Genomic DNA, 72,089 nt, shown 5'->3' on the forward strand with positions numbered 1-72,089 from the left:
TATCCACGGGTAGAGAAGGCGGCACAAATGCAGGCTTCTCTCTCGAAAAGCCGAGTTATCTACCACGGACTTACATTCGGTTTTAAGCAAAAAACTCCCAGGCTACTTTTCAAGAAAGCACCGACACTCCCTCCCGGGTTCGTCACAATGTAAACAAAGACAGCAGGCGAGAATTAGAAGCACCATGCAGGGAAAGACAAAAGCAATCACCCAGAATTCCACCCCAGTAGTCAGCATTCCTGGAGATACCAGCTGATACTTACCGACGTCCTCCTCTCCGTGTGTCGAGTTCTGAATCTTCCACGCCCCTCGCTCGGTGCCCGAAGTTCCCGGGATTTCGGCACCAATTGTGGCACGCTCCTCTCGACCCGCAAGGAAGAACGACCGCCACACAAAGATTCTTCCCGATCACACTTTATTGGAGAGCCTTTGGTTAAGGGAGTGCTGGAAGCGAGGGGGGGGGGGCAGTGAAAGCGGCTGCCTTTTATAGGGAAAGAGGCGCGAATCGCTGGCTGAACTTAGCCCGCGACCACCAGGCGAGATAGGATTGGTGAGGGGCCAATATAACTTGTGCATATGCAAAGCAGAGGCGTGTATTTCGTCGAAAGCATTGTCTTAGGAGTAATAAATCTTCAGAATGCAGAGAAGTCAGCGCCATCTTATAATGGCGATTGTCCCGGCTCCCTGCAGCTAGTGTCTCTGGAGTTGTGGGTTGCAGTCTGGCCATCCCTCCCCTCACATTTAGTATACACTTGTGATTGAGTTCATAGTATGTTTGTCCTTCTGAGTCTGGGTTTCCTCACTCAATACGGTATTTTCTATTTGCCTTCAAATTTGTCATCCATTTGTCTGCAAATTTCATGATATCATTGTTTGCTATTGCTGAGTAGGACTCCATTGTATATATGTGCCACATTTTTTTTTTATCCATTCTTCAGTTGAGGGCATCTGCATTGTTTCCAGGTTCTTGCTATAATGAATAATGCTGATATGAGCATAGTTGAGCATGTGTCTTTGTGGTAAGATTGAGCATTCCTTGGGTATATGCCCAATAGTGGTATAGCTGAGTCTTGATGAGGACTTATGCCCATTTTTCTGAGAAACTGCCATACTGATTTCCAGAGTGGCTGTACAAGTTTGCATTCCCACCAACAGTGGAGGAGTGTTCCCCTTGCTCCACATCCTCTCCAACACAAACTGTCTCCAGTGTTTTTGATCTTAGCCATTCTGACAGGTGTAAGGTGGTATTTCCCTGATGACTAAGGATGTTGAGCAATTCCTTAAATGTCTTTCAGCCATTTGAGATTCTTCTGTTGAGAATTCTCTGATAAGCTCTGTAGCCTATTTTTTAAATTGGATTGTTCAGTATTTTGATGTCTAGCTCTTTGAGTTCTTTATATATTGTGGAGATCAGCTCTCTGTCAGATGTGGGGTTGGTGAAGAACTTTCCCATTTTGTAGGTTGTTGTTTTATCTTATTGACCATGTCCTTTTCTCTACAAATGCTTCTCAGTTTCAGGAGGTCTCATTTATTAATTGCTGCTCTCAGTTTCTGTGCTACTGGCATATATTTAGGAAGTAGTCTCCGGTGCCAATTGTTCCAGACTACTTCCTACTTTCTCTTCCATCAAGTTCGGGTCTTGAATCCACTTGGATGTGAGTCTTGTGCATGGTGACAGATATGGATCTATTTGCAATCTTTAGCATGTTGACATCCAGTAATGGCAGCACCATTTGTTGAAGATGCTTTCTTTTTTCCATGGTACAGTTTTGGCTTCTTTGTCAAAAATCACATGTTCATAGGTGTGAGGATTAATATCAGGGTCTTCAATTCAATTCTATTGTTCCACATGTCGGTTTTTATGCCACTACCAAGATGTTTTTATTACTATAGCTCTATAGTAGAGCTTGAAGTCAGGGATCCTGATGCCTCCAGAGGTTGATTTATTATACAGGATTCTCTTAGCTATCCTAGGTCTTTTGTTTTTCCATATAAAGTTAAGTATTGTTCTTTCCAAGTCTGTGAAGAATTGTGTTGGGATTTTGATGGGGATTGCACTGAATCTGTAGATTGCTTTTGGTAAGATTGCCATTTTTACTATGTTGATTCTACTTATCCATGAGTATGGGAGATTTTTCCATATTCTGATATTTTCTTTCTTCAGAGACTTAAAGTTTTTATCATACAGGTCTTTGATTTGCTTAGTTAGAGTTACCCTCAAGGTATTCTAATTATTTCTGGTATTGTAAAGGATGATGTTTCTCTGATTTCTTTCTCAGCCCCCTTTTCATTTGTATATAGGAGGGCTACTGAATTTTTTTGAGTTAATCTTGTATCCTGCCACCTTACTGAAGAAGTATATGAGCAGGAGGTGTTCCCTGGTAGAATTTTTGGTGTCACTTATGCATACTATCATATCATCTGCAAATAATGAAAGTTTGACTTTTTCCTTTCCAATTTTTTATTTATTTATTTTTTGTTTATTTATTTATTTGTTTGGTTTTTTCAAGACAGGGTTTCTCTGTGTAGCTTTGCGCCTTTCCTGGAACTCACTTTGGAGACCAGGCTGGCCTCGAACTCACAGAGATCAGCCTGCCTCTGCCTCCAAAGTGCTGGGATTAAAGATGTGCGCCACCGCTGCCCAGCATTCCTTTCCAATTTATATCCACTTGATCTCCTTTTGTTGTCTTACTGCTCTAGCTAGAACTTCTAGTACTATATTGAAAAAGTATGGGGAGAGTGGACAGCTTTGTCTTGCTCCTAATTTCAATGTAATCATTTTGAGTTTCTCTCCATTTAATTTTATGTTGGCTGTCAGCTTGCTGTAAATTGCTTTTATTATGTTTAGGTATGTTCCTTGTATTCCTGATCTCTCTAGTACCTTCATCATGAAGGGGTGTTGGATTTTGTCAAAGGCTTTTTCAGCATCCAATGAGATGATCATGTGTTTTTTTTCTTTCAGTTTGTTTATATGGTGTATTACATTGATGGACTTTCGTGCGTTGAACAATCCTTGCATCCCTGGGATGAAGACTACTTGGTAATGGTAGATAATTTTTTGATGTGTTCCTGGATTTGGTTACTAAGTATTTTATTGAGTATGTTCGCATCAATGTTCATGTGGGAGATTGGTATGTAATTCTCTTTCTTTGTTGCATCTTTGTGTGGTTTGAGTATCAGGGTAACTGTAGCCTCGTAAAAGAATTTGGTAATGTTCCTTCTGTTTCTATGATATGTAACAATTTGAAGAGTATTGGTATTAGCTCTTCTTTGAAAATCTGTTAGAATTCTGGGCTGAAACCATCTGGTCCTGGGCATTTTTTGTTTGGTAGATTTTAATGACTGTTTCTATTTCCTTAGGAGTTATTAATCTATTTAAATAGTTTACCTGGTCCTCATTTAACTTTGGTATGCTGGATGTTTGGTATGTTTGTTATCCAGACAATAGTCCATTACTTTCAGATTTTCCAGTTTTGTGGAGTAGAGGTTTTTGACGTATGACCTGATGATTCTCTGGGTTTCCTCATTATCTGTTATGTCCCCCTTTTCATTTCTGATTTTGTTGATTTGGATGATCTCTCTTTGCTTTTTGGTTAATTTGGAAAAGGGCTTATCTATCTTGCTGATTTTCTTAAAGAAGCAACTCTTTGTTTCATTGATTCTTTGTATTGTTCTTTGCATTTCTATTTTATTTATTTCAGCTCTCAATTTGATTATTTCCTGGTGTCTGTTTCTCCTGGATGAGTTTGCTTCTTCTTGTTCTAGAGCTTTCAGGTGTGATGTTATGTCACTAGTGCGAGGTTTCTCCAACTTCTTTATGTAGACATTTAGAGCTCTATGAACTTTCCTCTTAGCACTGCTTTCATAGTGTCCCATAAGTTTGGGTATGTTGTACATTTGTTTTCATTGAATTCTAGGAAATCTTTAATTTCTTTCTTTATTTCTATCTTGACCCATTGGTGATTCAATTGGTCATTATTCAGTTTTCATGAGATTGTAGTCTTTCTGTAATTTTTGTTGTTGAAATCTAACTTTAAGTCATGGTGGTCTGATAAGACACAGGAGGTTATTTCATTTTTTTTTGTATCTGTTGAGATTTGCTTTGTGACCAAGCATGTGGTCAATTTTGGAGAAGATTCCATTGGGTGCTGAAAAGAAGGTATATTCTTTTGTGTTAGGGTGGAATATTCTGCAGATATCTATTAAGTCTATTTGAGTCACAATGTCTGTTCATTCCCTTATTTCTCTGTTAAGATTCTGTCTGGCAGACCTGTCCCTTGGTGAGAGTGGGGTGTTGAAGTCTCCCACTACTAGTATATGAGGTTTGATTTGCGATGTAAGCTTTAGTAATGTTTCTTTTAAGAATGTTGTTGCCCTTGTATTTGGGGCATAAATATTCACAATTTAGACTTCATCTTGTCAGATTTTCCCTGTGATAAATAAGTAGTGTCCTTTTCAATCTCTTTCAATTGATTTTTGTTTGAAGTCTATTTTATTAAATATTAGGATAGCTACAACAGATTGCTTCTGAAAGCCATTTGATTGGAAAGTCTTTTCCCAGCCTTTTATTCTGAGGTGGTGACTGATTTTGAAGTTGGGGTGTGTTTCTTGTATGTAGTAAATGGATGAATCTTGTTTTTATATCCCTTCTGCTAGCCTGTGTCTTTTTATAGGTGAATTGAGAACATTGATAATGATGGATATTAATGAACAGTTATTGTTAATTCTTGTTATTTTTTGGTAGTAGTGTTGTATGTTTCCCTTCTTTGGTATTTGTTGGTATGGGACTATCTATTGCCTATGTTTTCATGGAGGTATCTAACTTCTCTAGGTTGAATTTTTCCTTCAAGTGCTTTTTGTAGGTCTGGATTTATGGAGAGATATTTTTTTAAATCTGGTTTTTTAATGGCATATTTTGTTGACTCTGACTATGTTGATTGATATTTTTGCTGGGTTTAATAGTCTGTGTTGACAACCATGGTCTATTAGTATCTGCATAACATCTGTTCAGGACCTTCTGACTCTTAGAGTTTCTATTGAGAAGTCAGGTGTTATTCTTATGAGTCTGCCTTTTTATGTTACTTTGCATTTTTCCTTTGTAACTCTTAATATTTTTTCTTTATTCTGTATGTTTAGTGGTTTGATTATTTTTGGTGAGGGAAATTTATTTTTGGATCCAGGCTATTTGGTGTTCTGTAAACTTCTTGTATTTTTATAGGCATTTCCTTCTTAAGGTTGGGAAAGTTTTCTTCTATGATTTTGTTGAATATATTTTCTGTGCCTTTGAGTTGGTATTCTCCTTTTTCTATCTCTATTATTTTTATGTTTGGTCTTTTCATGGTGTCCCAAATTTCCTGGACATTTTGGGTCATGACTTTGTGTTTAGTGCCTTGTATGGAAGGCTATTGACCTAACATCCTCATTTTTACAGTCCTCCCTCATTATTCTTCCTTTATTGCAGGTCAGGGGGAAGAAGCATTTTCACTTTGCCTGCAGAGACCATTTCTTTAATCTACTTTAGCTCCCTGTTACCTTAGGAAATTTTCCTGGGGACAGTGTAGAAAACCCTGATTCAAAGTGAAAACAGGAGGTTCTACTGTGAGAGTTATTGGCCAGTAATTCAAAAGATTCAGAGTTTGAACAACAATGGTTATCATGAATGGATACCATCCTCTTCTATGATCCATTGCTTCTGAAGTCTGTAAGCCATTCTTTTATACTCTGAGCCTAGGGTGGCACTGCATGTAATGGATAAGTCCATTGACTTTCTTTTGGACACGGGAGCTGCCTATTCTCTTTTGACATCTCAGTCAGGTCCTATAGTTTCCTCACCAATTTCTTTTGTGTGGGTGGACAGGATCCCTTTCTTCCCATTTAAGACCCTGACACTTCCCTGCATTCTTGAAGGGTGATTCTTCTCACACTCTTTTTCTGGACATTTCTGCTTGCCCTGCACCTCTGCTTGGTTGCAATGTTCTGAGCCTTTTGGGGGTTACACTCATCTTGGTCCCACACTTCCCACACTCTCCTGAGTATTTCACAGATCCATTCATAGGGGCCCTGTAGATATGTCAGCCTCTGCATCAGCTTTGAGGATACAAACCAGGTGAGGATTGGCAGGTAGACTTCACTCACATGTCCACTTGTAAAGAAATCTGTTACCTCCTAACTATGGTTGACACCTTTATCTTCAGAAAAGGCTGAGAAGGCCAAAGGACTCAACAAACAACAGCTCTCACCAAACTCTCCATTGAACTCAGGTTATATTGGCCCTCCCTTTTCTCCATTGCACTTACAGACCTCTGGGTTCCTCCATGCTCTCCCATAGGTTTGAAAACCTTTGAGATCCTACAAAAGGTCCTTTTCCCTCAATTACCACTTCCTAGCCCAAACTCCCCCACTGCCTGGGTACCTCACCTACTTCTCTCTTCTGAGATTCCTTCTCCATTCATATTGTGATCCTCACAATCACATGCCAAGCTGCTTGGACATCCATGCTGGTACCATCTCCCTAGGCTCAAGCAGGCACTGATTCAGAATACGTGGTCTGTCCAGTAGCTAGGACCCTCCATACACTGTTTTTTCAAGATGTCCCAATAAAAGGCCTATCTACTCTTCTGCTCTATACATTCATCTTTACAGTACAACTAGAGCAGATGTTAATGATCTATTTTTCCTTTAGAAACTTGCCTTCTTTGGTTCCTCAAGAAACAGATGCCTGAGGTCTCCAGGATGACAATTAACTGGATGCTCTTCCACTCAGGTCTCCTGCCAAAAGTGCACTCACCAATTCTCCACTCCTCTTCCCCACATTGCCCAGTCCCTGCAGGAAGTAATCAGACTTGAACCACTGCCCCTATACCCAAAAAAATCTGGAATGTTTGGGTTGGAGCTCTATCTCAATCCCTGGCACCCTGACATCTCTATACCCAAAGAGTATGGAATGTTCTTATAAAAGATCCACCTCAATTACCCTCCCCTATCTCTTTCCATAAACACACTCCTTCAAAGCCCATCAAACACAGTTCCCCAAACCCATCCCTTCAAAGCTTATCAAACAAAAGTTCTCCCCAAGAGAGGCTAAAGACCACTACCACAGGGTATATAAGCTGAATCTCAGAAAACAGACATGTGGTCCTTCCAGTCTCTCATCCCCATCTCCTCTCTGTGGAGCTGGAGAATCACCTGTGAATTCTTTACCCATTAAACCTGGCCTTTTCCAATTCAGGTTGATTCAGTTTAACTTGGATTGCTGCATCAACAGAGAGGCCTTCAGGGTGCAAAGACTTGTCACTCAGTAAGATATCCTACCACAGGTAATCAGATTCAGAAATCCAGCTTATGTACGAGAGATAGATGCTGATCACACTGCCAGGGGCCCCTCAAATCAAACAAACTACAAAATTGTCTCCTGTATGCAGAGGGCCTAGGCCAGTCTCATGCAGATTCCACAGTTGTTGGTTTAAAGTTTGTGAGTTTCTATGAGCTTGGTTCAGTTGTCTCTGTAGATTTCCTGATCACCATCTTGCCACTCCCCTTGCTCATATAATCTCTCTTCCCTCTTCCCTGTCTTCAACTGGACTTCTGGAACCCAGCCTGGAAATTAGCTGTGGATCCCTGTATCTCCTTGTATCAGTACTGGATAAAGGCTTTATGATGACAGTTAATGAATTCACACATTTGATTATTGGGGTGGGCCAGTTCAGGCACCCTCTCCACTATTGCTAGTAGTCTAAGCTGGGGTCATCTTTGAGGATTCCACATAATTTCTCTAGCACCAGGTTTCTCACTAATATGGAGGTATTTTATTTGTACTGAAATGTGATTTTAATTGTATGTTAATAAATAAAGTTGTCCAGGGGTCAGAGCTTTTAGAGCCATAGCAAGAGCATGGCGGTGGTGGCACACGCCTTTAATCCCAGCACTTGTTAGACAGAGCTAGGTAAGTCTCTGTGTGTTTAAGGATACAGCCAGCATTGGAGACACATGCCTTTAAGACCTGGAGGGCTGTACTTACAGGCAGTCATGTATTTGGGTTTACAACCAATGAGAAGGCAGAACAGAAAGACATATCAAGACAAACACACAGGAAGTAGGTCTCTTTCAGAGAGGTAGGACCACCGCAGGAGGAAGGGTAAAGTTTTAGCTCTGAGCTCTGACCTCTTGGCTTTCTTCTTTGCATTGGTTCTGTGTTTCTTATTTAATAAGATGGTTGATTACATCTACATTTGGCACCCAACATGACAAGAATCCATTAAAAACTTCTTGGCTTGGCGGAAGTTCTGGTTTCCTGCAAGGGTGGACAGCTCCCTAGCCTAGGAGGCCAGCTCCCTAGCCGGGGCCCAGGTCGACTTGGCCTCAGGCTGGACTAACTGTGAGCTACTTGCTTAAAGCTGGTGCTACAAACAACTCAGCTTGCCCTGCCAAACAGGGCCCCTGCCTGTAAAGCCAACACATGTGGTTGGAGTGTAAGGAAGGCAGAGCCAAGCCTTGACTCGGCTCAAGAGGGAACACATGGCTGGATTTAAGCTTTAGCTGGCTATGCTTTCTTAAGTTCTCTCTCTCTCTCTCTCTCTCTCTCTCTCTCTCTCTCTCTCTCTGGATTCACACCTCGGACACTAGGTGGCTGTTTTGAAATTCGCTCAGATTTCTACTGTTCTACACAGACGTGGTAAGTCACAACATATCAGATATTTTAAAGGAAACTATTTAAAAGAGAAATTTTTTCCACATTAAAAAAATGGGTTTTGTGTGTACATTGCAAGAAAATTGGGTTTTGTTTGAAATTTTAGGCAGTCTGACAATGGAACAATGATATGAGAAGATTAATATTGATCGAATTATGCAGTTTATTACTATGCTTATCCTCATTTTACTATTTAAAAAGATAGTCAATTTTAATGCCAGGATGACAGCTTCAGAAAAACTTGTTAAACCTGTAAAAATTCAGACAGAAGAAATTGACAATGAAGTTGTTTCAAGTTTGGATCATAAGGTTACAGAAAGAAAGCCTGTTTCCACACAGTCACCCTTAACTTATCCTGTAACCATATAGCAGTTGCCTAATCAAATGACTATAAAAAAATATTTGGGCTCCAATTGAAATGCTGGATTTACAAAGGTTTAAGGAGGTAATAATATCTTATGGCATGCATTCCCCATATGTGAAGCAAATGTTAAACTCTTAGTCAACATATAATAGGATTGTATCACAGGACTGGCAGGAGCTGGCACAAGCTGTTCTGGAACCCAGCCAAAGGCTTCAGTGGCTAACTTGGTTCAAGGATGAGGCTAAAAACATAGAAAAACAATGGAGGGATAAAGGCTAGGATCAGTTTATTGGAGACAGCCAATATGCTTCAGTACAAACACAATGTTTATATGATGTCCAAACCCTAATTTTATGTTGAATGGCAGCCTTGAATGCATGGGACAGAGTTGAGGAACCAGGGAAAAAACTGAGTCATTTACAAAGGTTATGCAAGGCCCAAAAGAAACTTACACAGATTTTTTACAAGACTGGCTTCAGCAGTAAAGAGAATGGTCCCATATTCAGAAGCTAGTAATATAATAATGAAGTCTTTGGCTTTTGAGAATGTGAATGCAGCATGCAAAAGGATAATCAGGCCATTAAAGGCAAGATCTACACCTTTGGAAGATTGGATTAAAGATATGGTTAATGTTGAGGCTCATGACCATGATGCTATGTGGGTAGGAGAAGCAATTTCAAAAGGTTGGAGGAATGTTAGATGTTTTGGATGTAGAAAGCAAGGACATTTGAAAAGGGACTGTAAACAGGTCATTCCTAGAAACAATGTTTCTTCAAGGAACAATGGCAACAGAATGCCCCTTCCTTCTGGAGTATGCAGAAGGTATGGTAAGGGAAAACACTGGACCAATGAATGTAGATCAACAAAGGACAGACAGGCTAATCCTTTGCCTCAGTTTTTGGGAAACTCCTGGAGGGGCCTCATGTAGGCCCCCAGTGCAAATCCAGTTCAAACCTTTCCTGCAGCTGTGGAGGAAACTCCTGCTCAGAGCAATTAAATAACCAAATGCCTATTGGAATAAATCATGCTGGTCAGGATGATGAAACAGAGAGAATAGAAAATTCAGGAGAAAATATAAAGAAATTTTTTTGGCAAACTTCTATTAATGAACAAAGACCAAAGTTAATGATAAAAATAAATGGTGTTTTGTGTGGTGGTAATCTAATTGTACTGAAATGTGATTTTGATTGTATGTTAATAAATAAAGTTGTCCGGGGGTCAGAGCTATTAGAGCCATAGACAGAGTGTGGCGGTGGTGGCACACGCCTTTAATCCCATAGATCTCTATGTGTTCAGGGATACAGCCAGCATTGGAGACATATGCCTTTAAGACCTAGGGGGCTGTACATTCAGACAGTGACGAGGCAGTCACGTGTTTGGGTTTACAACCAATGAGAAGGCAGAATGACTGGAAAATTGACTTACAGACAGGAAGTAACTCTCTTTCGCGAAGCTGGGACAGCAGGAGGAAGGGTGAGATTTTAGCTCTGAGCTCTGACCTCTCGGCTTTCTCTTTTACATTGTTTCTGTGTTTCTTATTTAATAAGACGGTTGGTTACATCTATATCTGGCGCCCAACGAGACAAGAATCCATTAAAAACAGCTTGGCTTGGCGGCAGGTCCGCTTTCCCGCAAGGGTGGCAGACCGGGTGGCCGGCGTCCTAGTCCGAGCACCGGATTCCTAGTCCGAGCGGCGGCCCCCTAGTCCTTGGCCTCAGGCCGGACTAACTGAGCTGCTTGCTTAAAGCCTGATAGCTTAAAGCCGGTGCTACAAACAACTTAGACCTGCCCTGCTGAACAGGGCCCTGCCTGTAAAGCCAAGGCATGTGGTCGGAGCTTAAGGAAGCCAGACCCAAGCCTTGACTCGGCACAAGAGGGAACATGTGGCTGGATTTAAGCTTTAGCCGGCTACGCTTTCTTGTGCGTTCTCTCTTTCCTCTCTCTCTCTCTCTCTCTCTCTCTCTCTCTCTCTCTCTCTCTCTGGATTTACACCTGGGACACTAGGTGGCTGCTTTGAAAATCCCCTCGGATTTTTACTGTTCTACACAGATTTGGTAAGTCATAACATATCAGATATTTTAAAGGAAACTATCTAAAAGAGAATTTTTTCCACATTAAAAAACAAATGGGTTTTATGTGTACATTGGAAGAAAATTGGTTTTTGTTTGAAATTTTAGGCAGTCTGATAATGGAACAACTATATAATATTAGTATTGGTGGAATTATGCACCTTATCACTATGCTAATCCACATTTTAATATTTAAAAAGATAGTCAATTTAAGTGCCAGGATAACAGCTTTAGAAGAACTTGTTAAACCTGTAAAAATTCAGACAGAAGAAATTAACAGTGAAGTTGTTTCAAGTCTGGATCATAAGGTTGAAGAAAGAAAGCCTGTTTTCACACAGTCACCCTTAATTTATCCTGTAACCATACAGCAGATGCCTGATCAAATGGCTACACAAAATAATTGGGCTCCAATTGAAATGTTGGATTTAAAAAGGTTTAAGGAGGCAATAGTATCTTATGGCATGCATTCCCCATATGTAAAGCAAATGTTAAACTCTTAGTCAACATATAATAGGATAGTACCACAGGACTGGCGGGACCTTGCACAAGGTGTTCTGGAACCCAGCCAGAGACTTCAATTTCTGACTTGGTTTAAGGAGGAGGCTAAAAACATAGAAAAACAATGGAGGGATAAAGGAATACAAGTTTGCCAGGATCAGCTTATTGGAGAAGGCCAATATGCTTCAGCACAAACACAATGTTTATATGATGTCCAAACCCTAATTTTATGTCGAACGGCAGCCTTGAATGCATGGGACAGTATTGGAGAAATTATTTTGGCCACTCCACGTAGTTAAAAGGATATTTATTAAATGGCGTAACTCACAAATTAAGTATTGGGTAGGGTGCAGGGTCTGGGGAAGGTGTAATGCAGTCTAGCGGTGTTCTCCGGAGCTCTGCACAGTCAATCTGCACCGGTCAGCGTTCCGGCACCGAGAGAGCGCCCAGAGCGAGCGCTGGCCCATCCAGCTCTCCGGTCCCCAGGCGCCTCCCCTCGCCCCACCTCGTAGGCGTGACAGTTGCCAGAGTCTCAATGGGGGTTGGAACTTCCAGAACCAAGCTGGGATGGCTACCCACTACATCTCCCCCTTTTTGTCTAAATAAGAAGGTTCTAAACTAATACAAGACTATATACAAAGGAATGGTTATCAAATATTGTCCAGAAATAATGAGAGATAATGACCTTGATAAGATGTAACTACAACCAATGCAAACAATATCAAGCAAGAAACACATACTAAAATCCAGAGAAGTATAGAGCATAGGTAAACAGCATGTTATAAAGATCATTCAAAGGTGTCCTATCCTAAAGAACCTGAACCTAATACTTAATATGTTCTATCTAAGATATTATATATACTAAGTTGTAACTATAACTGCTAGTCTTCAATCCCATCAAAGACCTGAGAAGGAACATAATGGTCCCTGAGAAATGGTAGATGGATGCAAGCAACTTTCGGGAATCTTGCAAGAGTAGACCAAGACAGCTGGCAGCCTGGACAGTCACCTAATGTTTCTCAGCATTGTTGGTGCATTCAAATTGGCTACAGGCCTAGAGTATCTGACAGACCATTTTCAGAAGCAGGATTTCTGAAAGACCATCTTACCCTGTCTTGGCAGAGTACAGTGGTCGCTTTCCTTGTGTCCCGCTTGTCCAGAAAGGAGAGCATTGCATTTGTACTGTCAGCCATCAAGGCAAGGGCAGTTCTTTGCCCAGTAGGCCATTTTGTGCCAAAAGACAAACTTCCAAATGGAAATGTCTTAGAAGCCCAACATTCTCTCGGGATCAATTGGTGCAGCCAGGAGCAATTGTGTCTCACGTCAACAGAATTCTAAGTTATTTAAATGCCATATTCTCCAGGTCTATGAAGTGTTTGAAGATTACCTGCCCATCTGACCTATGTATCTGTAAATCTGGATAACCTAACTAACATAACTATAGAGATGACAGGCATAGGCGACTATAAATCTATAAATATTATCTATCGAAATAACCTAAGGACTAAGGCTTCACATAAATAAGGTAAACAGTCTATAAGCAAATGTATGGTGAAGAACGATGACTTCAAAATTGTGACAATACACAAGATATTTATAACAGAGGTAGGAATATATAGTGCGATATGCAATATGACAACAATATTAAATACATATCAATATACCGAATATCCTAAACAGAAGTAGAGCATATATAAAGTATGACAGATATAAATTTACATTTGTATCAATATAAAAATGTTTCAAATAAGAGTAGAAATATATGTACATTATAACAAATATAGTTCTGTATTTGTATCAATATACAAATTATCTTAAACAGGAGTATAAAAATAGTTTACATTTGTATCAACATATAAGAATCTATAAGAGTACAAATTACAGTGCAAATTATCTAAGGTTGCTATTTTACTAAGTTTGTTTACTAGTGTATACAATGATTTACCATCATATCTTATACCTATCTGTTCCATTTCTTCTCCCCCCACCCTTTTTTTTTTTTTTTACAATCCTGAGTTAATATTTTCTTCCACCCCCAACCCTATAACCGTCATCCATAACCCTGAGAATTATGAAACCTAAGGGAGAAGGGGCGTCGTTTTCTTAGAATTGCTTCCTGCTGTTTAGGGGGTGATGTTATCTCTGTTGGGTACTGTGAGAAAGCTCAGATAGTTAAATCTCAGTTAGACTAACTGTAGGTTCTGCAGCAAGTTTTAGAGTAATAGGTAAGATTGTCTGAAATTCTGGCAAGAAGTGTAGTATGATGATGATTACCATGGCATCATTCTGGATTGGGTAGAGTTGTTGTTGTTGGGGCCCCATCTTCCTTCTGGTGACTTCTGAGATTGCTATTGGAAAAACTTATTTGTTATCAAAAATGGGAGGTTTGGATTTAAAGAGGACATAGCATGTAAGAAAGGATTCTGAGAAATCAAGAGTAAGCATGGAGAGAATTAGAATTTAGAAGACAATGGTCCCTTTTTATTGGTTTCCTTCTGTCTCATACCAGAGGGCTCTTCTGATATGGGACTGAAGAATCTCTTAAACTTTTCTTTTAGCAATATGCTTGGGTTTAGAGAAGGAGTGAGCCAATTCCATCTCCAAAGCCAGCTTGGCTATAATTGAATTGGAACCACAACTTTTCTAGATTGATAGAGAGAAAGATGTTAGACAGTGAGATTTTACCATGTGTAGATTGGTACCAATAGATTCTTCCTTTCTGCTGTAAACATCCGGATATCCAAGGCCTTATGAGTTTTGGAAGATGGGTATTTCCATTATCCTGGAAAGACAAAAACAGAACCCTACCCGACCCTTTGATTGTTAAATTTTTCTTACAACCTGTAGAGATGTCACATTGGTGGATGATCTTTTACTTCTCTTCATCAAGGGGTTTTTCCTGTTCGAATCGAATTTTTATTAATTTTGTTGGTATCCATAGCTTTTCTTCTCCTGCAGAAACAAAGGCAAAACCCCTTCCCCAACGTAGAACATATCCAGGTTTCCATTCTGAGGTCAGCACATCCTTAAAATAAACTGGTTGGTTTAGCTCAGGAGTTTTGTCTATTGTCCAATGTCTCTCCGCAGCTGTTGTTCCTTTCTCATTAGCATTGAGAAAATTCAAGGTTAATAAAGCACTATGCAGTCTATTTCTAGGAGTCATTGTTACCTGTTGCTGTTTATTTAGCATATCCTTTAAAGTTCGATTGGATCTCTCTATGACTGCTTGGCCTGTGGGATTGTGTGGTATACCTGTAACATGCTTTATATTATAATAAGCAAAGAACTGTCTCATTTTATTGGAGACATATGCTGGGGCATTGTCTGTCTTAATTTGTACAGGTATTCCCATGATGGCCATAACTTCTAATAGGTGTGTAATCACAGAGTCAGCCTTTTCAGAACTCATAGGAGTTGCCCATTGAAATCCTGAATAGGTGTCAATGGTATGATGTACATACTTTAATCTTCCAAATTCTGCAAAATGAAACACATCCATCTGCCAAATTTCATTTCTTTGTATACCTTTTGGATTACTCCCTGCAGGTAATGGAGTTTGGTTATAGATGGAACAAGTAGGACATTTTTTCACAATATCCCTAGCCTGTTGCCAAGTGATGGAGAAATCCTTCTTCAAACCTTTGCTATTTATATGGTGTTTCTTATGATATTCTGAAGCTTCTAGCACATTACCTATTAGTAACTGATCAATCTCATCATTACCTTGTGCTAAAGGTCCTGGCAGACCTGTATGGGATCTGATATGTGTTATATATATAGGATGTTCCCTTTTTCTGATGATTTCCTGCAATTGTATGAATAATGAAGTTAATTCTGTATTATCAGGAATAAATTCAGCAGTTTCAATATGTAAAACAACTCTCTCTGCATATTGAGAGTCAGTGACTATATTGAGGGGTTCTGTGAAGTCCATCAGTACCATAAGAATGGCATACAGTTCTGCCTTTTGTACAGAGCTATATGGACTTTGCACCACTTTACTTAAGTCTCCTGATTTATATCCTGCTTTCCCTGATTTATTTGCATCAGTATAGAATGTGAGGACTCCAGAAATTGGCTTTTGTCGTACAATGTGAGGAAGGACCCATTCAGTCTTCTTTATGAATTCTATTCTCTTGCTTTTGGGATAGTGGTTGTTAATCTCTCCCAAAAAGTTACTGCAGGATCTCTGCCAGTATTCATTATCTTTCCATAGTGATGAAATTTCCTCATTAGTTAATGGTACTACAATTTCTGCTGGGTCCATTCCTGTCAACTGGCGAAGTCTTAATTTACCCTTTTGAATCAAATCAGAGATCTTTTCTATATAAGTCTTTAATTTCTTATTTGGTTTACGTGGTAGGAATATCCATTCCAATATAATATCTTCCCTCTGCATCAAAATACCTGTTGGGGAATGTCTGGAGGGGAATATGACAAGAATGCATTTAAGTTCTGGATCCACACGATCCACATGTGCTTCTCGAATTGTCTTTTCTACTAGAGCCAATTCCTTCTCAGCTTCGGCTGATAATTCTCTTGGACTATTTAATTCTTTGTCCCCTTCTAGAGTATTAGCCAAATTTTGTAGTCCATCTTTGGGTATTCCCATGATACCCAGTAAGTTGGAAATGCTTCCTAATAACTTTTGAAAATCATTAAGAGTCTTCAATCTATCTCTTCTTAGTTGTACCTTTTGGGGTCTAATTTTTTGTAGCTCTATCTTATATCCTAAGTAATTAATAGAATCTCCTCTTTGTATTTTTTCAGGAGCAATTTGCAGTCCCCAGCGAGGCAAAACTTTTTTTACTTCTTCAAACATGCTTTCCAATGTATCTAACTTTGGATCAGCTAATAGGATATCATCCATATAGTGATAAATTATGGATTGTGGAAACTTTACACGAATTATCTCTAATGGTTTCTGCACAAAGTATTGACACAAAGTAGGGCTGTTTAACATTCCCTGTGGGAGGACCTTCCATTGATATCTCTTGACTGGCTGAGAATTATTATAATTAGGTACTGTGAAGGCAAATTTTTCTCTATCATTTTCCTGTAAGGGTATGGTAAAGAAACAGTCTTTTAAGTCAATGACTATTATAGGCCATTCTTTTGGTAGCATAGAGGGCAAGGGCATCCCAGTCTGTAGGGAGCCCATTGGCTGAATTACTTTATTAATAGCTCTCAGATCTGTCAGCATTCTCCAATTACCAGATTTTTTTTTAATAACAAATACAGGAGAATTCCAAGGACTAGTAGATTCTTCAATGTGTTGAGCATTTAACTGCTCTTGAACCAGCTGTTCTAAAGCTTGTAGCTTCTCTTTTGTCAAAGGCCATTGTCCAACCCAGACAGGTTTATTAGTTAGCCATTTTAAAGGTAAGGCAGTTGGTACTTCTGAGAGTTCAACAACAGTCGTGCTCTGTTTGTGAACAGCCTGAATGGTTGGTGACTGATTTTTATAGCATGTTATGATATTATTCCTAGAAACATGCATTGGTCTGTATTCCTTTTCTGAAAGTGTAGGAATTTTAATCTGGGTATTCCACTGTTGTAACAGATCTCGGCCCCAAAGATTTACTGCTACATTTGCTACATAAGGCTTCAGCCTTCCTCTCTGTCCTTCTGGCCCTATGCATTCAACCCATCTCGAACTCTGTTTTATCTGAGATAGGGTGCCGATCCCTAACAGTTGGACATCTACCTCTTGAAGAGGCCAATTCGGATGCCATGATTGTGGTGTAATTATAGTCACATCTGCACCTGTGTCTACCAGGCCCTCCAGAACCAGGCCATTAATTCGAATTCTAAGCTTTGGTCTTTGTTCATTTATGGAAGTCTGCCAAAATATTTGTTTTATAGTGTTCTTTGTAAACTGTGATCCAGCTATCAAAGCTGTTTTATCATCCATTGCAGTATCGGTTTTTACATTAGGCATTGGTTTATTCAGTTGTCCTGGAGAGGAATTTCTTCCACAGTGGCAGGGAATGTTCGTACTACGTTTGGTTTGGGGGCCTGCAAGAGGCCCCCTGAGGCGTTTCCCGCCAGTAAAGGGTTGCCTTGTATATCTATTTTTGATCTGCACTCACTGGTCCAATGCCGGCCTTTGCCACATCTTCTACATAATCCAGGAGGTGGTTGGGGTCTCCTGTTTAGGCTATTCCTAGAAGGAGTATTGCTTCTAGGAGTACCCCATGTACAGTTTTTACTTATATGACCTGGTGTACCACACTTAAAACATTTGGTAACACGGGGCCTTCTTTCACCTCTGGGATTTGTCTCTCCTATCCAAGCCTCATTACTGTAGTTAAGAGACTGAACACCATTAGTATATTGAATCCATTCTTCCAAAGGAGCTGATCTGATCTTTAATGGTGTAAGTATTCTTCTGCATTCTGCATTAGCATTGTCAAACGCCAAGGACTCAGTTAATACTTTTCTTAATTCTTTGTCTGACACAGCTCTTGTTATAGCTCTGTTCAGTCTTTGTAAAAAATCAGTGAAGGGTTCATGCGGTCCCTGAAATATCTTTGTGTATACCTCAGTTGGTTTTCCAGGTTCTGGAATTTTTTCCCAAGCATTTAGAGCTGCTGTACGGCATAGGGATATTGTATGCTCATCATAAGTGGCTTGTACATTCCTGTCAGCGAAACATCCCTCACCAAGTATTTGATCTTGGGAGATCACAAAACCTCTGATTTTACCTTGTTGTTCTAAATTTTTTGCCTCTTCTCTCAACCAGCTTTTCCACTGTAACTGCTGACTATATTCTAGAACAGCTGAAATTAACTGATGCCAGTCATCTGGAATGATTCTATGTGAGGTAGACCACGAATTTAACATCTGTTTTACATATGTGGATTGTATCCCATACGTAACTACTGCTTCCTTTATATTTTTAAAGTCCCTTGTTGAAATTGGTTGTAATGTATATGTCATATATGGCTCGGGGTGTGTGTCATCTGCTGGCTTCTCATGGACAATAACAGGATAAGCCATTGTATGAGAGCCATTTGGAGATGTTACAACCTCTATGGTCTTGACCTTCTGCTTATTAGTTCCCTTGTCATGTTTACTGAGAGTTTCTTCTAGGACTTGCAAACGAGCACCTAAGGTCTGTTCTAGGGAGTGAACCTCCTCTCTTGCAAGGGACTCCATATTTCTCATGGAATCATAGAAGTTTTTATGTTCCTCAGAAACACATGATTCCATGGACCTTATCCTATCAATTAACGATAATCTTTCTTCCTTATATACCGTCTGAGTAGCCACAACTTCACTCTGGAGAGTTAGTGTTCTATCCATTAAATATTCATATTTATTATCAATAAAATCAATTTTGGGTACAAGCCCGTTTTGTAAATCCTGATTAGCAGATTCTAGAGAAAGAATCTTTTTCTCTAAGCCTTCATTGCTATCTTTGAAAGCAGATTCCAGAGAGAGAATCTTTTTCTCTAAGCCTTCATTGCTATCTTTGAAAGCAGATTCTAGAGAGAGAATCTTTTTCTCTAATCCTTCATTGCTGTCTTTGAAAGCAGATTCCAGAGAGAGAATCTTTTTCTGTAAGCCTTCATTGCTATCTTTTAAAGCCTGTATCAGTCCCAATAATGACTCATCTTTGTTCTTAAACCAGTGTTTGAACACTGTGTGAATTATTATGATGAATGCCAAAATGGTATAGCCCAGATATGCCTTAGGAATGTCGTATATTTCCAGGAAGATGTCATTCATCATACAGGCAAAAAGGTTTTTAAACTCTTGTGAGGTAATGTTATCGGCCATATTACATGAATTACTCAAAATTTGTTAGTCAATTTTAAGGTGTAAAATTATCAAGTACCTTTACTTGAAACAATATGCTTACATTTCGTGTAGTAGCACTTTTCAGCCAGCAGGTGGCGTTGGTACAGCTCCGAAACAGGGCCTGCTGGCGATCTTGGCTGGAGTCGGAGGGAGATGGCGGAAATCGGAGCTAGCACTCTCCTGCCTCTTTCGCTGGTCTGGGGCTAGGCTAGGGAATTGAGATCGGACTAGCTGCTCCCTTTTTCGGGAATGGAACCGTGTAGGTGTTCCCTGGTTATATGGAACTTTGCAGGCAGGTTTAGGTACCCGCCAGCTAGGGAGGAGATGGCGGGAGCCGCCCAAGCCTTTGGAGTTTGCCCCACGTGAGCGCCAGATATTGGAGAAATTATTTTGGCCACTCCACGTAGTTAAAAGGATATTTATTAAATGGCGTAACTCACAAATTAAGTATTGGGTAGGTCGCAGGGTCTGGGGAAGGTGTAATGCAGTCTAGCGGTGTTCTCCGGAGCTCTGCACAGTCAATCTGCACCGGTCAGCATTCCGGCACCGAGAGAGCGCCCAGAGTGAGCGCTGGCCCATCCAGCTCTCCGGTCCCCAGGCGCCTCCCCTCGCCCCGCCTCGTAGGCGTGACAGTTGCCAGAGTCTCAATGGGGGTTGGAACTTCCAGAACCAAGCTGGGATGGCTACCCACTACAGGACAGAGTTGAGGAACCAGGAAAAAAATCTGAGTCATTTACAAAAGTGATGCAGGCCCAAAAGAGTCTTTTACAGATTTTTTACAAAGACTGGCTTCAGCAGTAAAGAGAATGGTCTCGGATTCAGAAGCTGGTAAGGCAATAATTGAATCTTTGGCCTTTGAGAATGCGAATGCAGCATGCAAAAGAATAATCAGGCCATTAAGGGCAAGATCTGCACCTATGGAAGATTGGATTAGAGAAACAATTAATGTTGAAGCTGATGAGCATGATGATACATGGGTAGGAGAAGTAATTAATTTCAAAAGGTTTGAGGAGTGTTAGATGTTTTGGATGTGGAAAGCAAGGACATTTGAAAAGGGACTGTAGACAGGTCATTCCCAGAAACAATGTTTCTTCAAGGAACAATGGCAACAGAATGCCCCTTCCTTCTGGAGTATGCAGAAGGTGTGGTAAGGGAAAACACTGGACCAACGAATGTAGATCAACAAAGGACAGACAGGGTAATCCTTTGCCTCAGTCTTCTGGAAACTCCCAGAGGGGCCTTGCGCAGGCCCCCAGTGCAAATCCAGTTCAAACCTTTCCTGCAGCCATAGAGGAAATGCCTGCTCTGGAGAGCGATTAAATAACCAAATGCCTATTGGAATAAATCATGCTGGTCAGGATGATGAAACAGAGAGAATAGAAAATTCAGGAGAAAACATAAAGAAATTTTTTTGGCAAATTTCTATTAATGAACAAAGACCAAAATTAACGATAAAAATAAATGGTGTTTTGTTGTCTGGTCTGGTAGACACAGGTGCGGACGTTACCATAATTGCACCAGAATTTTGGCATCCAACTTGGCCTCTTCAGGAGGTAAACGTTCAACTGTTAGGAATTGGGACATTATCTCAGGTGAAACAGAGTGCAAGATGGCTCGAATGTATAGGTCCAGAAGGACAGAGAGGAAAATTAAAACCATATGTGGCTAACATAACTATGAACCTGTGGGGTCGAGACTTGTTGCAACAATGGAATACTCAGATTAACATCCCTCCAATCTCAGAAACAAATCATAAACTAGCACATGTTACTGAGAGAAATATTAGAAGATATTGTTCTAATGAGTGGTGACCAGCCATCCATATTTTACAAGAACAGGGCACAATAACTGATGATCTTCAAAAGACACCAACAGCTCTACCTTTAAAATGGTTAACAGACAAGCCTGTATGGGTCCAACAATGGCCTTTAACAACAGAGAAACTCCAGGCTTTAGAAGAGCTGGTAGAAGAACAGTTAAATGCTCAGCATATTGAAGAATCAACCAGCCCTTGGAATTCTCCTGTATTTGTTATTAAAAAGAAATCTGGTAAATGGAGAATGGTAACAGACCTTAGAGCAATTAACAAAGTTATTCAGCCAATGGGCTCTCTACAATCTGGGATGCCTTTGCCTACTCTGTTACCAAAAGGATGGCCTCTCATAGTTATTGATTTAAAAGACTGTTTCTTTTCAATACCCTTACAAGAAAAAGACAAAGAAAGATTTGCTTTTACAGTGCCTACTTATAATAATTCTCAACCGGTTAAAAGATTTCAATGGAGGTTCCTCCCTCAGGGAATGTTGAATAGCCCAACTCTGTGTCAATATTTTGTACAACAGCCATTGGAAGTGATACGTAAAAAGTTTCCTAAATCTATAATTTATCATTATATGGATGATATTTTACTAGCTGACTCAAATGCAGATACTTTAGAAATAATGTTTAAAGAAGTAAAGAAAAATTTGCCTTGCTGGCGATTAAAAATTGCTCCTGAAAAGATACAAAGAGGAGATTCTATTAATTATTTAGGATATAAAATAGAGCTACAAAAAAATTAGACCCCAAAGGTGCAAATTAAGAGAGATAGACTACAGACTCTTAATGACTTTCAAAGATTATTTGGAGATATTTCTCATCTACGAACTATTGTTGGGGTAAAAAATGATGAACTGACTAATTTGTTCAAAACCTTAGAAGGTGACAAGGACTTAAATAGTCCAAGAGAATTATCACCTGAAGCTGAGAAAGAATTGGCCTTGGTAGAAAAGAAAGTGCATGAAGGACACGTGGATCGTATTGATCCAAAGCTGGATTGCATTTTGGTTATTTTACCTTCTAGGCGTTCTCCTACTGGAATATTAATGCAGAGGGAAGATAATATATTGGAATGGATATGTTTACCAAATAAACCAAATAAAAAATTAAAAACTTATGTGGAAAAGATCTCTGACTTGATTTACAAAGGAAAATTGAGACTTCATCAATTAGCAGGCATAGACCCAGCAGAAATTGTCATACCATTAACTAAGGAGGACATTGAAAAATTATGGACAGAAAGTGAACCTTGGCAAAGAGCTTGCACTATTTTTTTTGGGAGAAATTAACAGCAAATATCCCAAAAGCAATAGAGTTGATCTTATAAAGAGAGCTGATTGGATCTTGCCTCGAATTGTACGGCAAAACCCCATATCTGGAGTTTGTACATTTTGTACAGATGCCAACAAAGAAGGAAAGGCAGGTTACAAATCAGAAAATTTAAGTAAAGTGGTTCAAAGTCCGTATAATTCAGTTCAAAAATCAGAATTGTATGCTATTTTGTTGGTATTAATGGATTTTTCAGAACCTCTCAACATAGTAACTGACTCTCAGTATGCTGAAAGAGTGGTGTTACATATTGAGACTGCAGAATTTATCCCTGATGCTTCAGAATTAACTTCACTCTTTATTCAATTACAAGATACAATCAGGAAAAGGAATCATCCTTTATATAAAACTCACATTCGATCCCATACTGGTCTGCCAGGCCCTCTAGCACAAGGCAATGATGAGATTGATAAATTATTGATAGGAAATGTGCTGGAGGCCTCAGAATTTCATAAAAAGCATCACGTCAATAGTAAAGGTTTAAAAAAGGATTTTTCCATAACCTGGCAACAAGCCAAAGAAATAGTAAAGAAATGTCCTACTTGTTCCTTCTACAATCAAACTCCATTACCAGCAGGATGTAACCCAAAGGGTACTCAGAGAAATGAAATCTGGCAGATGGACGTGTTTCACTTTGCAGAATTTGGAAAATTGAAATATGTACACCACACTATCGATACTTATTCAGGATTTCAATGGGCAACTGCTTTGAGTTCTGAAAAAGCTGATTCTGTAATCACTCATTTGCTAGAAGTTATGGCCATCATGGGTATACCTGCACAAATCAAAACTGACAATGCTCCATCATATGTCTCTGTTAAAATGAAACAGTTTTTTGCTTGTTACAATATAAAGCATATTACAGGTATACCACATAATCCTACAGGTCAAGCAGTTATAGAAAGATCAAACAGAACTCTAAAGGATATGCTAAATAAACAGAAATGGGTAACAAAAACCCCCAGAAATAGACTGCATAATGATCTTCTAACTTTGAATTTTCTGAATGCCAATGAGAAAGGAACAACAGCTGCAGAGAGACATTGGATAATAGAAAAAACTACAGAATTAAATCAGCCTATATACTTTAAGGATGTGCTGACCTCAGAATGGAAACCAGGGTATGTATTACATTGGGGACGAGGTTTTGCTTTTGTTTCTACAGGAGAAGATAAGCTGTGGGTACCATCAAAATTGATAAAGGTTTGATTTGAACAAGAGAGACCTCTTAATTAGAGGAGGTGATAGTTCATCAACCAGCATGAACATCCAATCTAAACTAACTGGTATCAATAACACATGCATTTTCATTTAATCAGATAATAACTTGTCAAAAGGAAACATCCCCAAAATTAGTCTTGGGGAAAGGTTTTTGTTTTTGTCTTTTAGGAGAATGAAGGTTAAGGAATCTGAAGAACACTGGACAAATGAGACAACCAAAGAAAAGGGACAAATCATCTATCCCAAGAAACAGAGTGAAACAGTGTATGGGTATATATTATCTAAAAAAATTTTATGTCTTCCTAAATGTTTGTTTCTGCTCTTCTCTAAAGATTTAACACTATTGGTTTTCTAATAGTCCCAGTTCAATTAAAATTTAAAGCTGACTTTGGAGTTGGAGAATGGCTCTCTCCTTCTTTAAACTCAAGCATGTTGTTAAAAGGAAAATGCAAACTCCCTGTATCATGCCAGAATAAAAGAGCCGTCTTCTGCTATGGTACAGGACAAAGGCAAAATTAATTAAGGGACTATTCTATTACTTATCTCAACTCTTTAATTCTATTCTGATTCTTTAAGCTTTTCTTAAAGTATAAATTTTATATCAAAATTTACAAGATTAATATATATATATATATATATATATATATATATATATATATATATACATTTTAAACTTTGTTAAGATACGAATGGTCATATAGAGTACTAACTAATTCTAGAAAAAAGGCTAGCTGCATATATATGTTTTTGTGTTCGAGTCTCTTATCAGTTTTCTGCAGGAAATCACGGACAGGCCTAACATCAACTGAAGTCTCCAGAAAGAAGATGGGGCCCCACAACAACAACAATTCCACGTGGACAATAATAATATCATTAAGCTGACAAACATCATCCACAGATCAGCTTTGAACTACAAGGTGCTCAGAGCAATTTTGAGATGAGTAGCTGAGATGATCCAGTCTCAAAGACTACTTGAATAAGGACTTGAGATAAACCCTGAACTTTGGCATTATACACAGACTGGATAATGAAGGATATAGTTACCTCTCCTAGAATTTGACAATTAACCTAAAATTTTTCTTTCAGGATAAAGAAAACTTCGCCCATGCCCAGCAGGAAGCAATTTTAAGAATACGACGCCCACATTCCCAAAGAGGTGGTGTGGGGCAGGTGGTTTTTTGGTCTTTTTAATGGGTTTTGGGTCTGGGATAATTTTCAGTATTTAGGGGGGTTGGTTACAAGTTATTGTCAAGGGTTAAGAAAAAGGCTAAGCAAAGGAGATTAGATTTAAGGTTCTTGTTTAAAAAAAAAGAAAAAAGAAGAAAAAGAAAGAAATGAAAAAGACAATTACTAGTTTTAACTACTTTACATTGGATTGAATTGTTTTATATTGTATACAAATTTGAAACTGATATTGTTAGAAAATGCTATATGTATATTTCTAATTGTATTTATACCACTCATTTAACAATGTAATACATATTTCTGATCCTTGAATGTTATTATTACCAACTACTAGGATATAAAGAAATGAAAGTTAGTATTTAGACATTACAATAGAACTTGTAGTCATATTAGATATGTTTTAAAAATTGAGCAGAGATGTTTTAGACAGGTCATCTTCAAACCCTTCAGAGATCTACAGAATATGGCATTTAAAATGTTTTAATAACTTAGAAAATTTTTCTTTTTTGAGACATGTCGGCTCCTGGCAGTACTAATCTGCTTCAGAGAAAAATATGGGCATTGAAGAAACTGCATATGGAGTCAACTTTCATTGTGGCAAAAGTTAGCCACTGGACAACAAAGTATCCTCGCGTCAACAGGACAAAATGGACAGACAGAACACGAAACAAGGGACTACTGATTCTTGCCAAAACAAGTGTGGTTATGGCTTTATCAAAAGGCATCTTCTGAGGCCAGGACAATATGGCCCCATCCCTGAAGTGGCCTTCGCATCTGGAAAAGGTACGGTGCCCTTTTCTTCGAAGGCAGCTTAACAGGCAGAGGGCCAATGGCCAATGGCTTCTGTTGTGCAATGGAACAGCAGCTAAAAGCTCATGCCTCTCGAAAGTAGACTGGCATTTAATAGAGTGATGTGGAGAAGAAGGGGATGCTGAGATGAAGCCATATATACACAGCCAAGAAGAATGAACAGCTGAATTAAAAAACTGTCAAGAATTTCCAGAATTTAAAATCCTGAATAATGACAGGACACTAGTGGAATTCAGGTGTTTCTGGTACATGGACTGCTCTCACCCAATGTGAGCTTGAACTGTTGACCTTGTGTACATCCTACTTCACAAATGAGTCTGTCAGATACACTAAGCCTATAGGCTGAAGATAATGCCTGTGGAGAAACCTCAGTTTACTGCCCAGGCAGCTGGCTGTTTCTGTCAACTCACAAATTTTTTGGAAGTTGCTTGCATGCACTTCCTGTTTTTATTTTTGTTAGCTAATATTATTTCCTTCTTGGGTCTCTGAGGGAGTTGAAGATTAGTTAGTTATGGTTGAAGATTAGTTAGAATTAGTTGAAAATTAATTAGGATAGAAAGTACATTAGATACATCTTGGATTTACGAAAATAGGATAGATAATGGAATTATTTTCTCTGATTTGTCAAATACTTGTTTAGGTATTTATTAATGACTTTCAAAGATTATTTGGAGACATTTCTCATCTACACACTATTGTTGGGGTAAATTGAATAATTTGTTCAAACCTTAGAAGGTGACAAGGACTTAAATAGTCCAAGGGAATTAGCACCTGAAGCTGAGAAAGAATTGGCCTTGGTAGAAAAGAAAGTACATGAAGGGCACGTGGATCGTATTGATCCAAAGCTGGATTGCATTTTGGTTATTTTACCTTCTAGGCATTCTCCTACTGGAATATTAATGCAGAGGGAATATATTATTTTGGAATCGATATTTTTGCCAAATAAACCAAACAAAAATTAAAAACTTATGTGGAAAAAATCTCTGAATTGATTTGGAAAGAAAAATTGAGACTTCATCAATTAGTAGGAATAGACCCTTCAGAAATTGTCATACCTTTAACTAAGGAGGACATTGAAAAATTATGGACAGAAAGTGAAACTTGGCAAAGAGCTTCCAGTATTTTTTTGGGAGAAATTAACAGCAAATATCCCAAAAGCAATAGAATTGATCTTATAAAGAGAGCTGATTGGATCCTGTCTTGAATTGTACAGGAAAAACCCTTATCTGGAGTTTGTACAGTTTATACAGATGCCAATGAACAAGGAAAGGCAGGTTATAAATCAGAAAATTTAAGTAAAGTGGTTCAAAGTCCTTATAATTCAGTTCAAAAATTAGAATTGTATGCTATTCTGTTGGTATTAATGGATTTTTCAGAACCTCTCAACATAGTAACTGACTCTCAGTATGCTGAAAGAGTGGTGTTACATATTGAGACTGCAGAATTTATCCCTGATGCTTCAGAATTAACTTCACTATTTATTCAATTACAAGACAGAATCAGGAAAAGGAGTCATCCTTTATATATAACTCACATTCGATCCCATACTGGTTTGCCAGTCCCTCTTGCACAAGGAAATGATGAGATTGATAAATTATTGATAGGAAATGTGCTGGAGGCCTCAGAATTTCATAAAAAAAAACATGTCAATAGTAAAGGTTTAAAAAAGGATCTTTCCATAACCTGGCAACAAGTCAAAGAAATACTAAAGAAATGTCCTACTTGTTTCTTCTATAATCAAGCACCATTACCAGCAGGAAGTAGCCCAAAGGGTACTCAGAGGAATGAAATCTGGCAGATGGACGTCTTTCACTTTGCAGAATTTGGAAAATTGAAATATGTACACCATACCATCAATACTTATTCAGGATTTCAATGGGCAACTGCTTTGAGTTCTGAAAAAGCTGATTCTGTAATCACTCATTTGCCAGAAGTTATGGCCATCATGGGTATACCTGCACAAATCAAAACTGACAATGCTCCATCATATGTCTCTGTTAAAATGAAACAGTTTTTTGTTTATTATAATATAAAGCATATTACAGGTATACCACATAATCCTACAGGTCAAACAGTTATAGAATGTTTAAACAGAACTCTAAAGCATATGCTAAATAAACAGAAAGGGGTAACACCCCCCCCCCAGAAATAGACTGCATAATGCTCTATTAACTTTGAATTTTCTCAGTGTCAATGAGAAAGAAACAACAGCTGCAGAGAGATATTGGATAATAGAAAAAAAAACTACAGAATTAAATCAGCCTATATACTTTAAGGATATGCTGACCTCAGAATGGAAACCATGGTATGTATTACATTGGAGATGAGGTTTTGCTTTTGTTTCTATGGGAGAAGATAAGCTGTGAGTACTATCAAAATTGATAAAGGTTCGATTTGAAGAAGAGAGACCTCTTAATTAGAGGAGGTGATAGTTCATCAACCAGCATGAACATCCAATCTAAACTAACTTGTACCAGTAACACATGCCTTTTCATTTAATCAGATAATAACTTGCGAAAAAGGAACATCCCCAAAATTAGTCTTGGGGAAAGTTTTTTGTTTTTGTCTTTTAGGAGAATGAAGGTTAAGGAATTTGAAGAACACAAGACAAATGAGATAACTGAAGAAAAGGGACAAATCATCTATCCCAGGAAACAGTGAAATGGCATATGGGTATATATTATCTAAAAAATTTTATGTCTTCCTAAATGTTTGTTTCTGCTTTTCTCTAAAGATTTAACACTGTTGGTCTTCTAATAGTCCCAGTTCAATTAAAATTTAAGTCTGACTTTGGAGTTGGAGAATTGTCTCTCCTTCTTTAAACTCAAGCATGTTGTTAAAAGGAAAATGCAAACTCCCTGTATCATGCCAGAATAAAAGAGCAATCTTCTGCTATGGGACAGGACAAAAGCCAAATTAATTAAGAGAATATTCTATTACTAATTTCAACTCTTTGATTCTATTCTGATTCTTTAAACTTTTCTTAAAGTATGAATTTTATATCAAAATTTACAAGATTTATATATATACATTTTAAACTTTGTTAAGATATGAATGGTCATATAGAGTACTAACTAATTCTAGAAAAAAGGCTTCAATTAGCTGCATATATATATGTCTTTGTGTTCGAGTCTCTTATCAGTTTTCTGCAGGAAATCACGGACAGGCCTAACATCAACTGAAGTCTCCAGAAAGAAGATGGGGCCCCACACCAACAACAATTCCACATGGACAATAATAATATCACTAAGCTGACAAACATCATCTACAGATCAACTTTGAACTACAAGGTGCTCAGAGCAATTTTGAGATGACTAGCTGAGATGATCCAGTCTCAGAGACTACTTGAATAAGGACTTGAGATAAACCCTGAACTTTGGCATTATACACAGACTGGATAATGAAGAATATAGTTACCTTTCCTAGAATTTGACAATTAACCTATTATTTTTTTCAGGATAAAGATAACTTCACCCGAGCTCCCATCCTGTCCCCGACTTCCCTTCTGGACCAGAGGCGGGATCCCCTTTTCCAAGCTCCTAAGCAGCCACTGCAATCTCTGTGCCCTGCCCCCATGCCCATCAGCCCTAGACCCCCGCCACTTTCTGAGACTTAGAGACTGGCCCCCAGGTCCCATTCTGCCCCCAACTTCGCTTCTGGACCAGAGGTGAGTATTCGGGCCCAACCTGGACCCCATCCCTGGACAACAGCCACTCCGGGAAGACCTGCCCATCTTGGCCCCAGGTGCTGGCCACTGGGCAGGTCCCCTTCTAGCCCCACCAGAAGGGATCCCCTTTTCCAAGCTCCCCTGCAGCCCATGCAATCTCTGCACCCTGCCCCCACGCCCATTTGCCCGAACCCCAGCCACTTCCTGAGACTTAGAGACTGGCCCCCAGCTCCCATCCTTCCCCCGACTTCCCTTCTGGAGCAGAGGTGAATATCCTGGCCAAACCCGGACCCCATCCCTGGGCACCAGCCACTCTGGGAAGACCTGCCCAACTTGGCCCCTGGTCCTGGCCACCGGGCAGGTCCCCTTCTAGCCTCAAAGGGAGGGATCCTCTTTTCCAAGCCCCTCAGCAGTCCCTGCAATCTCCTTGCCCTGCCCCCACCCACATCTACCTGAGACCCCAGCCACTTCCTGAGATTTAGAGACCGGCCCCCAGCTCCCATCCTACCCCTGACTTCCTTTCTGGACCAGAGGTGAGTACCCGGGCCCAACCCAGACCCCACCCCTGGGCACCAGCCACTCATGGAAGACCTGCCCATCTAGGCACAGGTACTGGCCACAGGGCAGGTCCCCTTCTAGCCCCACCAGGAGGAATCCCATTTTCCAAGCCTCCCGGCAGCCCCTGCGATCTCCGTGCCCAGCCCCCACGTCCATCTGCCCAAGACCCCAGCCACTTCGTGAGACTTAGAGACAGGCCCCCAGCTCCCATCCTGCTCCCGAACTCCCTTCTGGACCAGAGACTTCCGGTCCAGATAAGAGCTTCCGTCCTGCCCTAGAGTTCCCATTTGGACAAGAGAACTCCCATCTGGATAAGAGAGAGAGACTTCCTGAATCTGTCATCCCTTTCTGAACCAAGTACACTGATAAGACCAAGAAGGAACCACAAGGAGATGGGCAGACGTCAAGGCAGAAGTACATACAACAAAATGAAGAGCAATACAGCATAACCAGAACCTAGCCTGCCTCCAACATCTAGACCTGAACATCAAAAATTGGAAGAAGCAGAAGATTCTTTGTAGCCTTATGAGTAATATCATGAAGAAGGTAGAGGCTTGTGTAGAGGAAAAGACAAGAAAATTGGAAGAATGTTGTAAACAATTAGAGGAAAGGGCAAACAAATTAGAAGAAAACAATAAAGCCCTACAAGAAAACAATAAAGTCCTGGAAGAAAACAATAAAGTCCTGCAAGAAAACAATAAAGTACTGGAAGAAAACAATAAAGTACAGAAAGAAAATCATGAAAAAGCAATGAAACAAACAAAGGAAACAGTCCAAGACCTGAAAAGGGAAATTGAAAAAATAAAGAAGACACAAACAGAGGGAATGCTGGAAATAGAAAACCTGAGTAAAAGATCGGGAACTTCAGATGCAAGTATAACCAACAGAATGCAAGAGATGGAAGAGGATCTCTGACATTGAAGATACAGTAGAAGAAATAGGTTCATCAGTTGAAGGAAACACTAAAGCCAACAAAGTCATGAACCAAAATGTCCAAGAAATTTGGGACACCATGAAAAGACCAAACCTATGAATTATAGGGATAGAAGAAGGTGAAGAATACCAACTCAAAGGCACAGAAAATATATTCAACAAAATTATAGAAGAAAACTTTCCCAACTTAAAGAAGGAAATGACTATGAAGATACAAGAAACCTATAGAACACCAAACAGACTAGGCCCCCAAAAAATTCCCCCGACACATAATAATTAAACAACTAAATGTACAGAATAAAGAAAGAATATTAAGAGCAGCAAAGGAAAAAGGCCAAGTGCCCTATAAAGGTAAACCCATCAGAATAACACCCGATTTCTCAATGGAGACTTTGAAAGCCAGAAGGACCTGGACAGATGTAATGCAGACACTAAGAGACCATGGATGTCAGCCCAGACTAAAATACCCAGCAAAACTTTCAATCATCATTGACGGAAGGAACAAGATATTCAAAGACAAAGCCAGATTTAAACAATACCTATCCACAAACCCAGCCCTACAGAAAGCACTAGAAGGAAAATTCCAACCAAAGGAAGTCAGATACACACTCGAAAACATAGGCAATAGATAAAGCCACAACAGTAAACCCCAAAGAAGAGAAGTACACACACACTACCACCAAAAATAACAGGGATAAACAATCACTGGTCGTTAATATCCCTTAATATCAACGGACTTAATTCACCTGTAAAAAGACATAGACTTACAGAATGGATACGAAAGCAGGACCCATCTTTCTGCTGCATACAAGAAACACATCTCAAATTCAAAGACAGACACTACCTAAGAATAAAAGGCTGGGAAAAGACTTTCCAATCAAATGGTCTTAAGAAACAAGCAGGTGTAGCCATCCTGATATCCAACCAAATAGACTTCAAACTAAAATCAATCAAAATAGATCAAGTAGGGCATTACATCCTCATCAAAGGAAAGATCCACCAAGATGAAGTTTCAATTCTGAACATTTATGCCCCAAACACAAGGGCACCCACATATGTAAAAGAAAGATTACTAAAGCTTAAACCACATATAAAACCCCACACATTTATAGTGGGAGATCTCAACACCCCATTTTCACCACTGGACAGATCTCCCAAATCGAAACTTAACAGAGAAATAAAGAACTTAACTGATTTCATGACCCAATTGGACCTAATAGATATCTACAGAACATTCCATCCTAACAAAAAAGAATATACCTTCTTCTCAGCACCCCATGGAACTTTCTCTAAAATCGACCACATACTTGGCCACAAAGCAAATCTCAACAGATACAAAACAATTGGAATAACCTCCTGTGTTCTATCAGACCACCACGGTTCAAAGTTAGATTTCAACAACAAAAACTACAGAAACCTACAATCTCATGGAAACTGAATAATGCTCAACCTAATCACCAATGGGTTAAGGAAGAAATAAAGAAAGAAATTAAAGACGTCCTAGAGATCAACGAAAATGAAGACACTACATACCCAAACTTATGGAACACTATGAAAGCAGTGCTAAGAGGGAAATTCATAGCACTAAATGCCCACATATAGAAGTTGTAGATATCTCACACTAGTGACTTAACAGCACACCTGAATGCGTTAGAACAAGAAGAAGCAAAGTCTCCCAAGAAATTATCAAAGTGAGAGGTGAAATTAATAAATTAGAAACTAAGAGAATAATACAAAAAAATGAATGAAACAAAGAGTTGGTTCTTGAGAAAAACAACAAGATAGACAAACCCTTATCCAAACTAACCAAAAGACAGAGAGAGTGAATCCAAATCAACAAAATCAGAAATGAAAAGGGGGACATAACAACAGACATTGAGGAAATCCAGAGAATTATAAGGTCATATTTCAAAAACCTCTACTCCACAAAACTGGAAAACCTAAAAGAAATGGACATTTTTCTGGATAGGTACCACATACCTAAGTCAAATCAAGATCAGATAAACTATTTAAATAGTCCAATAACCCCTAAGGAAATAGAAACAGTCATTAAAATCTCCCAACCAAAAAAAGCCCAGGACCAGATGGTTTTAGCGCAGAATTCTATCAGATCATCAAAGAAGAGTTAATACCAATACTCTCTAAATTGTTCCACATAATAGAAACAGAAGGAGCATTACCAAACTTCTTCTACGAGGCTACAATTACCCTGATCCCTAAACCATACAAGGATGCAACAAAGAAAGGGAACTACAAACCGATCTCCCTCATGAACATTGATACAAAAATACTCAATAAAATACTGGCAAACAGACACCAAAACCACATCAGAACAATTATCCACCATGATCAGGTAAGCTTCATCCCAGGGATGCAAGGGTGTTTCAACATACGAAAGTCCATCAATGAATTACACCATATAAACAAACTAAAAGAAAAAAACCACATGATCATCTCACTAGATGCAGAAAAGGCATTTGACAAAATCCAACACCCCATCATGATAACAGCCTTGGAGTGATCAGGAATACAGGGAACATACCTAAACATAATAAAGGCAATTTACAGCAAGCCAACAGCCAACATCAAATTAAATGGAGAGAAACTCAAAGCAAATCCACTAAAATCAGGAACGAGGCAAGGCTGTCCACTCTCCCCATAGTTATTCAATATAGTACTTGAAGTTCTAGCCAGAGCAATAAGACAACATAAAGAGATTAAGGGGATACAAATTGGAAAGGAAGAAGTCAAGCTTTCCCTATTTGCAGATGACATGATAGTATACTTGAGTGACCCCAAAGATTCCACCCAGGAATTGATAAAGATTATAAATTCCTTCAGCAACATAGTAGGATACAAGGTCAACTCAAAAAATCAGTAGCCCTCCTATATACAATGGACAGAGAAGCTGAGAAGGCAATTAGAGATACATCACCCTTTAAAATAGCCACATATGACATAAAATACCTTGGGGTAACACTAACCAAGTAAGTGAGGAACTACATGACAAGAACTTTAAATCCCTGAAAAAAGAAATTGAAGAAGATGTCAGAAAATGGAAAGATCTCCCATGCTCATGGATAGGCAGGATTAACATAGTAAAAATGGCAATCTTACCAAAAGCAATCTACAGATTCAATGCAATCCCCATCAAAATACCAACACAATTTTTCACAGACCTGGAAATAATAATACTCAACTTCATATGGAAAAACAAAAAACCCAGGATAGCCAAAAGAGTCCTGTACAATAAAACAACGTCTGGAGGCATCACAATCCCTGACTTCAAGCTCTACTATAGAGCTACAGTAATAAAAACAGCTTGGTATTGGCATAAAAACCGACAAGTGGACCAATGGAATCGAATTGAAGACCCTGACATTAACCCACACACCTATGAACATATAATTTTTGACAAAGAAGCCAAAAGTGTACAATGGAAAAAAGAGCATCTTCAACAAATGGTGCTGGCATAACTGGATATCAACGTGTAGAAGGCTGCAAATAGATCCATATCTGTCACCGTGCATAAAACTTAAGTCCAAGTGGATCAAGGACCTCAAAATAAATCCAGCTACTCTGAACCTGCTAGAAGAGAAAGTAGGAAGTAGTCTTGAATGCATTGGTATGGGAGATCACTTCCTAAATATAACACCAGTAGAACAGACACTGAGGCAAACAATCAATCAATGGGACCTCTTGAAACTAAGAAGCTTTTGTAGAGCAAAGGATTCGGTCAACAAGGCAAAGTGACAGCCTACAGAATGGGAAAAGATCTTCACCAACCCCACATGTGTCAGAGGACTGATATCCAGAATATATAGGAACTCAAGAAATTAGACATCAAAACGACCAACAGTCCAATTGAGAAATGGGCTTTAGAACTAAACAGAGAATTCTCAACAGAGGACACTCAAATGGCTGAAAGACATTTAAGGAATTGCTCAACATCCCTAATCATCAGGGAAATCCAAATCAAAACAACTTTGAGATACCACCTTATGCCTGTCAGAATGGTTAAGATCAAAGACACTGAAGACACTTTATGCTGGACAGGATGTGGAAGGAGGGGAACTCTCCTCCACTGCTGTTGGGATTGCAAGATTGTACAACCACTTTGGAAATCAATATGTGGCTTTCTTAGAAAATTGGGAATCAATCTCCCCAAGATCCAGCTATACCACTCCTGGACATATACCCAAGAAATGCTCAATCATACCACAAGAGCACTTGCTCAGGTATGTTCATATCAGCATTGTTTGTAATAGCCAAAATGTGGAAACAACCTAGATGCCCTTTAACTGAAGAATGGATAAATAAATTTTGGCACATATACACAATGGTATACTACTCAGCAGAGAAAAACAATGACATCATGAGGTTTGCAGGCAAATGGATGGATCTAGAAAAAATCATGCTGAGTGAGGTAACCCAGACTCAGAAAGACAAATATGGTATGTACTCACTCATAGGAAGATGCTAGATGTGGAACAAGGATGACTGGACTGCTATTCACATCACCAGTGAGGCTACCTGGAAAACGCGACCCCACGAAAGGCACGGAGAAATGGATGAGATCTACATGAACAGCTTGGACATGAGTGGGAGCAATGAAGGACAAGGTTCGAGAGAAAGAGAGCGGGACATCCCAGCGGATCAAGAACAGAGAGGGAGAACAAGGAATAGGATACCATGGTAAATGAAGACCACATGAGAAAAGGAAGAAACAAAGAGCTAAAGAGGCCCACAGAAATCCACAAAGATATCCCCACAAAAGACTGCTGGCAATGGTCGAGAGATAGCCGGGACTGACCTACTCTGGTGATGGGATGGCCAAACACCCTAATAGTTGTGCCAGAAACCCCATCCAAGGACTGAGAAATCTGGATGCAGATGTCCACGGCTAGGCTCCTGGTGGAGCACTGGGAGTCTAATTATTTAGAAATAGGAGGGTCTATATGAGTGAGAATTGTTGAAACCAAGGTTGGTAAAGCACAGGGACAAATAACCAAATGAATGGAAACACATGAACTATGAACCAAAGGCTGAGGGGCCCCCAACTGGATCAGGCCCTCTGAATAGGTGAGACAGTCGATTGGCTTGATCTGTTTGGGAGGCATCTAGGCAGTGGTACCAGGTCCTGGGCTCGTTGCATGAGTTAGCTGTTTGAAACCTGGGACTTATGCAGGGAAGCTTGGCTCAATCTGGGAGGAGGGGACTGGACCTGCCTGGACTGAGTCTATCAGGTCGATCTCAGTCCTCGGGGGAGACCTTGATCTGGAGGAAGTGGGAATGGGGGGTGTGCTGGGGGGAAGGGGAGTGGGGCAGGGAGCAAGAGAACAAGGGAATCTGTGGCTATTATGTAGAACTGAATATTATTGTAAAATAAATAAATAAAAATAAATAAACAAAGAAAGAAATATTATTTATAATAAATTAAAACGATAACTTCGCCCAAACCCAGCAGGAAGCAATTTTAAGAACACAATGCCCACATTTTCAAAAAGGTGGTGTGGGGCAGGTGGTTTTTTGGTCTCTTTAATGGGTTTTGGGTCTGGGATAATTTTCAGTATTTAGGGGGGTTGGTTACAAGTTGTTGACAAGGGTTAGGGAAAAGGCTAAGCAAAGGAGATTAGATTTAAGGTCCTTGTTTTTTTAAATAAAAAGAAAAGAAAGAAAGAAAGAACAGAAATGAAAAAGACAATTCCTAGTTTTAAATACTTTCCATTGGATTGCATTGTTTTATATTGTATACAATTTTGAAATTGATATTGTTAGAAAATGGTATATGTATATTTCTAATTGTATTTTTACCATTCATTTAACAATGTAATGCAATTTTCTGATCCTTGAATGTTATTATTACCAACTATTAGGATATAAAGTAATGAAAGTTAGTATTTAGACATTACAATAGAACTTGTAGTCATATTAGATATGTTTTAAAAATTGAGCAGATATTTAGACAGGTCATCTTCAAACCCTTCAGAGATCTACAGAATATGGCATTTAAAATGTTTTAATAACTTAGAAAATTTTTCTTTTTTGAGACATGTCGGCTCCTGGCAGTACTAGTCTACTTGAGAGAAAAATATGGGCATTGAAGAAACTGCATATGGAGTCAACTTTCATTGTGGCAAAAGTTAGCCACTGGACAACAAAGTATCCTCGCGTCAACAGGACAAAATGGACAGACAGAACACGAAACAAGGGACTACTGATTCTTGCCAAAACAAGTGTGGTTATGGCTTTATCAAAAGGCATCTTCTGAGGCCAGGACAATATGGCCCCATCCCTGAAGTGGCCTTCACAATCCAGAAAATGTACAGTGCCCTTTTCTTCAAAGGCAGCTGAACAGGCAGTGGCCCGGTGGCTTCTGTTGTGCAATGGAACAGCATCTGAAACAGTTATTCTTGAAGAGTAACTAAGCTCACGCCTCTCAATAGTAGACTGGCATTTAATAGAGGGATGTAGAGAAGAAGAGGATGCTGAGATGAAGCCATATATATACAGCCAAGAAGAATGGACAGCTGAATTAAAAAAATTAACAATTTCCAGAATTTAAAATCCTGAATCATGACATGACACTAGTGGAATTCAGGTGTTTCTGGTACATGGACTGCTCTCACCCAATGTGAGGTTGAACTGTTGACCTTGTGTACATCCTACTTCACAAATGAGTCTGTCAGATACGCTAAACCTATAGGCTGAAGATGATGCCCCAACACTGTGGATAAACCTCAGGTGACTGTCCAGGCAGCTGCCTGTTTCTGTCAACTCACAATTTTTTTGGAAGTTTCTTCCATGCACTTTCTGTTTTTATTTTTGTTAGCTAATATTATTTCCTTCTTGGGTCTCTGAGGGAGTTGAAGATTAGTTAGTGATGGTTGAAGGTTAGTTAGTTATAGTTGAAGATTAATTAAGATAGAAAGTGAATTAGATACATTTTGGACTTACCAAAATAGGATAGAAAATGGAATTATTTTCTCTGATTTGTCAAATACAAATGGACTAGACATTGTTTAGGTATTTATTACTTGTATATATTGCATATAGTTATTGTACTTTTGTATATAGTTTTTCTTTTGTTAGTTATAACCTTTTTCTTTTTTTCTTTTTATTAAAATAGAAAAGGGGAAATATGGTGGTATTTTATTTGTACTGAAATGTGATTTTAATTGTATGTTAATAAATAAAGTTGCCTGGGGGTCAGAGCTATTAGAGCCATAGCAAGAGCGTGGCGGTCGTGGCACATGCCTTTAATCCCAGCACTTGGTAGACAGAGCTAGGTAAGTCTTTGTGTGTTCAGGGATACAGCCAGCATTGGAGACACACACCTTTAAGACCTGAATGGCTGTACTTACAGGCAGTGACAAGGCAGTCATGTATTTGGGTTTACAACCAATGAGAAGGCAGAACAGAAAGACTATATCAAGACAAACACACAGGAAGTAGGTCTCTTTTGGAGAGGTTGGACCACCGCAGGAGGAAGGGTAAGGTTTTAGCTCTGAGCTCTGACCTCTTGCCTTTCTTCTTTACATTGGTTCTGTGTTTCTTACTTAATAAGATGGTTGGTTACATCTACACCCTAACTTCATAATATCTCCCTCTATCAAGATATGTCTTTCATTGCTCTTCCACTCTTTCCCTCCCCCAGCTTGACCATCCCATTATCTCATGTTCTCATCCCCTATGTCCTCTACTCTATTGACTCCCCTTGCCCCCTGTTTATCTTATGCAGATTTCATCAATTTCTCTTTCCCAGGGTGATTCATGTGTCCCTCTTAGGGTCCTCTTTGTTACCTATCTTCTCTGAAGCTGTGGATTGTGAGACTTCTCATTAATTATGAATGCTTGGCCTTATTTTAGGCTCATCCCCAGCAAAATCTTGTAACTTAAATTAACATGCTTCTACTAGTCTACATTCTGCCATGTGACATTTTTACCTCTTCTCCATGCTGTATGTCTGACTTGCTCTGAGTTACAGGCATCCCCTCCAATATTCATCTCAGAGTTCCTATCTCTGCCCAGAAACCCCACCTGTCCTTTCCTGTCTAGCTATTTGCCATTAATCTCTTTATTAATTCAATCAGAAGGTGGCTTAAGCCCAGACAAATCTTTACAGTATAAAAGAAGATTGTCTAATAAAAGATAGGGAGAGAAAGAGATTCAGAAAAAGATTCCACATTTTTTAAATTTAATTTATTTTTTTTAATTAAGAAAATTTCACTCATCCTACATATCACTCACAGATTCCTGTCCTCCCTGCCCCACCAGCCCCCCAATATACTCCCCAATCCCACCTCCTCCAAGGCAAGGTCTCCCATGGGGAGTCAGCAGAGCCTGGCACACTTAGTTGAGGCAGGTCTAAACCCCTCCTTCCTGTGCCAAGGCTGTGCCAAGTGTCTCAGAATAGGCACTAGGTTCCAAAAAGCCAGCTCATGCACTAGGGACAGTCCCCAGCCCCACTTCCTGGCCCCCCCCAACAGTTCAAGCTAAACAGCTATCTCACTTATCCAGAGAGGGCCTGGTCCAGTTCCATGGGGGCTCCTCAGGTATTAGATCATAGTTCATGTGTTTCCACCAGTTTGGCTAGTTGTCTTTGTACTTTTTCCAAACATGGTCTCCATATCTCTTACTCATAGAATCCTTCCTCTCACTCTTCATTTGGACTCCTGGAGCTGCACCTGGGACCTAGTCATGGATCCCTGCATCTGCTTTCATCAGTCACTGGATAAGGGTTCTATGATGACATTTAAGGTATTCAGCCATCCGATCACCAGAGTAGGTCAGCTCAGGCACCCTCTCAACAATTGCCAGTAGTCCATGGTGGAGTCATCATTGTGGATTCCTGGGGACCTCCCTAGCACTCTGCTTCTTCCTATTCCCATGGTGTCTTCTTTTATCACTGTATCTCTTTCCTTGTTCTCCCACTCTGTTCCTGATTCAGCTAGAACCTCCAGCTCCCCTAAACTCTCTTTTCCCGGATCCTTGCCTGCCATTCCCCACTCACCCTCAGTTTGCTCATATAGCTCTCATCATTTTCTCTGTTGCTGGGTGGTTCCTATGTCTTTCCTAGAGTCCTCCTTACTAGCTATCCTCCCTGGAGCTGTGGGTTGCAAAAAAAGCTGTGGTTATCCTTTCCTTTTCTTTACATCTAGTATCCATTGATGAGTGAGTATATACTATGTTTGCCTTTCTGAGTCTTGGTTACCTCACTCAGGATGATATTTTCTATTTCCATCCATTTGCCTGCAAAACTCATGATGATTGTTTTCCTCTGCTGAGTAGTACTCCATTGTGTATATGTGCCACATTTTATTTATCCATTCTTCAGGTGAGAGGCATCTAGGTTGTTTCCATGTTCTGACTATTACAAAAAATGCTGCTATGAACATAGTTGATCATGTGTTCTTGTGGTGTGATTGTGCATTCCTTGGGCTTATGCCCAAGAGAGGTATAGCTGGGTCTTGAGGGAGAATGATTCTCAATTTTCTCTGAAAGCACCATACTGATTTCCAAAGTGGCTGTACAAATTTGCATTCCCACCAACACTGGAGCAGTGTTCTCCTTGCTCCCTATCCTCTTCAACATAAACTCTCTTCAGAGTTTTTGATCTTAGCTATTCTGACAGGTGTAAGATGGTATCTCAGAGTTGTTTTGATTTGCATTTCCCTGATGACTAAGGATGTTGATAAATTCCTTAAATATCTTTCAGCCATTTAAGATTCATCTGTTGAGAACTCTCTGTTTAGCTCTATATCCCATTTTTTTTTTTCATGGGACTGTTAGATATTTCTGTGTCTAGTTTTTTGAGTTCTTTGATTATTCTGTAGATCAGCGCTCTGTCAGACGTGGGGTTGGTGAAGATAGTTTTCCACTTTGTAGGCTGTCATTTTGTCTTATTGACTGTGTCTTTGGCCTACAAGAGCTTCTCAGTTTCAGGAGGTTCTATTTATTAATTGTTGCTCTCAGTGTCTGTGCTACTGTTATATTTAGGAAGTTATCTCTGGTCCCAATGTGTTCAAGACTACTTCCTACTTTCTCTTCTATCAGAGTCAGAGTAACTACATTTATGTTTAGGTCTTTGATCCACTTGGAGTTAGTTTTGTGCATGGGGACAGATATGGATCTATTTGCAATCTTCTACATGTTGACATCCAGTCATGCCAGCACCATTTGCTGAAATGCTTTCTTTTTTCCATTGTACAGTTTTGGCTTAGTTTTCAAAAATTAGTTGTTCATATGTGTGAGGATTAATGTTGGTGTCTTCAATTAGGTTCTGTTGGTCCACATATAAGTTTTTATGCCAGTACCAAGCTGTTTTTAATTAGTGTAGCTCTACAGTACAGCTTGAAGTCAGGGATCATGATGCCTCCCGAGGTTGTTACATTGTACAGGATTCTTTTAGCTATCCTGTTTTTTTTTCCATATGAAGTTGAGTATTGTTCTTTCCAGGTCTGTAAAGAATTGTGTTGGGATTTTTATGGGGATTGCATTGACTCTGTAGATTGCTTTTGGTAAGATTGACACTATGTTAATCCTACCTATCCATGAGCATGGGAGATCTTTCCATTTCTTAGATCTTCTTCATTTTCTTTCTGCAGAGGGTTAAGGTTCTTGTCATTCAGGTCTTTCACTTGCTTAGTTAGAGTTACCCCAAGTCATTTTATATTATTTGTGGCTATTGTAAAGGGTGATGTTTCTCTGATTTTTTCAGAGCCCATTTGTGTTTTGTATATAAGAAGGCTACTATTTTTTTGAGTTAATCTTGTACTCTGCCACATTACTGATGGTGTAAGAGTTCCTTGGTTGAATTTTGGGGGTCACTTATGTATACTATCATGTCATTTGCAAATAGTGAAATTTTGTTGGGTGCATGGATTACTCACACTGAATCTGGGGTCAAGCTGTAGGCCTTGTATATATCCTGCTTCATAAATCAGTTTGTCAGATATGCTAAGCCTTTAGATTGAAGAAGATGCCCCAATGTTACAGAGAAATCTCAAGTGACTGTCCAGTCAGCTGGCTGTTTCTGACATAACTCCCATATTTTGGAAGTTGCTTGTTTGCACTTCCTACTTTACAAGATAATATTATTTCCTTCTTCGGTCTCTGATGGAGCTAAAGATTAGACAGTTGTCTTAAGTTTTTCTTGTTAAGAAATTCCGAAAAAAAAACTCACTAAGTGGTATAAAGTGCATAAATTTGAAAAACATCATAAGATAGTTTTCTGTTAGTATTGTAAGGACAGAAAGTGAATTAGGTACATTTGGACTTACCAAAATAGGATAGATAATGAAGTATTTTCTCTGAATTTGTCAAATGTAAACTGACTAGATATTGTTGATGTATTAATTGTTTGTATATATTGTGTATAGTTGTAATTAATATATATATATATATATAGTTTTTCTTATATCAGTTATAAATTTTTTATTTTTTATTTTAGACAACAAAGGGGGAAACAAGGTGATATTTTATTTGTGCTTTAATAAATAAAGCTTTCCTGAAGAACAGATGAAAAGCTTTTTTTATTGAACATTATATTGAACAGAAATCAGGTAATGTTAGCACATACCTTTAATCCTATCACTTGGCAGGCAGGGATCTGTCTGGATCTCTGTGAGTTTGAGACCACACTGGGGAACAGATATAGGCATGGTGACACATGCCTTTCATCCCAGCACCAACCATAGATGCCTAGAGGTCTGTACAGACAGACAGGAAGAGACAGAGCTGGGCAGGAAGAGGAAGTATTATACCTAGGCTGAGAGAGTGAATGAGAGAACAGAATAGAATGGCAAATAGGTGTGGATATGCAGGAGTAGATCTCTTTGCAAGCTCTGGAGTTGGTGTGGTGAGATTACCTATGGTTAGATCTATTTCCCTGATCTGTAAGGTTTTCACCCCTATATCTGGTTCTATGTTTTTATTTAATAAGGATTAATGTTAGATTTCAACAACAACAGAATTACAGAAAGCCTACAATCTCATGGAAAATGAATAATGCTCAACTGAATCACCACTGGGTCAAGGAAGAAATTAAGAAAGAAATGAAAGACTTCCTAGAGTTCGATGAAAATGAATGTACTACATACCCAAACTTATGGGACAGTATGAAAGCAGTGCTAGGAGGGCAATTAATAGCACTAAATTTCCACATCAGGAAATTGGAGAAACTGCACACTAGTGACTTAACGGCACAGAAAGCTCCAGAACAAGAAGAAGCAAGGTTACCTAGGAGGAATAGACATCAGGAAATTATCAACTTGAGAGATGAAATCAATAAAAGAGAAACAAAGAGAACAATACAAAGAATCAATGAAACAGAGTTAGTTCTTTGAGAAAATCAACAACACTGACAAGCCCTTCTCTAGAGTAATGAAACAGCAGAGAGAGAGCATCAAAATTCTGAAAATTAGAAATGAAAAGGGAGATATAACAACTGACAACAAGGAAATCCGAGAATCATCAGGTCATACTTCAAAAACCTGTACGCCACAAAATTGGAAAATCTAAAATGAATGGACAATTTTCTGCATATACACAACTTACCTGATTTAAATCAAGATAAGACAAATTATTTAAATAGAACAATAACCCCTAAGGAAATAGAAACAGTCATTAAAAGTCTCAAAACCAAAAAAAAAAAGTCCAGGACCAGATGGTTTCAACACAGAATTCTACCAGATTTTCAATGAAGAGCTAATGTCAATACTCTTCAAATTGTTACACACAATTTAAAACAGAAGAAATGTTACCAAACTTTTTTTATGAGGCTACAGTTACTCTGATTCCCTAACCACAGAAAGATGCAACAAAGAAAGGGAATTACAGACCAGTCTCCCTCATGAACATTGCTGCAAAAATATTCAATAAAATATTGGCAAACAGACTTTAAGAATACATTAAAAAAATTATCCACCATGATCAAGTAGGCTTTATCCCAGAGATGCAAGGATAGTTTAACATACAAAATTCTGTCAATGTAATTAGCCGTATAAACAAACTGAAAGAAAAAAAAAATCACATGATCATTTAATTAGATGTGAAAATGCCTTTGATAAAATCCAACATCTCCTCATAATAAAATTCTTGGAGAGATCAGAAATACAGGGCACATACCTAAACATAATAATGGCAATTTACAGCAAGCCAACAGCCAACATCAAATTAAATGGAGAGAAACTTAAACCGCTTCCACTAAAATAGGAGGAAAATAAGGATGTCTGATCTCCCTATAAGTATTCAATGTAGTACTTGACAGCAAAAAGAGATCAAGGGGATACAAATTGGAAAGGAAGAATTCAAAGTTTCACTATTTACAGATGATATAATTATTCTACCAGGGAACTCCTACAGCTGATAAACTCCTTCAGTAATGTGGCAGGATGCAAGATTAGCTCAAAAAATCAGTAGCCCTCCTATATACAAAAGACAAATGGGCTGAGAAAGAAATCAGAGAAACATCACCCTTTACAATAGCCACAAATAATATAAAATACCTTTGAGTAACTCCAACCAAGCAAGAGAAAGACCTGTATGATGAGGAATTTAAGTCTCTGCAGAAAAAAATTGAAGAAGATCTAAGAAAATTGAAAGATCTCCCATGTTCATGGATAGGTTGGATTAACAAAAGTAGGAAGTAGTCTTGAACACATTTGCATTGAAGATCACTTCCTAAATATAACCCCAGTAGCACAGGCACTGAGAGAAACAATCAATCAATGGGACCTCTTGAAACTGAGAAGCTTTTGTAGAGCAATGGATACAGTCAACAAGGCAAAGCGACAGCCTACAGGATGGGAAAAGATCTTCACCAACCCCACATGTGACAGAGGACTGATATCCAGAATATATAAGGAACTCAAGAAATTAGACATCAAAAAGACCAACAGTCCAATTGAGAAATGGGCTATAGAACTAAACAGAGAATTCTCAACAGAGGAAACTCAAATGGGTGAAAGACATTTAAGGAATTGCTCAACATCCCTAATCATCAGGGAAATGCAAATCAAAACAACTCTGAGATACCACCTTACGCCTGTCAGAATGGCTAAGATCAAAAACACTGAGGACATTTTATGCTGGAGAGGATGTGGAAGGAAGGGAACTCTCCTCCACTGCTGGTGGGAATGCAAGCTTGTACAACCACTTTGGAAATCAGTATGGCGCTTTCTTAGAAAATTGGGAATCAATCTCCCCCAAGATCCAGCTATACCACTCTTGGGCATATACACAAGAAATGCTCAATCATACCACAAGAGCACTTGCTCAGCTATATTTATATCAGCATTGTTTATAATAGCCCAAACCTGGAAACAACCTAGATACCCTTCAACTGAAGAATGGATAAATAAATTGTGGCACATATACACAATGGAATACTACTCAGCAGAGAAAAACAATGACATCATGAGGTTTGCAGGCAAATGGATGAATCTAGAAAAAAACATTTGTGTTGTTAAATTGAGCTTAGCCTAATTATATTTGTTTTAATACCTGATGTTAACCCTTATCACACTATTCTCATTGATAGAATAAATGTGAGTTAGGATTACCATGAAGACTTACTCACAAATTACTCTGTTTTTATCACATTTACATTCTAGTCTCATTTCTCAAATGGTAAGTTTTTATTGAAGAGAGACACTGACTTTTTTGATTCTGCTCTCTTCTGTATAAAACATGAAATTAGATTATTTTCATGGTCCAGCTCAACAATTCTGATTTTTTTAAAGTAAACTGGGCCTTGACATTCTATTATAGTCAATTGTGCATTATCTTTGTAGTGTCCATGTTAGAATTATTATAATCTTATAGATTTTCATGGGCTAGAAAATAATTGTACAAATTCCTTTCTTCAATATCTCTAGAATTTGGGTTTTATAATCCAATACTGCCATATGTCACACTTCTTTAAATCCTCAAATCTTCAGTTTCAAACTTGGTTACCTTTTATTTGCAAAGACATGGGCATGACATAAATGTCATTGATTCATTAACATCAAACAATAGGAATAGTTGATGATATATGAGCATTGTTAAAAAGGGAAGTGGCAATCACCGCATGAGAAATAATAGAATTGTCAGAAAACCTCATCATTAGTCAATACTCTTAATAGGCAGATCTTTCTAAGTCACTGTGTGATACAAATGTGGGTCAATACATACATCCAATTGATCCCAGCACTATATCTTCTGGATAGAGAATAACGCCTAAATAGAAAAAAAATAAAAATAAAACAATGAATAGGAATAACTGGCTGCCCAGTCTCCTTAATCAAACAAATTCGCTCAGGTAGGCACTTAATTTCTTCCCATGTTGGGCATTGTATTTTCTGTATTGACGGGAATTACCTCTTGCACCATGTTATACCCAGTTTTAGATATTTCTTTTGCATCTTCAACTTCTGTACATGCCTTGACTGCTGGTAATTCTTTAATGCTCTAGGAGTGTCAGAGAAGGCACTCAGGGACTGAAAGTGACCTATAAGCTTCCTGAGGAAAAACACAAACATACCATTACCTCAACATTAGCAAAGAATTGAGAATTCTTTAAGGATAAAGTACTGTTGGCAACTTAGTACAAAGAGTTGAGGTCATTAGAGAGTGGTGTCTAGAAAAATAAATTGCAGAACATGAAGTGGAAAGTTGATCCCTAAAGTCAGCAGGAGTTTATTTGCCAAAAGTAAGAGGAGGCCCAAATTGAGTTGAGTAGAAGAGATAGAAGAGGAGGTTGTATGATGTCAGGGTTTCATGCAATAGGTTGAATAAGGTAAAAAAATGACACAGTTTTATGAGACTAGTAAGAATACCTCATAGTAAGGGGCAGAGCAAAGCCAAGATTACTGAGGAGAATAATATGCTCTTGGGCTCTCTCATCTGCAACAGTACAGCAGAATGATGTGTAGAAGTATGAAATAATGTAAGGTAGTAGAAGTTTAATGTCAATATAATTTAACTGCCCTGGAGTAATGGCTTAGGTTTTTTCAAGGCCCTTTGCATTTAGCTCTGCGTTATATAGGAGAAGAGTCATCATTACCTCTCTTAAAAAAGAAAATTATTGGATAAAGTAACTTTTGGTAAATTTTAAGAAAACTCAAGGCAACTAACATCTCCTGACATCTTTTGAAAGTCAATTCTTTTTTGCGGTTGATCCACATGTATTGCACATTCTGTGGGCAAATGGCACATTCCTCTATAATTTTTCCTGAAAAACAAAAAGGGGATTTCATCTGTAATTTTTCTGGGTAACTCTCCAGTTGGTCCTGTCATAGATAAATCTGGGCAATGGGAAATGACAAAATCAAACACTGTCCAGTAGGCCTATTAAAACCAAACCCTCCATGTAATGAATAATCATAAGAGAGGGGTCCAAATTTTTTAAAGGAAATAAAATTTAAGCAATAAATTTTAATACAAGGTATGGCTATTGGAAAACACCTATGGAACCACTCTCCATTGAAATCTCTTCAAAGTTTCTAGAAAATTAAGTAAAAGGAAATTTAAAGCACAATGAAGATTAACCTGAGGACGAAGACTGAATAATTAAGAATGTGTCCTTTAAATCTAGCGTTATAAGATGCCAAGCAAAAGGCACAGGAAAGAAAGAAGAGACAAGGCTGTTAATTCCCCATAGGTTGCATAACTGTGCCATCAGGATTCACCAACAGCATAACAGGAAATACCATTCCTTGACCTTCTCTGCCTTAACCTCCTTGGAAGTGATGTCATTGTTGAAACAATTGATGAGCAACATGGGGTGTAGGGACATACACCATTGCTCCCTTTATAGAGGACACATTCTTTCCCCACAAATAAAATTACAAGACAGAAAGGACATATGGTTAAAATTGATCTCAACAAACATCTTTTGTTTCCCACGTCAGGAAGAAAGCATTCTGACTTCTCTGCCCTTTTGAAATACCCTATAGTTGTGCTGTGACAGTCTGCTTCAGGGCTGTTTCAGAGGATAAATATTCAAAACTACCACAAATACTGTTGGAGACCGACTCTGGACAGCTGTGTCTTGAACCTTGTGTTACCTGCCACGATTTATCAAGCCTCGTGTAAATAAGAGGCTTTTAGTCTAACCTAGGAATGTAGGATTAAATAAACCTCTTTAAATCAGCTAGCTGCAGGGGCCTGGGACCAAAGCGACCTCCTGCTGACCCTCCTTAGGAATTTTCTTTGTCCTCTCCTCACTCCTGCTCCCCCTCCCTACCTGAAGCCCTGTTTATAAGCTCTAACACCAGTCAATAAACAGAGGCCTTGACGCAACTCAGACTGCTTTGTCTTTCTTCACGCGCTTGGTCTCCTTTCCCTCTCACCCCCCATTGATTCACAGGTGGTCCCTCCTCGAGACCCTCGAATAACCTGGCCTGCTGGACAGGTCAAGTGGCGCCCGAACGTGGGGCTCGAGGCACGGTGGCTCACTACTGGACGGCAAAGAGAAAACGTGGTCTGGCCAGACTCACTAGGGTAGAGGAGCCCCAACAGCATCACTCGTGCGCCTCGGGCAGCCTTGAGGTAAGTGCCGTTCACTAATCAATGGGTAAAGTACTCTCTAAAGAGGCTGTCTTCATTAAGGAAATGAAGATTTCAGGGAGAGGGGAATAAGAGTCAAAAAGAAAGAAAGAAAAAAAGATTTAATTAAGTTTTTCTATTTTGTGGAAGAAAAATGTCCCTGGCTGGTTATTAATGGCCCAGGCATCCACCCTTTGACGTGGAATAAAGTTGGAAAGGATATCAGTAACTTACTTAAGGACTGAGAGAACGTCCTCGATGCATTCTTTAGTTTCTATGGAGTAATCAGAGATGTTTTAAAGGATTCAAAAAAAAAAAATAGTAGGGTGTCATTATCTTCTGGCACTTGCTGAGGACCTATTAAACGATGTGTCTGTCCCAGAAGATGGTAAGAGTGAGGTTGCCACAAATCACATTGAACAAAAGACCAAAAGACCCCACCGGGACCCTCAAGGGTCTAGAGGTTTATTGACATCTACCGGTAAGAGCGCTCTCTGTCTTGTGTCTGTCTCTGTCTTGTGTCGTTAAGTTTTGTGCCAGTTGACTGATTTGTACTTTGCAGGCTCTCACTGGGACAGACGTGTCCGGACAGTGATCCTGGGAGGGAAAGAGAGACGTCTCATTCCCTGATTTGGGCAAGGGACCCCCTAGTCCCGAGCCATTTGGGGCCACCTCAGAGGTGACCATTTGATTTTAGGAGTCTCCTCCAGGGAGTGCTTAGGAGAGGAGCATCTTTGGGTACCTTTCCCCATGGTGGGAGGAAGTGCCACTTTGTATTTTGTCCCGGGAAATTGTTAGAGACATTTTGTGGGGTTTTTTGTATGTTTTATTGTGGTCATTGTTACTTTACACTCTGTTTCTCTTCCAAGAAATAAGGTACATGTCTGACTGACAGGGATGTGAAAGCCCCCTGATGTCTGTTTGATCTGGATTGTTTTTGGTGTGATTGAGCCTGGAGGGTCACTCTCCACAGAGCACATCAGGCTGTCATTGTTCTTGGAGCTTTGTTGGTTGTCTCGTTGGGGCAAAGTTTTTCTTTCGTGTGCCCTTGGTCTTGTGTGTAGTGTGTTAACTGTTCTCATTGTTGACTTGACTGTGACGGACGCTATGGGACAGTCCCCTTCTTCTCCACTAGACCTTTGCCTAGCCCACCAGAAGGATGTGCGAGCCACAATCGAGGGGCTTGCTTGCTGTGAGTGAGGCCATCATCATCTCAGTGCTGATGTGCTGGCACTTGGATTGTCTGTGTAAATGTCATCTGTTTCTACTACTCATCTCCCTTATTTTCCTGCGGGGAGGAGAGAGAGGCACAGGGAGGGCCACCTCCCTCCCTCCCTAGCTCTCTTGCTATCAGGACTGCAGGCAGCTGGCTGCTCTCACGAAGGTGGGGGTGCGTGCTCTGGGTACAGATGGGCTAAGATTCTCATGTCCTGCTCTGGACAGGGCAATGGCTGCCTGCAACTGACAAAACTGTGTGAACACTGAACAGAGAATCTGACTTTAGTCAGAAGAGTTAACAAAAACTTTTTTTCAGGAACACTGGCAGCCAAGGAGATACTTTATGACCACTGCTCCCCCTCCCTTCCTTTACTGTGATAACTTCAAAGTCTCTTCTGCCAGCTAGGAATTTCTCTTGTTAACCCTTCTCTGTCCTGATTGCGAAACCTCAGTAACCTCCCCCCCCACACAACTTCATCCCCTACAGACAAAGAGAAACTAAAACCAGGATTCTTAAATGTAGATAAGAACTTAGACGCCTTTTTCCAGGTGGCTTTATCAACTACAGAAACTTAAGAAAACACAGAGTTAGGATATATGACCATCTGACAGAGACTAAGTGGTCATAAAACATCCCAAACTCCCCAAACTCCCCAAACCCGGGAGACAGCTCATAAAACTCCTAAACACGGTTGCTAAACTAATGAGAAATAAAGATAACATAAAAAACTACTGATATGAACCAACATAACATAAAAAACTACTGATATGAACCTAAAAGAGGGATGTGGGCGGTGGGAGATGAATTATGTGGTCTGTGCTAGCCTTACAAAGAAAGACATGTGCTCCTTCCAACCTCCCTGCTGTGTGTGAGAAGTTTGGAACTAGCCCCCCTGCCGAGGCTTGTAAACTTCATTTGTATAAACCTTGCTTTTGCATTCTGTACCTGAGGTCTCCAGTGGCTTCTTTGGGGACGCGATCTGGGCATAACACTGATATTGCTTAATAAAGAAATGTTAAATTACCAGTTCAAGATACTGGGGAAATTATGCTTTTGTTTTCACAGGAAAAATAAAAATTTACATGGGTTTTGGTCATTTGAGTTGAATGTGTTACAAATACTTGCCATCATTTAAGAAAATTGGTTTCAAATTATTGTTGGTTAAAATAAAAGTTTAAATAAATGAATTTTTGACTTGAGGAAACAGTTTAAGATATAAAAATTTAAAGGCTTAAACATGTCATGATAGTTTAAAAAAATATAATAAAACTTTAAGGTCTAACTTTAAAGTTTAAGTAAACATGTTTCAGATTTCTTTCTCTTGCTATTCTGCTGTTACATGGAGACTCCAAAGGGTCATAGTTTTAAAAATGTCTGTCTACTCTGCAGGTATGAATGAAAATGTGGCCACATGTATGTTTGGTTTTGAATGTCTGAGTTTGCATGCATGTCCTTCTGTGTCAAGGAATACAAGTTAATACTAGTCATCTGGCTATCCAGATACTAGTTTAAAGCATAAATGGTTCTATTTAAATAAAAACAAACTGAGAGGTATATTTGACTAATATATCTATAGGAGAACAAATTAGCCTGGTCATTATTACCAAACTTAGAGATATTTTCAAGATTAGGCCTAGATTTATTTGGCTCAGATACATTTAATAGATAATTGTCCTCAAACCTGTCAATGATCTGATGAATATGACATTTAAATTATTTGATTAAAAACTTACTATCAGAAACAGAGACTCCTAGCTCCCCAGCTCCTAGCAATGACTCCCAAGGTCTCCAAAGAAGATATGGAATGACAAAAAGATGCCACCTGAATTGCGAAAGACACTGACCACAGGGCAAGATGCCCCAATGCAACACCTGCCTCCAGGACCCAGCCCAGACTGTGGACAAGTAGTAGGACACTGTCAATCTTCCGTGTCCCTATTCCACAGAAAAGGTACTCTGCCTTATGGGCTTGATGGTGGTAAAAGATTGATGTTGTTCTGACTGGTACCTCCAACACTATAGAAACCTGGGTAAGGGGTTGATCACTGTAATTTATAGGATTGGAAGCTTCTTGGTCTGCACTCAGATATAGTTTATCCTTCTCAGATCTCTGACAGTGCTGATGACTAGGCTAGCTCTAATTTTATCAGCATGGCAGCATCAGACAACCAGATCTTTCTGCAAGGCCATAGCTAGCTTGTAAGCGCACTTTTAAGAAAATGTTCTAAGATGTAAAAATTTAAATAAATCATAAAGGTTCGGATATGAGTCTAAAATAAGATATGTTTCAGATTACTCTCCTGTTCTATGGTTCAGAGCTTAACATTTAGGAGTCCTGATGAGCTGGTAGAACAATGACCACTTACTGTTCAGTCACAAGTTCAACATTTTGGATTTGTTTTAGATGTCATATAGATATGTCTAATGTAAGCCTAAAAGTGCTTTTCACCAGGCTTAAAATCTCTGTCCAACTTACACCTGGCTTTCTGGACAGAAGTAAAATGCCCAAATCTGTAGTTCTTGTTGGGACTCAAAGGTATAAGTCTACTTCTGCTGTTTTACAGATACCCTTTATCTGCTTTGTCTACAATATGGATTTCAGTACAGATTGGTAATACTAATGTATCTAAAACTTTTATGTCATTCTGCAAAAAGGCCTCAAAGGATCAAAAGAGTCATAAAAACATAGACCCACTCCACAGAGGTTGAAAGAACCCAGATAAGTATTCCTAAAGATGGTATTTTTCCTCTCTCATGGTCTTGGGATTAGTGCTTTTACTATTACTAAGGGTATAAACCTAAGGGTTCCAAATAAGTTCACAAATTTTAACCTCTGTTCCTAGTTTAAATCTGTCTCAACAGATTTCTACTTGGCTGTCAGACACCTCCAAGTTTCAGTTGCTGACTCCACCACTCCAGATGACTGTGGATTCCGACGTGCTAAAGGCTAACGTGGACCAGCCCAGCTAACATGATTCTTCTCTGTCACTATGGTGTCAGGCAGCTACATGCTACTGACGAATGCCCCCTGCCCAGTCTTTGACCAGATTTTCAGCCTTTTGGGGGAGGGGCCCTGATAACGACACCCCGATGCCAGCTTGAAGCAGTTCCAGAAGAGAATACATCGTCCCATTTTCCTTGTTCTAAAAAGGCTGAAATGCTGGGTCAAAAGAAAACTCCCTGGCATAGAGACCAGATGGCTAATTATACATGAACTATGCATGGCCATTACAGGCCATGAGTTACTAAAATAGGCCATGAGGTACCAAATGTAATGCCATAATTTTAAGATTAAAATTTGCCAAAAAGAAATGGGGGAGTGAAAGACCCTAGCCCTTCAGGCTTACACCCCCAAGCCTCAGGAAAAGAGAAAACTTCAAGCACCAAGAAATGAGAAACTAAAAATCTAGAGCAACCTGACTTAGCCATTGTTCAATCTCCCCTGCAACCATATAACAATGTAAAGAGATTTCTGCTAAGAGATGTGCTCAACTGTGACTGGGATAGTTGCAGATGTTCCAGGAAGGACCACTGTGACCTTTGTGTAAACTCCACTCCTGCCTTGATACCCCCTCCCCTTTGAGGTTTCAGGAAAAATGTACCTGTTGACGCAAATTACCTGTCTGTGATCACTCTGTACCCAGACCATGATCTTGTGAAACGAAATTGTATGGGAATTGTAATCTTGTGGGTTTTTCCTTTATTATCCTATATGGGGCTTCAGTAAGATGCGGCTCTTGCTCTTAGGAGCAGGGTTTGCCCTTCTATATAGAAGCTTTAAAGAATCCCCTTGGCTTTCTACCCTGATCCCCACCCTCCTGGACCCCTGATTATTTTCCTTCTCCTTCTCATTACCTTTGGTCCCTGGGCCTTTCAGCAGTTGACTCGGTTTATCAAAAATCAGATTGATTCGGCCTTACCACGACACGTCTCGATTCATTATCACAGAGTAGATGCCAAGGAGGCTGGCCAGGAGCCCCATCAAGGACTCAGATTCAGTGTCCTAAAGCCCTAACATCCCCACGGTCTTGCTAGAGAGTACTCAATGACGGGAATAGTACAGGGCCCACGCAGGAGACAACAGTGTACAGAGGTCGTTGAGACCGGCTCAACATGGCACCTGCCATGCGTGGGAGTCCCCCTGTATAGCCTAAGACAGAGGCTCTCTCGGACCTCCGCAACCCCGATCACATGGACTTGGTCCATTTTTGAGAAAAGAGGAGGATATGTTGGAGACCGACTCTGGACAGCTGTGTCTTGAACCTTGTGTTACCTGCCACGATTTATCAAGCCTCGTGTAAATAAGAGGCTTTTAGTCTAACCTAGGAATGTAGGATTAAATAAACCTCTTTAAATCAGCTAGCTGCAGGGGCCTGGGACCAAAGCGACCTTCTGCTGACCCTCCTTAGGAATTTTCTTTGTCCTCTCCTCACTCCTGCTCCCCCTCCCTACCTGAAGCCCTGTTTATAAGCTCTAACACCAGTCAATAAACAGAGGCCTTGACGCAACTCAGACTGCTTTGTCTTTCTTCACGCGCTTGGTCTCCTTTCCCTCTCACCCCCCATTGATTCACAGGTGGTCCCTCCTCGAGACCCTCGAATAACCTGGCCTGCTGGACAGGTCAAAATACATCAGGTCAGTATCCACCAGACTCTGAAAACAGTTTTCCATTAGTTTTCTCCCTAAGAAAGTTGTTGTCCCATCCAGTGAGGTTCAAACTATGTATCCAAATGACAGCACCAGATGAAGCAAAAACAGTAAGAATGTGATTATTTCCCTTTGGTAGTGAGACTATTCTAAATGGACTAGAGTCTTACTCAAGCATACTGTGGGTATTCCTCGAGGAGAATGAGTCATAACTTAAATTCATTCTGTGTAATTGGTCTTAGAGATGCCAACCAAATCACAAATCGGAACTCAGTCAAGTTTAATCTAACTAAGAAAACATGCCCCATGTATTGATGTGGGGGACCAATTCACCTACAGGAATAGCCTGAGGTACCATTTCAGAAGTTAATATACTATAAAAGGACACAGAGTGATCCAAAAGAGGTGTTCCAGAAATAAAGAAAGAAATTAAAGACTTCCTAGAGATCAATGAAATTTAATATGCTACATACCCAAACTTATGGGACACTATAAAGCAGTGCTAAGAGAGAAAATCATAGCACTAAAGGCCCATATAAAGAAGTTGGAGAAATCTCACACTAGTGTCTTAACGGCACACATGAAAGCTCTAGAGCAAGAAGAAGCAAAGTCACCCAGGAGGAATAGATGCCAGAAAATAATAATATTGAGAGCCGAAATCAATTAAATAGATACAAAGAGAATACAAGGAATCAATGAAACGACTTGGTATTTGAGAATATAAACAAAATAGACAAGTTATTATCCAGACTAACTAAAAGGCAGAGAGAGTGCATCCAAATTAGCAAAATCCAAAATGAAAAGGGACACTGACAATGAGGAAATCTAGAGAATCATCAGGTCATACTTCAAATACCTGTAATCCACAAAATTAGAAAATCTAAAAGAAATGGACAATTTTGTGGACAGGTACTATATAACTATGTTAAATCAAGATGAAATAAACTATTTAAATAGACCAAAGATACCTAAGAAAATAGAGTCATTAAAATCTTCGAACCAGCCGGGCAGTGGTGGCGGCACACACCTTTAATCCCAGCACTCAGGAGGCAGAGGCAGGCGGATCTCTGTGAGTTTGAGGCCAGCCTGGTCTACAGAGTGAGTTCCAGGAAAGGTGCAAAGCTACACAGGGAAACCCTGTCTCGAAAAACCAAAAAAAAAAAAAAAAAAAAAAAAAGTCCAGGATCAAATGGTTTCAATGCAGAATTCTACCAGATCTTCAAAGAAGAGTTAATACCAATACTCTTAAAATTTTTCCACACAATAGAAACAGAAGGAACATTACTAAACACTATCTATGATGCTACAGTTACTATTATTCCCAAGCCAAACAAAGATGCAACAAAGAAAGAAAATTACATACTAATCTCCCTCATGAACATTGATGCAAAAATACTCAATAAAATATTGGCAACAGACTCCAAGAACACATCAAAACAATTATCCACCATGATAAAGTAAACTTCATCCCAGGTTTGCAAGGTTGGTTTATCATATGAAATTCTGTCAATGTAATACACCATATAAACAAACTGAAAGAAAAAACAAACCACATGATCATCTCACTAGATGCTGAAAAGTCCTTTGTAGCAGGAACCTTAAAAGGTCTTATTAATTTAATTAAACCTGAGGCCAGTTATTGGGTGAACGCTGGAAGATCAGAGAGACAGAACAGGCCACAGCCAACACACACCTCGCCAGTTCCTCAGCTGATGCTGTTTCCTCAGATAGGAAGCCTCTGAAGTCCTTATCCAGAATGAATCTCAGCTGAACTGCTGCTAGAAGCCTGAAAGCTTAACCAGCCAAATGCTTCAATTTCCTGGTCTTCATGCCTTATATACCTTTCTGCTATCTGCCATCACTCCCTGGGATTAAAGACTCACTTTTTGGGATTAAAGGCATGAGTCTCCATGCTGGGCTGTATCCTTGATCAGATGGATTTCTGCCTCTGGAATGCTAGAATTAAAGGCATGTACTACCACTGCATAGCCTCTATGTTTAATATTGTGGCTGTTCTGTCTCTGACCACAGATAAGTTTATTAGAGTGCACAATATTTGGGGGAACACAATACCACCACAGGCCTTTGACAAAATCCAACACCCCTTCATTATAAAGGTCTTAGAGTGATCAGGAATGCAGGGAACAATCCTAAACATAATAAAGTCAATTTACAGCAAGCCAACAGCCAACATCAAATTAAAAGTAGAGACTCAAAGCGATTCCACTAAAATCAGGAATAAGACAAGGCTATCCACTCTCCCTGTATTTAGTCAATATAGTACTTGGAGTTCTAGCTAGAGCAATAAGACAAAAAAAGGAGATCAAGGTGATACATGTTGGAAAGGAAGAAGTCAAACTTTCACTATTTGCAAATGAGATGATGGTATACATATGTGATGCCAAAAATTCTACCAGGAAACTCCTAAAGCTGACACACTCCTTCATTAATGTGGCAGGATACAAGATTGACTCAAAAGAATCAGTAGCCCTCCTATATACAAATGACAAATGAGCTGAGAAAGAAATTAGAGAAACACCACCCTTTATAATAGCCACAAATAATATAAAATACCATGGGTTAAATCTAAAAAAGCAAATGAAGGGCCTGTATGACAAGAACTTTAAGTCTCTGATTAAAGAAATTGAAGAATATATCAGAAAATGGAAAGATCTCCCTTGCTCATGGATAAGTAGGATTAACATAGTGTCAATCTTACCAAAAGCAATCTACAGATTCAATGCTGGTATGACTGGACGTCAACATGTAGAAGATTGCAAATAGATCCATATCTGTCCCCGTGCACAGAACTTAAGTCCAAGTGGATCAAAGATCTAAAAATAAATGTAGTTACTCTGACTCTGATAGAAGAGAAAGTAGGAAGTAGTCTTGAATGCATTGGGACCAGAGATCACTTCCTAAATATAACAGTAGCACAGACACCGAGAGCAACAATTAATAAATGGGACCTCCTGAAACTGAGAAGCTCTTGTAGGCCAAAGACACAGTCAATAAGACAAAATGACAGCCTACAGACAGAAAAAGATCTTCAACAACCCCACATCTGACTGAGGGCTCATATCCAGATATATAAAGAATTCAAGAAACTAGACACAGAAATACCTAACAGTCCCATGAAAAAATGGGATATATAGCTAAACAGAGAATTCTCAATAGGAGAAGTTCAAATGGCTGAAAGACATTTAAGGAAATGCCCAACATCCTTAGTCATCAGGGAAATGCAAATCAAAATGACCCTGAGATATCTTATACCTGTCAAAATGGCTAAGATTAAAAACACTGAAGACAGCTTATGCTGGAGAGGATGTGGAGTAAGGGGAACACTCCTCCAGTGTTGGTGGGAATGCAAACTTGTACAGCCACTTTGGAAATCAGTATGTTGCTTTCAGAGAAAATTGAGAATCAATCTACCTCAAGACCCAGCTGTACCACTCTTGGGCATATACCCAAGGAATGGTCAATCATACTCAAGGACACATGCTCAACTATGTCCATAGCAGTATTATTTGTAATAGCCAGAACCTGGAAACAACCTACATGCCCTTCAATTGAAGAATGGATAAATAAAATGTGGTACATATACAAAATGGAGTACTACTCAGTAGAGAAAAACAATGACACCATGAGGTTTAGAGGCAAATGGATGGAACTAGAAAATAACCCAGACTCAGAAAGACAAACATGGTATGTACTCACTCATAAGTGGATACTATATGTAAAGCAAAAGATAACTAGACTGCTACCCACAGCTCCAGAGGGGGCAGCTAGTAAAGAGGACCCTAGGAAAGACACAAGTATCATGCAGCAACAATGAAATGGATGAGATCTACCTGAGTGAACTTTGGGTAAGGGGGCTAATGGTGGGCAATGGTCCAGGTAATCAGAGCTTATGGGATTGGGAGATCCTAGCTTGATCAGGAACAGAGTAGCGATACAAGGGAAGAGATACCACAATAAATAAAGACACCATGGGAATAGGAAGAAGCAGAATGCCAGAGAGGTCACCTAAAAACCACAAAGATGACTTCCCAATACACTGCTGGCAATGGTAGAGAGGGTGCCTGAGCTGTCCTACTCTGGAGATTGGAGGCCGAACACCGTGTCATGACAGAAACCTCATCCAGTAACTTATGGTGATATTTTATTTGTATTAAAATGTTATTTGTATATTAATAAATAAAGTTGCCCTGGGGTCAGAGCTATTAGCAAGCCATAACAAAGCAGGGCAGTGGTGGTGTATGCTTGTAATCCCATCACTTGGTAGGCAGAGCTAGGTAAGTCTCTGTGTGTTCAGGGATACATCCAGTATTGGATACACATGCCTTTAATCTCAATATCAACCATAGAAAACCTGAAGGTCTATACAGACAGGCCGTGACGAGGCAGTCATGTGGTTGGGTTTACAACCAATGAGAAGACAGAATAGAAACACTATAAAAAGACAGACACACAGGAAGTAGCTCTGGTTTGGAGAGGTAGGACCACCGCAGGAGGAAGGGTAAGGTTTTAGCTCTTACCTCTGACCTCTTGACTTTCTTCTTTGCATTGGTTCTGTGTTTCTTATTTAATAAGACAGTTGATTACATCTACAGTAACTGATGGAATCAGATGCAGAGATCTATGGCCAAGCCACAGGTGAAGCTCCAAGAGTCTAGTCGATGAGAGGACTTGCTCATTATTTGAGCAAGAATTATGAAGACCATGACTGGAAAAAGCACAGAGACAACTAGCCAAACTGGTCAAAACATATGAACTGTGAACCAATAGCTGAGGTGCCCGCATGGATTTGGACTAGTCTCTCTGGATAAGTGAGACAATTGTTTAACTTGAACTGTTTATGAGACTCCCAGGCAGTGAGTCTGAGACCTGTCTTTAGTACACGAGCCAGCTTTTTGGAACCTAGTGCCTATGCTGAAACATTTTGATCAGCCTTGGTGCATGGAAAAAGGGATTGGACCTGCAAAAACTGAATGTACCAGGCTCTGCTAACTCCCCTAGGGAGACCTTGCCTTGGAGGAGGTGGGAATGGGAGAATTATTGGGGGAGAATTCTGGGGGTGGCAGGAGGGAAGACAAAGGAAATTGTGGTTGATATGTAAAAAGAATAGATAATCTCTTAATAAAAAGAAAAAAAGAGAAATGGAAAGCACCACATGAGAAATAACAGATTGTCAGAAAAGCTTATCATTAGTCATTACTCTAGTACACAGTTCTTTCCAAGTCACTGTGTGATACAAATTTGGTTCAATACATACACCCAATTGATCCCAACACTAAGTATTCTGGATAGAGAATAATGCCAGAATAGAAAAAAATAGAAATAAAAGAATGAGTAAGAATAACAGGCTGCCCAGTCTCCTTAATTAAATAATTTCTCTCAGGTAGGCACTTAATTTCTTCCCATGTTTTGTGTTGTCTTTTCTTCATTGACTGAGATCACCTCTTGCACCATGTTATACCCAGTTTTAGATTTTTCATTTGCATCTTCAAATTCGTATATGCCTCCACTGCTGGTATTTCGTAAATGCTCTAGGAGTGTCAGACAAGGCACTTTAGGACTTAAAGTGACCTGTAAGCTTCCTGTAGAAAAACACAAACATACTTTTACCTCCACATTAGCAAAGGATGAAGAACTCTTTCAGGATATATTGCTGTTGGCAGCATAGTACAAAGAGTCGAGGTCATTAGAGAGTGTTGTCTAGAAAAATGAATTGCAAAATATGAAGTAGAATGTTGATCCCTAAAGTCAGCATGAGTTAATTTGCCAAAAGTAAGAAGAGGCCCAAAGTATGTTGAGTAGAAGAGATGGAAGAGGAGGTTGTATGATGACAGAGTTTCATGCAATAAGCTGATTAAATTCAAAATGACACAGATTTATGAGGCTAGCAGGAATCTCATAGTAATGGGTCACAGCAGAACCAAGATTAGTGAGGAGAATAATAAACTCTTGACCTCTCTCATCTGCAACAGTACAGCAGAATGATGTGTACTACTAGGTAATAATGTAAGGTAGTGGAAGCTTCATGTCAATATAATTTAAGTGTCCTGGGGTAATGGCTTAGACTTTTATTTGAAAGGCCCTTTTGTATTCAGCTCTGTGTTGTATAGAAGAAGAGTGGTCATTATGACCTCTTGAAAATGAAAATAATTAAGAAAAATATTTTGTGGTAAATTTTAAGGAAGGTCGAGGCAACTAACATCTCCTGACATCTTTTGAAAGTTAATCCTTGTTTGGGGTTGATCCACATTTATTGTTCATTCTGTGGGCAAATGGCACTTTCCTCTAAATATTTCCTGAAAAACAAATAGTGGATTTCATTTGTAATTTTTCTGAGGGAATCTCCAGCCCACCCTGTTATAGATGAAACTCGGCAGTAGGAAATGACAGATTCAATAACTATATAGTAAGCCCTACTAAAAGAAAATTATTCACATAATGAACAATCATGAGAGAAGGGTACATTTTTCTTAAAGTAAATAAAATTTCTGCAAGAAATTTTGAGACAAGGTATACCTATTGGCAAACCCCAATGGCATCCCTTCATTGAAATCTCTTCAAAGTTTCTAGAAAATTAAGTAAAAGGAAATTTAAAGCAAAAATGAAGATTACCCTGAGGATAAGGCTGAATAGTGAAGAATTCATTCTTTATATCTAGCATCATAAGATGCCAAGCAAAAGGTACAGGAAAGAAAGAAGAGTCAAGGCTGTTAATTACTCATAGGTTACATAACTGTGCCATCAGGATTTACCAACAGGAGATATCATTCCTTGACCTTCTCTGCCTTAACCTCCTTGGGAGTGATATCATTGTTGAAACAATTGATGAGCAATGGGGTATGCGGAACATACACCATTGCTCCCTTTATAGAGCACACATTCTTTCTCCACAAATAAAATTACAAGACAGAAAGAACATATGGTCACAATTGTCCTTGACAAACATCTTCTGTTTCCCACATCAGAAAGAAAGCACCCTGACTACTCTTTACTTTTGAAACACCCTGTAGCTGTGCTGTGACAGCCTGCTTCAGGGCTGTTTCAGAGGCTAAATATTCAACCCTCCCACAGATACATCAGGTCAGTATCCACCAGACTCTGAAAACGGTTTTCCATTAGTTTTCTCCCTAAGAAAGTTGTTGTCCCATCCAGTGAGGTTCAAACTATGTATCCAAATGACAGCACCAGATGAAGCAAAAACAATAACAATGTGATTATTTCCTTTGGATAGTGAGATGATTCTAAATGGGCTAGAGACTTACTCAAGCATACTGTGGGTATTCCTCCAGGAGAATGAGTCATAACTTAAATTCATTCTCTGTAATTGGCCTTAGAGATGCCAACCAAATCACAAATTCCCCACACAGTCAAGCTTAATCTAACTAAGAAAGCATGCCCCATGTATTGATGTGGGGGACCAATTCACCTGTAGGAATAGCCTGAGGCACCATTTCAGGAGTTAATATCCTATAGAAGGATGAAGAGTTAGCCAAGAATGGTGTTCCAGAAATATCCCAGTAGAGGAAAACTATCCTGTTCTTCACACTTGGGGGTTCCCTTCCCAGGGAGTGTAAGTTAATGCTGCTATTATTTGAAGGGACTGCAGCAAGCCTGATGCTGAATTTCCAACTAGGGACTGTATGAAGAAATACGTTCAGTTTGAGACTGACACCAAAATCCCAGTCCTTATATTTGAGACAGTGAGAGAAACACCCAGACTGCACAGTGACCTATGAGAGCTCCTTCTTTACTTTTCAAGTCTGTATATTTAGAGTGGTGTACTCTACCCAATGACCAAGCTGAGTATCTGAGTATGTTTAAAACATCCACACCTTCCAGAGGCCTCTCTCTCTCTCTCTCTCTCTCTCTCTCTCTCTCTCTCTCTCTCTCTCTCTCTCTCCCTCTCTCTCTCTTACACACACACACACACACACACACACACACACACACGTCTGATGCTGCAAAAGCATTATTTTGTTGACAATCCCTTAAGTTTTGGGAGTAGCTACTCCTTGCAAATAGGAGAGCCTGAACATGCACAGAAATAAATGTAATGAGATAGATTTTCTTTCTTACCCAAAGGCCATATAGCAATTGGGTATGCAGCATTGACATTTTCATATGTAACTTGTCCCACTAATAAAGTTCCTGTTTCTCCATCACCAACAGGGCAAATTACTGTCTGGCAAAGGGTAGAGACAAAGAATTGATATGGAACATTTCGTCATGAAAAGCTTTTGAAACTTCCTCAGAGTCCTAGCCTGTATGAGGCAGTCTCTGCAAAGATTTTTGAACAATGGCATTAAGTTGATCAGAGACACCAAGAGGGTAATTCAATTGATAATTAGTATCAGTGAAATTTCCTTCTTTACAAAGTGCCTAGACACTAATGGATGCAAACTGACTATTACTGAAAACTTTCTGAGCAGGTTATATGATACTCTACAAATTCACTTTTTCTTAGCAAATAAGTACCCCCACTTAACAAGTAGGGGCCAGGCTATGACAATGGGTAAAAGGAAGCACCTCTGTTTTAAGAAAGACAGTTTACCAGAGACATAGCAAAAGCTTCTGTGTATCTACCACTCTGAAAACAATTGTGTGAATTGTTTTTTTTTATTTTAAATGAAGAGGCTAATGAACACAATTACCTCACTCCATCAAAGTTACAGGAAGCAGTGAAAATCTGATATATCCTCTACTTTCTCTTTTTCTTCAGAATCTCCTGTTGAAAGAGACAATCCCAAAACCAGCTTGTTTTTCTATATAAAACACATTAACAGGGAGTTCAGTCTTACCTGGTGTCCATAAATGAAGTTCAGACAGCTGTAATGGGGACTCCATTAACTCTATAAGATAAAGGAGTAGGTGGTCTTGGTTTAGTTAAATGGTTAGGAGCCACTTCAGATGACCTCAATACTACAACATTGAAAAGGAACTCCCTTCTTGTCCTCTGATATATCATGTCTTATGAAGTTCCTGTGAAGTTTCAAAATGTTACTTCAGAACAAAACAACTATGCTGCAGAAAAACATAGGAGAGTAGAGGGAAACTCATATGGAGAGGAACAGAAGCCAGGACACTCTCAAGTCTACCTGATTCACAAACAGCCATATACATACTTCCATCCATGAAGTAAGAGCTTTTAGAGTGAATGTAGTTAGTGTGTCCTCTAGAGTGAGAGTAGTATCTCTGTGACATGAGACCAAGAGAAGCAATATTTTTATCCATGTCGTTTAAGTAGGATTAAAAGACAATTTCTTTACCTGAAATGGGCTTTAGGATGGGGAGACTTCAAGGAAGAACAATAGTAGAAGAGAGGTTGGATGAAGAAGAAAGGGGAACAGTGAACAAGGAAGGGTTAAATGGGGGATGAAGAGTTGGCAAGAGAGTAGGACAGGAAAAGGGAGGTATTGCTACCAGAAAGGCCACATGAAAACGTAGCACTGTGCGAGTTTCACATATGTACATGTAAAGGTATATGTATGTGTGTATAACTAGACCTCTCAAACTAATGCTAAGATTGCATCATAGAAGATTGGTGTGAAAGAATCTAAGATTTAGACTTCCAGGATATTTGCTGTGATAATTATTCTAACACGACAGGAAATTTGCAGGATTAATTTCTAGAAAGGTTTATACAATGATAAATGCAGGTAACATGCATGAAATGTGTGTGTGTGTGTGTTTGTGTGTGTGTGTGTGTGTGTGTGTGTGTGTGTGTGTGTGTGTATGTGTGTGATCTCACAAGACCCTAACCTTATAAAAGTACTACAGGCAATTAATACTTGCTGAGGAAGAAAGAAACTGGCATCCTTAGGGATGAGCTTCCTAGGTGGTGACCTCCTATAAACTTCTGAAAACAAACACAATGTGAAACACTAAATGGACTCAGAAAGTTGTAGTTAGATAAACAAATTTTTTAAACAATATTTATATTTATTTATACACATAATAGTTAAAGAAATGAGTCTATTAATTATAGAGGTAGGAAGACACTAGAGGAATTAGAGATAGGATGTGGGTAATGATATTAAAAAATACAGTTACTTCAAAATTAAATGAAAATTAAAATATACAATTTTATGCATGCATGATTATATTGTATGTTTTACAATATAATTTTGGTATATTCCCTCTGTGTCTTTTTAAATATTACTGATTTTGAATATTTGTTGCTATGCATAGGAAATACTTAATCCATGTTTCTTTGTCTACTTTTATTCATTACACTTTCAAATATTAATTTACTAAGATTCCCACAGACTGATCAGAAGATCACTTGTTCTCAAAGATCAGATTGAAGTATGAAATAAGCATCCAATCTCTGCAGACACATGAAGGATTTTTCTCCAGAGGATCCTGGTTCCTGCCTTTAGGAACCTGCAAGCATTTTCCTGGACTTGACAGCTCAGAAGATGCCCTCTGAAATATGATTCTAGCTGAAATAATCTTTTATCTCATGGGAATAGAGTTTGAGGAAAGCTGAGATCTGAGGGGAACAAGAAACAGCTTTGTCAAATGATGTGTGAATCTTGAATCTGGGATGTGGCTAAAATATGGTCTGCTCAGTGATATTTAGGTCTCATGTTTCTTACAAGGTCACCAGTCTAGTTGACAGAGGGTGGTGTAGATACTGAAGCATTTCTCAGAAATGTCCTACATAGAGTGGTTCAGAGATGGTGTAGCTATAGTTTTCTTGAATGATTAATTGTTACTATTTTTTAAATCTCTTCTCAGATTATTTGTTCCTGCTAGAACCTATCCTATTCTTAGAACTATGTATTCACTACATGAAGCAGTCCAGGCTGGTGGAAAATATTAGGAGTAGATAACACTTTAATCTGTCACATGCTAGAAGAAAATAACAAGTTCTACTGAGTCTAAATCCCATATGATAATCCTGCTACTTCATCCTTGCACTGTCCCAATTTTGACTCTTAGGGGTCACATTTACATAATTTAGCCTTAAAAAACTAGGTAGAAATGTGTTCTTCTCTGTGACAGTAATTTATAATGTGTTTTATGCTCCACAACAAAGATGATAAAAAAGTAATAAAATAGAAGGAATGTATTAATGACCTAGGCTACATGTATGTTTTATCTGAAATAAAGCAGAGATAAGAAAAATCTCAAGAAGACTTAAATGAGGTCTCTGTGGTTATGAATATTTAGAGTTATTCCAGAGGAACAAAGTGAGATTTTTCCCAGCATGCAAGTCAAGCAGCTGACAACTTCTATAACTGCAGTAAGTTCAAGTCCCTGCATATACCTTGAAATAGACACACAATATTAGTCACCTTTAGACAGTTTTGATGATGCATATTCCTGGCTAAGCTGATAAAACAGGAACCTCACTGCTCTGTATGATTCCTTGATGGGGCTCTAATTCTGCAGAACTAACCTTTCATGGGCTTTTTACAGTGTGAGTGCTACACAAATACCATGACTTCCCCAAAGTAAGAGAAGGATATGGACAAGGGGAAACCATAAGGTGAATGTATATGTCTGCAAGTCACTCATTACCAGTGTAGGAAAAGACATGACTTTTGGAGGGATAGGTAACTAGGCAAGGTTGTCTTCATTACTTTGATCTGACACAGAGGCCCATAACAATTGGCAAACAATGTGTCAAAAGGTCCAGAATGTGGAGAAATAAATACTAAGAACAAATTATAATGCTGAAATATGATCAAATAAAAAAATGAAATGTTTCCACTGCCTATTTTTAACATATAAAAAAAACCCACCTCAAATCCAGGGACAAGGTATGACACAGCAGACATTCAGAGTTAGAAGACAGACTAGAATCTAGGATTAAAGCTGTCATCCTCAGCAGCAGCACGTCAGCAGACTTGGCTTCACAAACAATAAACAGAAGCCAAGGACAAAGGTGAGAACAAAAGAGAGCAGGTGATATAAGAACAGAGGGGGATATGGATGAAGGGAAATGTGAGTTCTGTGAGGTGAACTAACCAGAATAAAGATTAAAAGAACAAATAAATTAATCCTCTGAACAAATAACCATTGCAGCGATAGAGTACATGCACAGAATTGGAGAAAATAACTTCCCTGGTGGGTAAGTCTCTATTGGGTAAAGTACACTTCAAATATATTTCTTGAGAAGACAGCATGAGTTATTGAGACTTTATCCACCATCACAAAAATCATTTTGTGAACCAGTTGATTTGAGAAAGTTTTGAATACCTACAACTAAACAATGTATACTAAAAGGTTCTGTTGTTGTTGATTTTTCTGTTGTTGTTCAAAAGGCAGTCAAGAGTAACTTCTGAGCATTCTGTAAATACATTTTCATTACAGATTGTAGATGACTCTCCTCTGTGCAAAGGTCATCATAAGAGAAGATGGAATTACCACCCTATAAATCAATTTGAAGTAACACTTCTATGAAATATAATTTCATGCTAAGTGTGATTCATTCTCAGAGATCAAATGATCAGATAGTCAGTGACATTATCTAATGTCCATCTCTTGGCTTGATCTGTTTGGGAGACATCTAGGCAGTGGTACCAGGTCCTGGGCTTGTTGCATGAGTTAGCTGTTTGAAACCTGGGACTTATCCAGGGCCGCTTGCCTAAATCTGGGAGGAGGGGACTGGACCTGCCTAGACTGAGTCTATCAGGTCGATTCCAGTCCTCGGGGGAGACCTTGATCTGGAGGAGGTGGGAATGGGGGGTGGGCTGGGTGGAAGGGGAGGGGGGCAGGAAGGGAGAGAACAAGGGAATCTGTGGCTGTTATGTAGAACTGAATAGTATTGTAAAATAAAATAAAATAAAAGAATAATAAAAAAGTCAACAGAGTTTGAAACTGATGAGTTAGGGATGAAATGGAGGTGGACGTATGGCAGTACTGGACTGTATAGTATGCCCATGAACTCTAGTGCTATTGAAGAAGCAAAGCTGCCCAATTATTGTCTCACATACAAATGTACAAGATTAGAAAAGTTCTAGCACAGACACTACAAAGAGAATGCCCAGTTGATCACAGTGAAAAGTAAAATAATTGTTTACTCAAAAGCATTAGATTTGTAGAGTGAGATTAAGAGCAAACATGGCTAAATTTGATGTTTTGGTCAGCAGAGTGCTGAATTAAAAAAATCATGTGTGGTTTGAGCAAATATTTATCATTTGATAAATGAGATTAGAATTTAATTTTAATAAATTACTTGAGAAAACTTCTAAAAAATTCATGGTAGTCCACACTCACATTTATTATATCAACTGAGAAATTGGAAAAACATATTTTAGGGATTACAACAAATATGACTAGGCTCAGATCAAGTAAAAATGCAAATATATAAAAGTTGCATTAAACGTCAATATCTATTGATAGAGGTTTGCTGTTTCTGTGAAGCAAGCTTACAATAACTACAAATCCAAACTAACTGATGCCACACTATATGGCTGAAAAAGAAAGACTGAGAGTTTTGGTGGGGATGTAAGCTACAGAGGTATCACAAGAGGGTTTCCAGCAACAGAGTGGCCTCCATACCCTCCAGATAAAGGCACAGCACAAGGACACTGAACATGAGAAAAATCAGGTAGGTTAGGGGGTCATATGTATTAGTTATCTTTGGCAACAGTCAAACCACACTCATAATGTGACACTACAGTTTTGTCGTTCTAATATGCTATGTTCATAATAGCCTCTTACATTTAAACATTTTGTCAACACTAGATGTTTTTTCTTTGTTTCTTTATTGTACTTTGTCCATCTGTTGGTGTATATCTGGTGTTGTCCCCCAGGTTTTATTTTTACCTTTACTTTTTTGTTGTTTTATTTTATATCTGTTTTCTAGGTGATTGGTTTTGATACTATGCTCTCCACTGCTATATGGAGGAAGCCACCTGCAGTTACAGCTGTAGTGAATGATTTGGCATCATTCCTTGTGTTAACTTGCATTATATAAAGCTCAGAGATTGTGCTACTGATTTGAAAAAATGCAGTTTATAGATTGAAGGATATACTTACACAGATAAATAAGTAGGAAATTGTAATAAGAGAAATACAGGATAAATTATGAAAGATGATATAAATGTATGCATTAGAAGCATAAGGACTAGAACAGAAAATGTTTTAATAATGTTTATTTGAGGTTATAATATAATCATATGATTTTCCCTTTTCTTTTCTTCCCTTTAAACCTTCCATGTATCCTTACTCTCTTTCATATTAATGGCAAATTTTCTTTCTTTGTTGTTATGTATGTGTTGTGTGTGTGTGTAGATATAATATATGATCTTCTCAGTATATATGACATTACTTGCATATGTATGTTTTTAAGGACTGATTTCCCTCTTGTTGAACATGCCTGAAGTCCTTAAATCCCCTACAGCTAGAATTACAGATGGTTGTGAATCACCATACGGGTATCTGGAATTGAACTTGGATCCTCTAGAAGAACCGTTAGTGCTCTTAACCACTAAGCCATGTATCCAAGCTTCAAAACTGACAGAGAAACAACAGGAAAGCTAGAGAGAATTCCCATAGGCCACTAAGAGGAAGGAAATATGGAGAAAAATATGATGCCTTTTATACTAGCCCTAGAGGTCAGAGACATAGAGAGGAAGCTCAAAGATTTATGTGAAATCATGTTGAGTACAAAGTTGTGGCTCTAGGTTCAGAGGGCATTCAATCCCAGGATTTTATGTTCAGAGAAAAGATTGCATTAGAAAACCATTAGCAAAATGAGTGAAGAAAAGTGTTCCCAGGAATGGAAGTGTTGCTGGTGAACGAGCTGACAAATTTTCTGTCACACTGAAATATATTTCCAAAACTCAAATTCAGTAAAAGGCATTACTTAGGCACATTATTATTATAAATTTTTCACAGCTACTGTAAACCCTGATGTTTCTTTGAGGCAACCACAGCCTCTTTTCCAGAAAATTCCTTGTTGCCACTTTATGGTAGCTCATAATTTTTGCTTCAACAAACTGCATATTTTTTTCATATTTTAGTACCAAACTTCTTGCTGTTCTTCAGTGTAGATCTATAAAAGAGTTGTGAGCAATAACCATACCACAGAATTAGTGATATTCACAATAAATTTCTTCTGTCATTTGAGCGCTTTTCTATCATACAGTTCAAAACACTGCCCCACTCCTATATGAGAGAGAGAGAGATTTAACTCAGCAGCCTTTACAATCAAATGTCTTTATGCAATTAAAAAATCCCAAAGACAATATAATCCAAATTCTTTGTGTGATTTCCATCTTTATATGGCTTATTTTTATATTACTTTTACTGTCTCTTTAAAGACTTTATTTTTAAAAACTATTTCTTTATATAACTATATTCATTTTCTTGTCTCTTCCAAGCCTACATATATTTTTACACATACTGTAAACCATTTAAAAAATCTCATTCCATCTGAATCTGCCCTATTGTAAATCTATTGCTTTAAACTGCAGTGGCTAGTACTGAAGTGACAGCCTTGGCTGCTGACTCCTCCCACCTCAGTTTCCCAATATGGTGGAGGTAATTCTCTGCCAGCTCAGGGAGCCATGCTCTCTGATGACTCTGGGAGGCAGTGGGTCCATGCCTCCATCTAGCAGCTTGTAGCGCAGAATCCTTTTCTTTCTTTCTCTTTTTGTCTGTACTAGCAAAAGCTGTATCTTCCACACACCACAGTGTCCAGCTAGTAGACAGAGACGCCACTGTGTACTGTGGTGGAAATCAACAGCCATGCAGCTTATCTCACAATGGCTGGTGGCCAGGTCCATCTTACAGGCAATTGTTGGGATATGAGTATATACTGTTTCTGGCATAAGACTGTAAGAATAGGAAGTCTGGTGTGACTCTGTTTCTGTGCATTTAGAATCTATAAGCTTTCTTAGGTCTATGTGGATCAATACCCAATAATTAGCATGAAATGTAGTCAGAAGATTTCTCTGGTCCTGCTCATACTGCCAAAAAGACAAATCACTCCAACCCATGTCCCACAGCTGCTTACAAAATAACCAGTCAGAGGCTTAATATTATTTACCAATTGCATAGCATATGGCAGTCTTCTCACTACCTAGCTCTTATATCTTAAACCAAACCTGTTCTATTAATCTAGGTTTTGCCCCATGTTCTATGGCTTATTGGTCTGTTGGCATGTTGTTCCTTGGGCAGCAGATTGGCCTCTCTCTGCCTCCTCTTTTTCTTCCTGTCCATATGCTTGAGTTTACAGTAGGACATCAGGGAGCCTATTGTGAGAACAAGGGTCTTCCTTTGAAGGCAAGACTTCAAAATATAAAGTGTGGATTTGTTGGAAAAGAGTGTGTCTGAATTGATTATGCAGCCACAGGGCTTCGTTTTCAAGCAACTACCTAGGGAAGTGTGTTCACTAATTCAACATCCAAAGGATACAGATACTGTAGCTTAGGTCCAAGAGGTCAAGGGTCCATCCAGAAATTGCAAACTCAAATCATGATTCTTTTGGTATTGGATTTTTGGTTATAGAAAATACACAATTGACAATGATATGGAGTGTTGTACTAGGGACTCAAGGAGTAATTAGGAAAAGAAAGTATTGAGGTATAGGAAAGAATGCATTGCGAGTCCCTTATATAAGTCTATATAGATGAAACATAAAAAGTAATGAACTGAGTGTTGATGGTGTGACAGAAGCAAATGGCTGTGAATATATGGCTGTCAAGCCATTGAAAGCAAATGGTATGTGAATTTTATTCCTAAACAGAAAGTTTATTTCACTTAAAAAATACTCAGGGAGTATCAGGGAAGTGAAAGAAGAAAATGTAGACTCCTGAAGATAATGAAAACAACTGCCAAATTTTATCTTCCAGACATAAATTTGATTTGCAAGGATGATCTCAAGGAGGCTAGCATTGTCTGTACTGGGCCTACAAAAGGTTTTACTGTCAACAGTCAATCATGGATCAGGGAGCATTACTTCTACTCCCTAATGAAAATATACTTACTAGTGGAATGAGAGAGAGAGAGAGAGAGAGAGAGAGAGAGAGAGAGAGAGAGAGAGAGAGAGAGAGAGCATTCTCTTAGGAATTTGCCAAAATTTGACATGATGTGTCATTCTAAATACATGCCACCTTGTCAGCTCCTGCTGTCAGAATGTGCTGAGTGGTTACATCCCCACTAAGATTACCGTTCAATGAGCATGGCTCTAATCCTGCTGATGGTCAAGGGTGGGAACTATATTGTCACAGCACAGGCAGCACGTGTTTGAGGTCCTAGATTGAGTGTGATTACTCTGCTGTACTACAGTTTGTGTCATCATACATTGAGTGTTCATTGGACAGTAGAGTTTCCTGGTGATTCTTGGTGTCAGTATGACAATTATAGTGTCTGTTTGTCTTCCAATCTGCTTATTAATTTAGGCATATTCACTAAAATCAGGCATCTCATGCCAGGGAAATAAAGCAGGAAACCTGACAGTGACCCTGATCTATCACTTTGGTATCTCTTGCCTATGAGCACTCTGAAATTGAATTACAGGTGATGGTGTTACCTCCATCTTATAATGGACCACCTGGAGAGAATATTGACTTACTAGTGGGACCATCCTTCAGCAGACCCTTGAAGCCTTACATAACTACGAGAAATTATTGAGAATTGATAATAGGTGTGCATTGTAATTTCTGGTCCCAATAGAGCTGCCTTAGTCCTTGGGTTCCAATGAAAGAACATTGCACACTGGAAAGCACCAGTGTTATAGCAGCTGTGAGAATGTTTTTAGGGCTAAGAAC

This window comes from Peromyscus maniculatus, chromosome 4 (assembly GCF_049852395.1).
Source record: "Peromyscus maniculatus bairdii isolate BWxNUB_F1_BW_parent chromosome 4, HU_Pman_BW_mat_3.1, whole genome shotgun sequence".
NCBI lineage: Eukaryota > Metazoa > Chordata > Mammalia > Rodentia > Cricetidae > Peromyscus > Peromyscus maniculatus.